At 46.6% G+C, this 72089-nt stretch overlaps 2 long non-coding RNA genes across 2 annotated transcripts; one reads left to right on the forward strand and one right to left on the reverse strand.

Moving 5' to 3' along the window:
* Positions 1-13891: 13891 nt before the first annotated feature.
* On the reverse strand, positions 13892-15673 carry LOC138657868 (uncharacterized). Its single transcript, XR_011317228.1, has 3 exons — positions 15566-15673; positions 15062-15251; positions 13892-14315 (listed from the first exon to the last, which is right to left on the reverse strand). It is a non-coding gene; the product is annotated as an uncharacterized lncRNA (long non-coding RNA).
* A 3951-nt stretch (positions 15674-19624) lies between these two features.
* On the forward strand, positions 19625-21406 carry LOC138657869 (uncharacterized). Its single transcript, XR_011317229.1, has 3 exons — positions 19625-19732; positions 20047-20236; positions 20983-21406. It is a non-coding gene; the product is annotated as an uncharacterized lncRNA (long non-coding RNA).
* Positions 21407-72089: the final 50683 nt, after the last annotated feature.

Here is a 72089-nt window from a genome sequence, read left to right on the forward strand (position 1 = left end):
TCACATATCACCCAGATAACAGACATGCCCTGAGATAGCGGAAGATCAGAAATGAAATCCATGGAGATATGTGTCCAAGGTCTCTTCGGGACAGGCAAGGGCAAGAGCAACCCGCTGGCACGAGAACAGCAAGGCTTAGCTCTAGCACAAGTCCCACAGGACTGCACAAATGACCGCACATCCCTTGACAAAGAAGGCCACCAAAAGGACCTGGCCACCAGATCTCTGGTGCCAAAAATTCCCGGGTGACCTGCCAACACCGAGGAATGAACCTCGGAAATGACTCTGCTGGTCCACTTATCCGGAACAAACAGTCTGTCAGGTGGACAAGACTCAGGCCTATCAGCTTGAAATCTCTGCAACACACGTCGCAGATCCGGAGAAATAGCTGATAAGATAACTCCATCCTTAAGAATACCAACAGGATCAGCGACTCCAGGAGCATCAGGCACAAAGCTCCTAGAAAGAGCATCGGCCTTCACATTCTTTGAACCTGGTAAATACGAGACAACAAAATCAAAGCGGGAGAAAAACAATGACCAGCGGGCCTGTCTCGGATTAAGGCGTTTAGCAGACTCGAGATACATCAGATTTTTGTGATCAGTCAAGACCACCACACGATGCTTAGCACCCTCGAGCCAATGACGCCACTCCTCAAATGCCCACTTCATGGCCAACAACTCCCGATTGCCCACATCATAATTTCGCTCGGCAGGCGAAAACTTCCTAGAGAAAAAGGCACAAGGTTTCATAACAGAGCAACCAGGGCCTCTCTGCGACAAAACGGCCCCTGCTCCAATCTCCGAAGCATCCACCTCAACCTGAAAGGGAAGTGAGACATCGGGCTGGCACAAAACAGGCGCCGAAGTAAACCGGCGTTTCAACTCCTGGAAAGCCTCCACGGCAGCAGGAGCCCAGTTAGCTACATCGGAGCCCTTCTTGGTCATATCCGTCAAAGGTTTCACAACGCTAGAAAAATTAGCGATAAAACGACGGTAGAAGTTAGCGAAACCCAAGAACTTCTGAAGACTCTTAACTGACGAGGGCTGAGTCCAATCAAGAATAGCTCGGACCTTGACCGGGTCCATCTCCACAGCAGAAGGGGAAAAAATAAACCCCAAAAAGGGAACCTTCTGTACACCAAAGAGACACTTTGAGCCTTTGACAAACAAAGAATTTTCACGCAAAATTTTAAAGACCAACCTGACCTGCTCCACATGCGAGTCCCAATCATCAGAAAAAACCAAAATATCATCCAGATAAACGATCAAAAATTTATCCAGATACTTCCGGAAAATGTCATGCATAAAGGACTGAAAAACTGAAGGCGCATTGGAGAGCCCAAAAGGCATCACCAAGTACTCAAAATGACCTTCGGGCGTATTGAATGCGGTTTTCCATTCATCACCTTGCTTAATGCGCACAAGGTTGTACGCACCACGAAGGTCTATCTTGGTGAACCACTTGGCACCTTTAATTCGGGCAAACAAGTCAGACAACAGCGGCAGAGGATACTGAAATTTGACAGTGATCTTATTTAAAAGCCGATAATCAATACAAGGCCTCAAAGATCCGTCCTTTTTAGCCACAAAAAAGAATCCTGCACCAAGAGGGGAAGAAGACGGACGAATATGTCCTTTCTCCAAAGACTCCTTGATATACGAACGCATAGCGGTATGTTCAGGTACCGACAGATTAAAGAGTCTTCCCTTAGGAAATTTACTGCCTGGAATCAAATCTATAGCACAGTCACAGTCCCTATGAGGAGGCAATGCACTGGACCTGGACTCGCTAAAGACATCCTGATAATCAGACAAATACTCCGGAACTTCCGAAGGCGTAGAAGAAGCAATAGACACAGGCAGGATATCCCCATGAATACCACGACAGCCCCAACTAGAAACTGACATAGCCTTCCAGTCCAGGACGGGATTATGGGTCTGTAACCATGGCAGCCCTAAAACAACCAAATCATGCATTTTATGTAAAACAAGAAAACGTATCACCTCGCGGTGTTCAGGAGTCATGCACATGGTAACCTGTGTCCAATACTGCGGTTTATTTGCTGCCAATGGCGTAGCATCAATACCCCTAAGAGGAATAGGATTTTCTAATGGTTCAAGAGTAAAACCACAGCGCTTAGCAAATGACAGATCCATAAGACTCAGGGCAGCACCTGAATCTACAAACGCCATGACAGGATAAGACGACAGTGAGCAAATCAAAGTTACAGACAGAATAAATTTAGGTTGCAAATTTCCAGCGGTGACCGGACCAACAACCTTAGCTATACGTTTAGAGCATGCTGAGATAACATGTGTAGAATCACCACAGTAGTAGCACAAGCCATTCCGGCGTCTATGAATTTTCCGCTCATTTCTGGTCAGGATTCTATCACATTGCATTAAATCAGGTGTCTGTTCAGACAACACCATGAGGGAATTTGCGGTCTTGCGCTCCCGCAATCGCCGGTCAATTTGAATAGCCAGTGCCATAGCATCATTCAGACCTGTGGGAATGGGAAAACCCACCATAACATCTTTAATGGCATCAGAAAGACCATTTCTAAAATTAGCGGCCAGTGCACAGTCGTTCCAATGTGTCAGCACGGACCATTTCCGAAATTTTTGGCAATACACTTCAGCCTCGTCCTGCCCCTGAGACATAGCCAGCAGGGCCTTTTCTGCCTGAATCTCAAGATTGGGTTCCTCATAAAGTAAACCGAGCGCCAGAAAAAACGCATCAATATCAGCCAATGCCGGATCTCCTGGCGCCAGCGAAAAAGCCCAATCTTGAGGGTCACCCCGTAAGAACGAAATAACAATTTTTACTTGCTGAGCGGAGTCTCCAGATGAACAGGGTCTCAGGGACAAAAACAATTTACAATTATTCTTGAAATTCCTAAACTTAAACCTGTCTCCGGAAAACAGTTCAGGAATCGGTATCTTAGGTTCTGACCCAGGACTTCTGATAACATAATCTTGTATGCCCTGCACACGAGTAGCCAGCTGGTCCACACTTGTAATCAAGGTCTGGACATTCATGTCTGCAGCAAGCATAAGCCACTCTGAGGTAAAGGGGATGAAGAAAAAAAAAAAAAAAATTAGAGAGGAGAAAAAAAAAAAAACTCAGAATCTTCTTTCTTATAATCCCTCTTTTGCAATGCATTAAACATTTAATATAGGCCTGGCAAACTGTTATGACCCCAATGGCGAGGGTCTCAGAGGAACGTGGAAGTCTGCAAGATACAAAAATCCAGCTCATAGGGCAGTGGTAACTGTGTTGACCATATATCTACTCCTAACGCCAACACTAGAAGTAGCCGGGGGTCATACCTACGTTGATCCTAGATGACTCGCGCCAGCCGGAGAATCTAAATACCCCTAGTAGAGGAAAACAAAGACCTCTCTTGCCTCCAGAGAAAGGGACCCCAAAGCAGGATAGAAGCCCCCCACAAATAATAACGGTGAGGTAAGAGGAAATGACAAACACAGAAATGAACCAGGTTTAGCACAGAGAGGCCCGCTAACTAATAGCAGAATATAGAAAGGTAACTTATATGGTCAACAAAAAACCCTATCAAAAATCCACACTGGAAATTCAAGAACCCCCGAACCGTCTAACGGTCCGGGGGGAGAACACCAGCGCCCTAGAGCTTCCAGCAAAAGTCAGGATACAAATTAGGAACAAGCTGGACAAAAATACAAAACCAAAAACAAATAGCAAAAAGCAAAGTAAATAACTTAGCTGAATAACCGGACCAGGATCAGTAGACAAGAGCACAGCAGATTAGCTCTGATAACTACGTTGCCAGGCATAGAACTGAGTGTCCAGGGAGCTTATAAAGCAACGCCCCTAACTAACGACCCAGGTGCGGATAAAAGGAAAGACAGAAAAACCAGAGTCAAAAAACTAGTAACCACTAGAGGGAGCCAAAAAGCAAATTCACAACACTATGCTCCGCTCCATCGGCCTCAAGGACACCGTTCTCTCCTGGTTCTCCTCCTATCTCTCTGACCGATCCTTCACTGTATGTTTCGCTGGTTCCTCCTCCTCTCACCTTCCCCTTACTGTTGGGGTTCCTCAAGGATCAGTCCTAGGCCCCCTCCTCTTCTCTTTGTATACTGCCCCTATTGGACAAACAATCAGTAGATTTGGCTTCCAGTACCATCTCTATGCTGACGACACCCAACTATACACTTCTTCTCCTGATCTCACGCCTGCCTTATTAGAAAACACCAGTGATTGTCTTACCGCTGTCTCTAGCATCATGTCCTCCCTCTATCTGAAACTAAACCTGTCAAAAACTGAACTCCTCGTGTTTTCTCCCTCTACTAACCTACCTTTGCCTGACATTGCCATCTCCGTTTGCGGTTCCACCATTACTCCAAAGCAACATGCCCGCTGCCTTGGGGTCATCCTTGATTCTGACCTTTCATTCACCCCCCACATCCGATCACTGGCTCGCTCTTCTTACCTGCATCTCAAAAACATTTCTAGAATTCGCCCTTTTCTTACTTTCGACTCTGCAAAAACTCTTACTGTTTCACTTATTCATTCTCGTCTGGACTATTGTAACTCTCTACTAATCGGCCTCCCTCTTACCAAACTCTCCCCGCTCCAATCTGTCCTGAATGCTGCTGCCAGGATCATATTCCTCACCAACCGTTACACCGATGCCTCTACCTTGTGCCAGTCATTACACTGGTTACCCATCCACTCAAGAATCCAGTACAAAACTACTACCCTCATCCACAAAGCACTCCATGGCTCAGCACCACCCTACATCTCCTCTCTGGTCTCAGTCTACCACCCTACCCGTGCCCTCCGCTCCGCTGATGACCTCAGGTTAGCATCCTCAATAATCAGAACCTCCCACTCCCGTCTCCAAGACTTTACACGTGCTGCGCCGATTCTTTGGAATGCACTACCTAGGATAATACGATTAATCCCCAATCCCCACAGTTTTAAGCGTGCCCTAAAAACTCATTTGTTCAGACTGGCCTACCGCCTCAATGCATTAACCTAACGATCCCTGTGTGGCCTATATTAAAAAAAAAAAAAAAAAAAAAAATTAATTAACTGGTTCATGCAGCTTTACATGAACACCCAAGCCTTACACTATGGCTGGTCCGAATAACTATAGCAATTGTTACCATCCACCTCTCGTGTCTCCCCTTTTCCTCATAGTTTGTAAGCTTACGAGCAGGGCCCTCACTCCTCTTGGTATCTGTTTTGAACTGTATTTCTGTTATGCTGTAATGTCTATTGTATGTACAAGTCCCCTCTATAATTTGTAAAGCGCTGCGGAATATGTTGGCGCTATATAAATAAAAATTATTATTATTATTATTATTATTATGTTAGGCCTTCGAAGCCTGTCTGCAGTCCCTCCTTCCACTAGGCCTCCACTGACCAGACCACTGCTGCCCGTGTACCCCTGGAACCAATTATAAAGTGCCTACAGCCTGTCCAATTTTATTATGTTAGGCCTTCGAAGCCTGTCTGCGGTCCCTCCTTCCACTAGGCCTCCACTGACCTGTCTACTGCTGCCCGTGTACTCCTGGAACCAATTTTAAATTGCCTACAGCCAACCCAATTTTATTATGTTAGGCCTTCGAAGCCTGTCTGCGGCCCGTTCTTTCTACTACTACTACACTGACCAGTCTACTGCTGCCCGTGTACCCCTGGAACCAATGTTAAAGTGCCTACAGTCCAATATTTTTTTATGTTAGGACTTCGAAGCCTGTCTGCGGTCCCTCCTTCCACTAGGCCTCCACTGACCTGTCTACTGCTGCCCGTGTACTCCTGGAACCAATTATAAAGTGCCTACAGCCTGTCCAATTTTATTATGTTAGGCCTTCGAAGCCTGTCTGCGGCCCGTTCTTTCTACTACTACTACACTGACCAGTCTACTGCTGCCCGTGTACCCCTGGAACCAATGTTAAAGTGCCTACAGCCCAATATTTTGTTATGTTAGGCCTTCGAAGCCTGTCTGCGGCCCGTTTTTTCTACTACTCCTACACTGACCAGACCACTGCTGCCTGTGTACCCCTGGAACCTATTTAAAAGTGCCTACAGCCCAATATTTTTTTATGTTAGGCCTTCGAAGCCTGTCTGCGGACCGTTCTTTCTACTACTACTACACTGACCAGTCTACTGCTGCCCGTGTACCCCTGGAACCAATGTTAAAGTGCCTACAGTCCAATATTTTTTTATGTTCAGGCCTTCGAAGCCTGTCTGCAGTCCCTCCTTCCATTAGGCCTCCACTGACCTGTCTACTGCTGCCCGTGTACTCCTGGAACCAATTATAAAGTGCCTACAGCCTGTCCAATTTTATTATGTTAGGCCTTCGAAGCCTGTCTGCGGCCCGTTCTTTCTACTACTACTACACTGACCAGTCTACTGCTGCCCGTGTACTCCTGGAACCAATTTTAAATTGCCTACAGCCAGCCCAATTTTATTATGTTAGGCCTTCGAAGCCTGTCTGCGGTCCCTCCTTCCACTAGGCCTCCACTGACCAGACCACTGCTGCCCGTGTACCCCTGGAACCAATTATAAAGTGCCTACAGCCTGTCCAATTTTATTATGTTAGGCCTTCGAAGCCTGTCTGCAGTCCCTCCTTCCACCAGGCCTCCACTGACCAGACCACTGCTGCCCGTGTACCCCTGGAACCAATTATAAAGTGCCTACAGCCTGTCCAATTTTATTATGTTAGGCCTTCGAAGCCTGTCTGCGGCCCGTTCTTTCAACTACTACTACACTGACCAGACCACTGCTGCCCGTGTACCCCTGGAACCAATTTTAAATTGCCTACAGCCAGCCCAATTTTATTATGTTAGGCCTTCGAAGCCTGTCTGCGGCCCGTTCTTTCTACTACTACTACACTGACCAGTCTACTGCTGCCTGTGGACCCCTGGAACCAATGTTAAAGTGCCTACAGCCCAATATTTTTTTATGTTAGGCCTTCGAAGCCTGTCTGCGGCCCGTTCTTTCTACTACTACTACACTGACCAGTCTACTGCTGCCCGTGTACCCCTGGAACCAATTATAAAGTGCCTACAGCCTGTCCAATTTTATTATGTTAGGCCTTCGAAGCCTGTCTGCAGTCCCTCCTTCCACTAGGCCTCCACTGACCAGACCACTGCTGCCCGTGTACCCCTGGAACCAATTATAAAGTGCCTACAGCCTGTCCAATTTTATTATGTTAGGCCTTCGAAGCCTGTCTGCGGCCCGTTCTTTCAACTACTACTACACTGACCAGACCACTGCTGCCCGTGTACCCCTGGAACCAATTTTAAATTGCCTACAGCCAGCCCAATTTTATTATGTTAGGCCTTCGAAGCCTGTCTGCGGCCCGTTCTTTCTACTACTACTACTCTGACCAGTCTACTGCTGCCTGTGGACCCCTGGAACCAATGTTAAAGTGCCTACAGCCCAATATTTTTTTATGTTAGGCCTTCGAAGCCTGTCTGCGGCCCGTTCTTTCTACTACTACTACACTGACCAGTCTACTGCTGCCCGTGTACCCCTGGAACCAATGTTAAAGTGCCTACAGTCCAATATTTTTTTATGTTAGGCCTTCGAAGCCTGTCTGCGGTCCCTCCTTCCACTAGGCCTCCACTGACCAGACCACTGCTGCCCGTGTACCCCTGGAACCAATTATAAAGTGCCTACAGCCTGTCCAATTTTATTATGTTAGGCCTTCGAAGCCTGTCTGCAGTCCCTCCTTCCACCAGGCCTCCACTGACCAGACCACTGCTGCCCGTGTACCCCTGGAACCAATTATAAAGTGCCTACAGCCTGTCCAATTTTATTATGTTAGGCCTTCGAAGCCTGTCTGCGGCCCGTTCTTTCAACTACTACTACACTGACCAGACCACTGCTGCCCGTGTACCCCTGGAACCAATTTTAAATTGCCTACAGCCAGCCCAATTTTATTATGTTAGGCCTTCGAAGCCTGTCTGCGGCCCGTTCTTTCTACTACTACTACACTGACCAGTCTACTGCTGCCTGTGGACCCCTGGAACCAATGTTAAAGTGCCTACAGCCCAATATTTTTTTATGTTAGGCCTTCGAAGCCTGTCTGCGGCCCGTTCTTTCTACTACTACTACACTGACCAGTCTACTGCTGCCCGTGTACCCCTGGAACCAATTATAAAGTGCCTACAGCCTGTCCAATTTTATTATGTTAGGCCTTCGAAGCCTGTCTGCAGTCCCTCCTTCCACTAGGCCTCCACTGACCAGACCACTGCTGCCCGTGTACCCCTGGAACCAATTATAAAGTGCCTACAGCCTGTCCAATTTTATTATGTTAGGCCTTCGAAGCCTGTCTGCGGCCCGTTCTTTCAACTACTACTACACTGACCAGACCACTGCTGCCCGTGTACCCCTGGAACCAATTTTAAATTGCCTACAGCCAGCCCAATTTTATTATGTTAGGCCTTCGAAGCCTGTCTGCGGCCCGTTCTTTCTACTACTACTACACTGACCAGTCTACTGCTGCCTGTGGACCCCTGGAACCAATGTTAAAGTGCCTACAGCCCAATATTTTTTTATGTTAAGCCTTCGAAGCCTGTCTGCGGCCCGTTCTTTCTACTACTACTACACTGACCAGTCTACTGCTGCCCGTGTACCCCTGGAACCAATGTTAAAGTGCCTACAGTCCAATATTTTTTTATGTTAGGCCTTCGAAGCCTGTCTGCGGTCCCTCCTTCCACTAGGCCTCCACTGACCAGACCACTGCTGCCCGTGTACCCCTGGAACCAATTATAAAGTGCCTACAGCCTGTCCAATTTTATTATGTTAGGCCTTCGAAGCCTGTCTGCGGTCCCTCCTTCCACTAGGCCTCCACTGACCTGTCTACTGCTGCCCGTGTACTCCTGGAACCAATTATAAAGTGCCTACAGCCTGTCCAATTTTATTATGTTAGGCCTTCGAAGCCTGTCTGCGGTCCCTCCTTCCACTAGGCCTCCACTGACCTGTCTACTGCTGCCCGTGTACTCCTGGAACCAATTATAAAGTGCCTACAGCCTGTCCAATTTTATTATGTTAGGCCTTTGAAGCCTGTCTGCGGTCCCTCCTTCCACTAGGCCTCCACTGACCTGTCTACTGCTGCCCGTGTACTCCTGGAACCAATTTTAAATTGCCTACAGCCAGCCCAATTTTATTATGTTAGGCCTTCGAAGCCTGTCTGCGGCCCGTTCTTTCTACTACTACTACACTGACCAGTCTACTGCTGCCCGTGTACCCCTGGAACCAATGTTAAAGTGCCTACAGTCCAATATTTTTTTATGTTAGGACTTCGAAGCCTGTCTGCGGTCCCTCCTTCCACTAGGCCTCCACTGACCTGTCTACTGCTGCCCGTGTACTCCTGGAACCAATTATAAAGTGCCTACAGCCTGTCCAATTTTATTATGTTAGGCCTTCGAAGCCTGTCTGCGGCCCGTTCTTTCTACTACTACTACACTGACCAGTCTACTGCTGCCCGTGTACCCCTGGAACCAATGTTAAAGTGCCTACAGCCCAATATTTTGTTATGTTAGGCCTTCGAAGCCTGTCTGCGGCCCGTTATTTCTACTACTCCTACACTGACCAGACCACTGCTGCCTGTGTACCCCTGGAACCTATTTAAAAGTGCCTACAGCCCAATATTTTTTTATGTTAGGCCTTCGAAGCCTGTCTGCGGCCCGTTCTTACAACTACTACTACACTGACCAGACCACTGCTGCCCGTGTACCCCTGGAACCAATTTTAAATTGCCTACAGCCAGCCCAATTTTATTATGTTAGGCCTTCGAAGCCTGTCTGCGGCCCGTTCTTTCTACTACTACACTGACCAGTCTACTGCTGCCTGTGGACCCCTGGAACCAATGTTAAAGTGCCTACAGCCCAATATTTTTTTATGTTAGGCCTTCGAAGCCTGTCTGCGGCCCGTTCTTTCTACTACTACTACACTGACCAGTCTACTGCTGCCCGTGTACCCCTGGAACCAATGTTAAAGTGCCTACAGTCCAATATTTTTTTATGTTAGGCCTTCGAAGCCTGTCTGCGGTCCCTCCTTCCACTAGGCCTCCACTGACCAGACCACTGCTGCCCGTGTACCCCTGGAACCAATTATAAAGTGCCTACAGCCTGTCCAATTTTATTATGTTAGGCCTTCGAAGCCTGTCTGCGGTCCCTCCTTCCACTAGGCCTCCACTGACCTGTCTACTGCTGCCCGTGTACTCCTGGAACCAATTATAAAGTGCCTACAGCCTGTCCAATTTTATTATGTTAGGCCTTCGAAGCCTGTCTGCGGTCCCTCCTTCCACTAGGCCTCCACTGACCTGTCTACTGCTGCCCGTGTACTCCTGGAACCAATTTTAAATTGCCTACAGCCAGCCCAATTTTATTATGTTAGGCCTTTGAAGCCTGTCTGCGGCCCGTTCTTTCTACTACTACTACACTGACCAGTCTACTGCTGCCCGTGTACCCCTGGAACCAATGTTAAAGTGCCTACAGTCCAATATTTTTTTATGTTAGGACTTCGAAGCCTGTCTGCGGTCCCTCCTTCCACTAGGCCTCCACTGACCTGTCTACTGCTGCCCGTGTACTCCTGGAACCAATTATAAAGTGCCTACAGCCTGTCCAATTTTATTATGTTAGGCCTTCGAAGCCTGTCTGAGGCCCGTTCTTTCTACTACTACTACACTGACCAGTCTACTGCTGCCCGTGTACCCCTGGAACCAATGTTAAAGTGCCTACAGCCCAATATTTTGTTATGTTAGGCCTTCGAAGCCTGTCTGCGGCCCGTTTTTTCTACTACTCCTACACTGACCAGACCACTGCTGCCTGTGTACCCCTGGAACCTATTTAAAAGTGCCTACAGCCCAATATTTTTTTATGTTAGGCCTTCGAAGCCTGTCTGCGGCCCGTTCTTTCTACTACTACTACACTGACCAGTCTACTGCTGCCCGTGTACCCCTGGAACCAATGTTAAAGTGCCTACAGTCCAATATTTTTTTATGTTAGGCCTTCGAAGCCTGTCTGCAGTCCCTCCTTCCATTAGGCCTCCACTGACCTGTCTACTGCTGCCCGTGTACTCCTGGAACCAATTATAAAGTGCCTACAGCCTGTCCAATTTTATTATGTTAGGCCTTCGAAGCCTGTCTGCGGCCCGTTCTTTCTACTACTACTACACTGACCAGTCTACTGCTGCCCGTGTACTCCTGGAACCAATTTTAAATTGCCTACAGCCAGCCCAATTTTATTATGTTAGGCCTTCGAAGCCTGTCTGCGGTCCCTCCTTCCACTAGGCCTCCACTGACCAGACCACTGCTGCCCGTGTACCCCTGGAACCAATTATAAAGTGCCTACAGCCTGTCCAATTTTATTATGTTAGGCCTTCGAAGCCTGTCTGCAGTCCCTCCTTCCACCAGGCCTCCACTGACCAGACCACTGCTGCCCGTGTACCCCTGGAACCAATTATAAAGTGCCTACAGCCTGTCCAATTTTATTATGTTAGGCCTTCGAAGCCTGTCTGCGGCCCGTTCTTTCAACTACTACTACACTGACCAGACCACTGCTGCCCGTGTACCCCTGGAACCAATTTTAAATTGCCTACAGCCAGCCCAATTTTATTATGTTAGGCCTTCGAAGCCTGTCTGCGGCCCGTTCTTTCTACTACTACTACACTGACCAGTCTACTGCTGCCTGTGGACCCCTGGAACCAATGTTAAAGTGCCTACAGCCCAATATTTTTTTTTGTTAGGCCTTCGAAGCCTGTCTGCGGCCCGTTCTTTCTACTACTACTACACTGACCATAATATATCAGAAAAAAGCAATCAGGAAGCTTAAATGCCAATAAAAATATCAATTTTTATTCATAACAAAACATGATAAAAACCTTAACAATTCTAATAGTAACCAGTGGTGAGACATGTGACAGAATAATACTGTCTGCATACGGGAATATACCACAGAAAATAATACACATCAAAAAATGCCTAAGATAGTAACTCCAAAAATGTACAAAAAATATAGCAAAAAAGTACCTACATAGTAGTAAGTGTAGAGTAAAGCCCACATATAAATAATACTATATTAGAGAATTTATCATTAAATAATGGACAAATGAGGAGCCTAAATGGCTACAGACAGCATATAATACATGTACAAAATCGCTGTTTCTAATATATAAGGAGACCAAGTAAGTGTATGGACAAAATATCACCAGAATTACTGTCTCTGATATAGAAAAATAGTAGGCAAGTATATGGATAAAATGTCACCAATATCTATAAAGGAAAAGTTCCATAGAGTCTAAAATAGACTATGTAGTAGTAGAGAAAAGGGTCAATCTAATATACTATAAAGTATGCACATAGTGTCTGGCAAATAGAAAGCCCTATTCCCTCACACATGACATAGAGCGCATAATGCCGCTGTAAGAAAGGTGCATATAGTGCATATAACAGGCAAAAGGAGATAGTGCAAATAAGGGTATATTACCTGACCATGCAGACCAGTAAAAGGTCCCCGACGCGCGTTTCGCGGTATGCTTCGTCCAGGGGGATAGTCACAGCACATAGTGGCTAATGTGGGATGTTATATAGTGTGTATAATCAGTGGTGGCAGCGGTTTGAAATGGCGCTTGTTTCAACACGCCGGCTCGTACGTCACTGCCGGTCGGCGTCACAAGTGACCCATCCAATCCCCTGCCCGACGCGTCAGGACAGGGGGCGGAGTAAGCCACATACGGACGCGTCTCCACAGCAACTCAAAGCCGGGTGATATTCACAAGCGCACACCGCAGGAAAGTAAATATAAGAGGGATACTAAAGGGATCTACAACGCCTATCAAAACAGGATTAAGGGGAAAGAGGGGAAAAAGACAAAGTATCGCTAGATGTGCTAGCCCAAAACTACATCATAACAAAGGACCTTGTATGCATAGTGATAAACATTTATAAAGAAAAAGAAGAGGGAAACACTGTTCTCCTGTGTCTATTAATGAGGGTCACTAACATTCTATCTGAAAGTGAGAAATAACATCACCACAATAAGGGCCAATGTTAAAGTGTATTATCCAGTACATAAACTAGGGGGGTAGATGTTAATTAAATATGCTATCCCAAAGTGCTACCCATAGGACACAAATAGTTGCATAGGCAATAGAAAGAAAAAATCCTATGGAATATGCCTTAAAAAAGTGTTAAATATAAGAGTGTTGGAATAATAGTGTATACATATATATCAAATACAAAACATACAGTGAATAAAAGTATATTATGACATATATAAATAAAAATTTATATATAAAAAAGAAAAGAAACAATAAAGTAAAATTCTTGATAGAAGTAGATGCCAAATTCTGTAGGAAGTATCCCAAAATACAGAGCCAAGACACTGCAGATTCGAACAGAAATATGTAGATGAATAACAGGAGCTAAAAAACTAAAAAAAGAGACAATTAAAATCAAAATACAATAAAAACATCACTATAATAAAATACTACTACAAAAAAGGGGCAAAACTAAGCACCTCATTCAGACCACACGGCTGAACAGAATTGATTTTAGAGATCCACCGTGCTTCCATTTGTGCCAAAGTCTTCCTCCAATTTCCTCCTCTCTGGTCCACATATACCTTATCTATTCCAATTACTCTGAGAAGTTTAGCATTACAATTGTGGTGGGTTTTAAAGTGTCTTGGTACAGGTTTTAGCAGCGTCAAATCATCAATTCCCTCTGCATTAGTGATATCTCTAAAATGTTCTCTCACTCTGATTTTTAATGCTCTCGACGTTAGTCCCACATAAATCTTAGGGCATGGACACTGCGCATAATAAACTACTCCCACTGTGTTGCATGTGATATGCTGAGTTATCTTAAAATTTTTCTTACCATCACTTGAGGAGAATGCCGAAGCTGGAAGAATATTTGGACAAGCAATACAATTGTTGCATGGAAAACAGCCCCATCTTTGTCCTTTGGACCCAAAGGCCTTTTTAATATTAGGGCCTGCATAATAACTATGCACCAACTGATCTTTTAAATTACTCGATCTCCGATATGTGATGGATGGACACGTAGGTAAGTATTTTATCAAGTCCTTGTCAGTTTGCAATAAAGGCCAGTACTTCTTCAACACTTCCCTCATCTGACTCCATTGCTCGGTATAGGTGGATATAAATCTCACCTTTTGTTCTACTATTGGTTTCGTTTTAGTCTTCATCAGTGCAGAGCGTGTCATTTTCTTTGCTTTGTGGAGTCCTCTCTTTATACTGCGTCTCGAGTACCCTCTATCCTCAAATCTAGATGCAAGGTTGTCCGCCTGTTCAGAAAAAAACTGGTCGTTAGAGCATATTCGTTTAATCCTGATGAACTGTCCTGTAGGTATACCCTTAATTAAAGATTTGGGGTGCGAAGATGTAGCATGTAGTAAGGAATTCACTGCCGTGTCTTTTCTAAATACACTTGTTTCCAGAAACCCATCCGATCCCTTGGTAATTTGAATATCCAAAAAATCCAAAGACACTTGGCTGTACTTGCATGTAAGTTTTATATTCATGGTATTATCATTCAGGACATCTAGGAAAGCAAGAAGGTCCTGTTCTGAGCCCTGCCAAATCATGAGAATATCATCAATAAATCGGACCCAGAACAGGACCTTCTCGATATAGGCGATGGGGTTGGCAAAAAATATCTGTCTCTCCCAGTTGCCCATGAAGAGGTTAGCATACGAGGGGGCGAAAGCCGCCCCCATCGCAGTACCTCTTTGCTGTACATATATTGTTTCCTTAAAGATGAAATAATTATGCTCCAAAACAAATTTGAGCAAATCGAGGAGAAAACAAATCAAATTTCTATCCAAATCAGTAGTCTGCAAAAAAGACTCTACTGCCATGATGCCATGATGATGTTGTATGGCAGTGTATAATGATTCAACGTCTAATGACACCAACCACATGTCATCTTCCATGGGTATGCCATCAATTTTGCCCAATACATCTCCTGTATCTCTAATATAAGAGGGTAAGTTGCATACCAAGGGCTTTAGATAAGAATCCAGATATTTACCGATTATTTCACATAAACTTCCGTTTCCTGACACGATAGGTCTTCCAGGTGGTGTAGACATATTCTTGTGGATTTTTGGTGTAAAGTAAATACAAGCCAATTTTGGATACATCGGAATTAAATTAGATCTGAGCTCCTTGGTTATTACTCCTTCCAGAAATGCTCTCTCCAAGATGTCCTGTAATTCACCCTGGAAGGTAAGAGTAGGGTTAAACGTCAATCTTCGATAGCAGTTAGTGTCTTTCAGTTGTCTAAATGCCTCTTTTTCATACATCTTAGTGGATTGGATAACAATATTTCCCCCTTTATCCGCGGGTTTGATTATTATATCCCTCATCCCTTTCAATTCCTTCAGTGCTTTTCTTTGATCTGCAGATAGATTATCTTGCACTATTTTATTCGGAATTTCCCCAAATTCTTTAGTTACAAGCTTTACAAATAGATCTATATTGGGATATAGGTTCAAAGGGGGAAATTTTTTGGGTTTGGGTGGTACAAACTTACCCATATTTGTAGTTTCTCCTTGTTCTCCACTGAGTTCTTCCAAAGTCCTAATCATCTCTAAGTCCTGTTCTGTCCATTCCATTCCAAATTCTGATTTACCATGCAATTTTTTAAGGACCAATTTGCGCGCAAATAAATTGAGATCTGTTATCGCTGAGAAAGAGTCAAAGGGGGAAGTTGGTGAGAAAGTTAGACCTAGGCTTAACACTTCTAATTGTGGTTGTGTTAATTGTATTTCAGATAGATTAATCACCTGAAGTTTTGCTTTACCAGAGTTGTCAGCCCATTTGTCTCGTCTTCTATAGCTGTCATTTCTCCTCTTATTCATATTTCTCCTCAGATTGTAAATACGATTCGTTGGCACACTATCATTCTCTCTTGATGACATAGATGAGATAGAAGATGCTCTAGAGCTACTATCTTCTCTATTGGTACGATTGCTTTGCCATCTGTATACCGTACAACTCTTAAAGTCTTGGAGATCCCGCTGAAATTTTTTCATTTTAGTGTCTTTCACTTCTTTTTCCCATGATGGAAATTGGGCTTCAATATCTTTGTTTAATGTCTCCATTTCTAATGTCGTCAGATTTTCAGATAGCTTTTTGCGTGTATCTTCAATATCTGTGTCCAACTTATCCAAACCTTTCTTATTGTTGCCAATCAATAGCTCCATTAGTGATCTAGAGCAAAGATTACAGGCTTCCTCCCACCTTGTTCGAAAATTTTCTTCCTCTATAGGGAAGGAGGGCATGATCCTCACCCTTAGTCCTCTAGGTATAAGACCTTTGGCTAAATATTTCTCTAATGATGCCTTGTTCCACCAGGTGCGTGTTCTCTTTTTCAAAAGAGATTTAATTGAATTTTTTAGATCTGTTTTTTGCCCACTTTCAATAGAACCATTCTGCACCGTGTCACCACTGAAAACAGTATCCATGCATGATAGCCAAGTCTGATCCCTGGCTTTAATATCCATAATGGCCACACACTGTAAACAAAGTACAGCAATCAAATCATTAACCCAATACTAGGCCTAAATAAAGAACGGCACTTCCAAAATACATAATATATCAGAAAAAAGCAATCAGGAAGCTTAAATGCCAATAAAAATATCAATTTTTATTCATAACAAAACATGATAAAAACCTTAACAATTCTAATAGTAACCAGTGGTGAGACATGTGACAGAATAATACTGTCTGCATACGGGAATATACCACAGAAAATAATACACATCAAAAAATGCCTAAGATAGTAACTCCAAAAATGTACAAAAAATATAGCAAAAAAGTACCTACATAGTAGTAAGTGTAGAGTAAAGCCCACATATAAATAATACTATATTAGAGAATTTATCATTAAATAATGGACAAATGAGGAGCCTAAATGGCTACAGACAGCATATAATACATGTACAAAATCGCTGTTTCTAATATATAAGGAGACCAAGTAAGTGTATGGACAAAATATCACCAGAATTACTGTCTCTGATATAGAAAAATAGTAGGCAAGTATATGGATAAAATGTCACCAATATCTATAAAGGAAAAGTTCCATAGAGTCTAAAATAGACTATGTAGTAGTAGAGAAAAGGGTCAATCTAATATACTATAAAGTATGCACATAGTGTCTGGCAAATAGAAAGCCCTATTCCCTCACACATGACATAGAGCGCATAATGCCGCTGTAAGAAAGGTGCATATAGTGCATATAACAGGCAAAAGGAGATAGTGCAAATAAGGGTATATTACCTGACCATGCAGACCAGTAAAAGGTCCCCGACGCGCGTTTCGCGGTATGCTTCGTCCAGGGGGATAGTCACAGCACATAGTGGCTAATGTGGGATGTTATATAGTGTGTATAATCAGTGGTGGCAGCGGTTTGAAATGGCGCTTGTTTCAACACGCCGGCTCGTACGTCACTGCCGGTCGGCGTCACAAGTGACCCATCCAATCCCCTGCCCGACGCGTCAGGACAGGGGGCGGAGTAAGCCACATACGGACGCGTCTCCACAGCAACTCAAAGCCGGGTGATATTCACAAGCGCACACCGCAGGAAAGTAAATATAAGAGGGATACTAAAGGGATCTACAACGCCTATCAAAACAGGATTAAGGGGAAAGAGGGGAAAAAGACAAAGTATCGCTAGATGTGCTAGCCCAAAACTACATCATAACAAAGGACCTTGTATGCATAGTGATAAACATTTATAAAGAAAAAGAAGAGGGAAACACTGTTCTCCTGTGTCTATTAATGAGGGTCACTAACATTCTATCTGAAAGTGAGAAATAACATCACCACAATAAGGGCCAATGTTAAAGTGTATTATCCAGTACATAAACTAGGGGGGTAGATGTTAATTAAATATGCTATCCCAAAGTGCTACCCATAGGACACAAATAGTTGCATAGGCAATAGAAAGAAAAAATCCTATGGAATATGCCTTAAAAAAGTGTTAAATATAAGAGTGTTGGAATAATAGTGTATACATATATATCAAATACAAAACATACAGTGAATAAAAGTATATTATGACATATATAAATAAAAATTTATATATAAAAAAGAAAAGAAACAATAAAGTTTCTCTACTACTACATAGTCTATTTTAGACTCTATGGAACTTTTCCTTTATAGATATTGGTGACATTTTATCCATATACTTGCCTACTATTTTTCTATATCAGAGACAGTAATTCTGGTGATATTTTGTCCATACACTTACTTGGTCTCCTTATATATTAGAAACAGCGATTTTGTACATGTATTATATGCTGTCTGTAGCCATTTAGGCTCCTCATTTGTCCATTATTTAATGATAAATTCTCTAATATAGTATTATTTATATGTGGGCTTTACTCTACACTTACTACTATGTAGGTACTTTTTTGCTATATTTTTTGTACATTTTTGGAGTTACTATCTTAGGCATTTTTTGATGTGTATTATTTTCTGTGGTATATTCCCGTATGCAGACAGTATTATTCTGTCACATGTCTCACCACTGGTTACTATTAGAATTGTTAAGGTTTTTATCATGTTTTGTTATGAATAAAAATTGATATTTTTATTGGCATTTAAGCTTCCTGATTGCTTTTTTCTGATATATTATGTATTTTGGAAGTGCCGTTCTTTATTTAGGCCTAGTATTGGGTTAATGATTTGATTGCTGTACTTTGTTTACAGTGTGTGGCCATTATGGATATTAAAGCCAGGGATCAGACTTGGCTATCATGCATGGATACTGTTTTCAGTGGTGACACGGTGCAGAATGGTTCTATTGAAAGTGGGCAAAAAACAGATCTAAAAAATTCAATTAAATCTCTTTTGAAAAAGAGAACACGCACCTGGTGGAACAAGGCATCATTAGAGAAATATTTAGCCAAAGGTCTTATACCTAGAGGACTAAGGGTGAGGATCATGCCCTCCTTCCCTATAGAGGAAGAAAATTTTCGAACAAGGTGGGAGGAAGCCTGTAATCTTTGCTCTAGATCACTAATGGAGCTATTGATTGGCAACAATAAGAAAGGTTTGGATAAGTTGGACACAGATATTGAAGATACACGCAAAAAGCTATCTGAAAATCTGACGACATTAGAAATGGAGACATTAAACAAAGATATTGAAGCCCAATTTCCATCATGGGAAAAAGAAGTGAAAGACACTAAAATGAAAAAATTTCAGCGGGATCTCCAAGACTTTAAGAGTTGTACGGTATACAGATGGCAAAGCAATCGTACCAATAGAGAAGATAGTAGCTCTAGAGCATCTTCTATCTCATCTATGTCATCAAGAGAGAATGATAGTGTGCCAACGAATCGTATTTACAATCTGAGGAGAAATATGAATAAGAGGAGAAATGACAGCTATAGAAGACGAGACAAATGGGCTGACAACTCTGGTAAAGCAAAACTTCAGGTGATTAATCTATCTGAAATACAATTAACACAACCACAATTAGAAGTGTTAAGCCTAGGTCTAACTTTCTCACCAACTTCCCCCTTTGACTCTTTCTCAGCGATAACAGATCTCAATTTATTTGCGCGCAAATTGGTCCTTAAAAAATTGCATGGTAAATCAGAATTTGGAATGGAATGGACAGAACAGGACTTAGAGATGATTAGGACTTTGGAAGAACTCAGTGGAGAACAAGGAGAAACTACAAATATGGGTAAGTTTGTACCACCCAAACCCAAAAAATTTCCCCCTTTGAACCTATATCCCAATATAGATCTATTTGTAAAGCTTGTAACTAAAGAATTTGGGGAAATTCCGAATAAAATAGTGCAAGATAATCTATCTGCAGATCAAAGAAAAGCACTGAAGGAATTGAAAGGGATGAGGGATATAATAATCAAACCCGCGGATAAAGGGGGAAATATTGTTATCCAATCCACTAAGATGTATGAAAAAGAGGCATTTAGACAACTGAAAGACACTAACTGCTATCGAAGATTGACGTTTAACCCTACTCTTACCTTCCAGGGTGAATTACAGGACATCTTGGAGAGAGCATTTCTGGAAGGAGTAATAACCAAGGAGCTCAGATCTAATTTAATTCCGATGTATCCAAAATTGGCTTGTATTTACTTTACACCAAAAATCCACAAGAATATGTCTACACCACCTGGAAGACCTATCGTGTCAGGAAACGGAAGTTTATGTGAAATAATCGGTAAATATCTGGATTCTTATCTAAAGCCCTTGGTATGCAACTTACCCTCTTATATTAGAGATACAGGAGATGTATTGGGCAAAATTGATGGCATACCCATGGAAGATGACATGTGGTTGGTGTCATTAGACGTTGAATCATTATACACTGCCATACAACATCATCATGGCATCATGGCAGTAGAGTCTTTTTTGCAGACTACTGATTTGGATAGAAATTTGATTTGTTTTCTCCTCGATTTGCTCAAATTTGTTTTGGAGCATAATTATTTCATCTTTAAGGAAACAATATATGTACAGCAAAGAGGTACTGCGATGGGGGCGGCTTTCGCCCCCTCGTATGCTAACCTCTTCATGGGCAACTGGGAGAGACAGATATTTTTTGCCAACCCCATCGCCTATATCGAGAAGGTCCTGTTCTGGGTCCGATTTATTGATGATATTCTCATGATTTGGCAGGGCTCAGAACAGGACCTTCTTGCTTTCCTAGATGTCCTGAATGATAATACCATGAATATAAAACTTACATGCAAGTACAGCCAAGTGTCTTTGGATTTTTTGGATATTCAAATTACCAAGGGATCGGATGGGTTTCTGGAAACAAGTGTATTTAGAAAAGACACGGCAGTGAATTCCTTACTACATGCTACATCTTCGCACCCCAAATCTTTAATTAAGGGTATACCTACAGGACAGTTCATCAGGATTAAACGAATATGCTCTAACGACCAGTTTTTTTCTGAACAGGCGGACAACCTTGCATCTAGATTTGAGGATAGAGGGTACTCGAGACGCAGTATAAAGAGAGGACTCCACAAAGCAAAGAAAATGACACGCTCTGCACTGATGAAGACTAAAACGAAACCAATAGTAGAACAAAAGGTGAGATTTATATCCACCTATACCGAGCAATGGAGTCAGATGAGGGAAGTGTTGAAGAAGTACTGGCCTTTATTGCAAACTGACAAGGACTTGATAAAATACTTACCTACGTGTCCATCCATCACATATCGGAGATCGAGTAATTTAAAAGATCAGTTGGTGCATAGTTATTATGCAGGCCCTAATATTAAAAAGGCCTTTGGGTCCAAAGGACAAAGATGGGGCTGTTTTCCATGCAACAATTGTATTGCTTGTCCAAATATTCTTCCAGCTTCGGCATTCTCCTCAAGTGATGGTAAGAAAAATTTTAAGATAACTCAGCATATCACATGCAACACAGTGGGAGTAGTTTATTATGCGCAGTGTCCATGCCCTAAGATTTATGTGGGACTAACGTCGAGAGCATTAAAAATCAGAGTGAGAGAACATTTTAGAGATATCACTAATGCAGAGGGAATTGATGATTTGACGCTGCTAAAACCTGTACCAAGACACTTTAAAACCCACCACAATTGTAATGCTAAACTTCTCAGAGTAATTGGAATAGATAAGGTATATGTGGACCAGAGAGGAGGAAATTGGAGGAAGACTTTGGCACAAATGGAAGCACGGTGGATCTCTAAAATCAATTCTGTTCAGCCGTGTGGTCTGAATGAGGTGCTTAGTTTTGCCCCTTTTTTGTAGTAGTATTTTATTATAGTGATGTTTTTATTGTATTTTGATTTTAATTGTCTCTTTTTTTAGTTTTTTAGCTCCTGTTATTCATCTACATATTTCTGTTCGAATCTGCAGTGTCTTGGCTCTGTATTTTGGGATACTTCCTACAGAATTTGGCATCTACTTCTATCAAGAATTTTACTTTATTGTTTCTTTTCTTTTTTATATATAAATTTTTATTTATATATGTCATAATATACTTTTATTCACTGTATGTTTTGTATTTGATATATATGTATACACTATTATTCCAACACTCTTATATTTAACACTTTTTTAAGGCATATTCCATAGGATTTTTTCTTTCTATTGCCTATGCAACTATTTGTGTCCTATGGGTAGCACTTTGGGATAGCATATTTAATTAACATCTACCCCCCTAGTTTATGTACTGGATAATACACTTTAACATTGGCCCTTATTGTGGTGATGTTATTTCTCACTTTCAGATAGAATGTTAGTGACCCTCATTAATAGACACAGGAGAACAGTGTTTCCCTCTTCTTTTTCTTTATAAATGTTTATCACTATGCATACAAGGTCCTTTGTTATGATGTAGTTTTGGGCTAGCACATCTAGCGATACTTTGTCTTTTTCCCCTCTTTCCCCTTAATCCTGTTTTGATAGGCGTTGTAGATCCCTTTAGTATCCCTCTTATATTTACTTTCCTGCGGTGTGCGCTTGTGAATATCACCCGGCTTTGAGTTGCTGTGGAGACGCGTCCGTATGTGGCTTACTCCGCCCCCTGTCCTGACGCGTCGGGCAGGGGATTGGATGGGTCACTTGTGACGCCGACCGGCAGTGACGTACGAGCCGGCGTGTTGAAACAAGCGCCATTTCAAACCGCTGCCACCACTGATTATACACACTATATAACATCCCACATTAGCCACTATGTGCTGTGACTATCCCCCTGGACGAAGCATACCGCGAAACGCGCGTCGGGGACCTTTTACTGGTCTGCATGGTCAGGTAATATACCCTTATTTGCACTATCTCCTTTTGCCTGTTATATGCACTATATGCACCTTTCTTACAGCGGCATTATGCGCTCTATGTCATGTGTGAGGGAATAGGGCTTTCTATTTGCCAGACACTATGTGCATACTTTATAGTATATTAGATTGACCCTTTTCTCTACTACTACATAGTCTATTTTAGACTCTATGGAACTTTTCCTTTATAGATATTGGTGACATTTTATCCATATACTTGCCTACTATTTTTCTATATCAGAGACAGTAATTCTGGTGATATTTTGTCCATACACTTACTTGGTCTCCTTATATATTAGAAACAGCGATTTTGTACATGTATTATATGCTGTCTGTAGCCATTTAGGCTCCTCATTTGTCCATTATTTAATGATAAATTCTCTAATATAGTATTATTTATATGTGGGCTTTACTCTACACTTACTACTATGTAGGTACTTTTTTGCTATATTTTTTGTACATTTTTGGAGTTACTATCTTAGGCATTTTTTGATGTGTATTATTTTCTGTGGTATATTCCCGTATGCAGACAGTATTATTCTGTCACATGTCTCACCACTGGTTACTATTAGAATTGTTAAGGTTTTTATCATGTTTTGTTATGAATAAAAATTGATATTTTTATTGGCATTTAAGCTTCCTGATTGCTTTTTTCTGATATATTATGTATTTTGGAAGTGCCGTTCTTTATTTAGGCCTAGTATTGGGTTAATACTACACTGACCAGTCTACTGCTGCCCGTGTACCCCTGGAACCAATGTTAAAGTGCCTACAGTCCAATATTTTTTTATGTTAGGCCTTCGAAGCCTGTCTGCGGTCCCTCCTTCCACTAGGCCTCCACTGACCTGTCTACTGCTGCCCGTGTACTCCTGGAACCAATTATAAAGTGCCTACAGCCTGTCCAATTTTATTATGTTAGGCCTTCGAAGCCTGTCTGAGGCCCGTTCTTTCTACTACTATTTCACTGACCAGTCTACTGCTGCCCGTGTACCCCTGGAACCAATGTTAAAGTGCCTACAGCCCAATATTTTGTTATGTTAGGCCTTCGAAGCCTGTCTGCGGCCCGTTTTTTCTACTACTCCTACACTGACCAGACCACTGCTGCCTGTGTACCCCTGGAACCTATTTAAAAGTGCCTACAGCCCAATATTTTTTTATGTTAGGCCTTCGAAGCCTGTCTGCGGCCCGTTCTTTCAACTACTACTACACTGACCAGTCTACTGCTGCCCATGTACCCCTGGAACCAATGTTAAAGTGCCTACAGCCCAATATTTTGTTATTGTAGGCCTTCGAAGCCTGTCTGCGGCCCGTTCTTTCAACTACTACTACACTGACCAGTCTACTGCTGCCCGTGTACCCCTGGAACCAATGTTAAAGTGCCTACAGCCCAATATTTTTTTATGTTAGGTCTTCGAAGCCTGTCTGCGGCCCGTTCTTTCTACTACTCCTCCACTGACCAGACCACTGCTGCCCGTGTACCCCTGGAACCTTTTTTTAATTGCATAGAGCATCCTTTTTTTAATAGTAGGCGTACAAGGTCTGTCTGCGGTCCACTATTGAAATTGTCTTCCACTGCCCAGAGCAATGCTGCCTGTGTACCCCTGTAACCTTTTTTAAGCTGCAGTGGGCCGCATTTTTGGTTTAAGGCCTACTACCTGTGTCTGTCTGCGCCACTCAATACAGCTGTGTTCCTTTGAAAAAAGTTGAGCGTCAATAGTCTTGTTTTCAGCCTCTAGGAATTTTAAAACTGCATTGGGGCTACAACTTTGGTAGGGCCTACTAACGGTGTCTGCCGCCCCAAGGTGTGCCCCAGGTTTCATCCACATTGCTTCGATCAGACTACTCTCGTTTAGTAATTGTTGGAAACTACACTGTATTAGGCCTACAAATTGGGTATGGGGTGTAGAGAGACGGTGTGTTACACTCCAAGGTGTTCCCCAGGTTTTGTCCACATTGCTTCGATCTTCCTACTCTCGTTTAGTAGTTGGTGAAAACTACACTGCATAAGGCCTACAAATTGGGTATGGGGTGTAGAGACAGTGTCTTCCGCTCCAAGGTGTTCTCCAGGTTGCCTTTCCTGAGCTTCTATCTTCAGGCTCTTGTTAAATAGTGGTTAAATGGAACAACTGCATTTGGCGTACTAGTTGGTTTGGGGCCTACTAACAGTGTCTGCCGCTCCTTGCTGTTCTCCTGGTTTCCTGTCCTGAAATTCCATTTTCAGGCTCTCGTTAAGTAGTTGTTAATGTTAGACTGCATTTGGCCTACTAGTTGGGTTGGGGCCTACTATCGGTGTCTGCCACTCCTTGCTGTTCTCCACTGAACAAAGCTGTGCCGCCTGTTTACTACTGTTGCCAATTTTGAACTGCATTTCGACTACTTACTGATTTGGGCCTACTCTCTGTGTCAGCCTCTCATTCCAGTTGTCCTCCACTGCAATGCCCCCTGGTTACTCCTGTGTTACCAATTTTGAACTGCATTTAGCCCACTTTATTCTTTGGGCCTATATCTGTGTTTCCTCCTCATCCTGCCCATTGCCCAGCCAGTGATAGATGAGTCTGCTGGTACATTGACCCATAACGCAACATTTCCCGTGCACGCTACATTGCAAGATTGTGACCCTGCTGAAAGTCAGGTCCCCCTTCCCGCATACCATACCACCTTACACGGGGACAAAGAGGAAGGTGCAGATGAAAGTGCAGGTTCCTTCATCAGGTGGGGGGAGGAATACTAGTTGGCGACGTCACTGGCACAGGGCCTCTCATAGTACGCAAAAGTGTTGCTGCCGGTGGGAGGCGCCCCTGCCGTGCAAACACACCGCTGTACTTTGAGGGGCCCTGTGCCAGTGCCAATGCCAATGAGTGGGCCCCCCCTGCTTGCTCAGGATCACAGCACTTGCAAAGTTGAAATACTTACCTCTCCCTGCTCCACTGCCGTGACGTGGTCCAGATTTCCTGGGCCCACTAATTACTTGAACCAGCCCTACCCCCCACAACTTTAGCCAAATGACCCCCAATTTCAAATGCCTTCCAATTATTATAAGGTAAATTACGATTGACAAGCTTCTGTAACAAGAATGGATGTTTTTGCCATTAAAATGGGCAGTGTAGGTGTTTTCCTGGCCTCCACTCACTGCCGACTATGCTCCCCCATTGACTTGCATTGGGTTTCGTGTTTCGGTCGATACCCGACTTTTCGCGATAATCGGCCGATTCCACTCGACTCGACTTCTAAGATAGTCGGGTTTCGCAAAACACGGCTCGACTCTAAAAAGGTCAAGGTCGCTCAACCCTAGCAGCAGACACCGTTAGTAGGCCCCAACCAAACTAGTAGCCCCACTGCAGTTGTTCGATTAAAAAACTATTTAACAAGAGCCTGAAGATTGAAGCTCAGGAAAGGCAACCAGGAGAACACCTTTGGAGCGGCAGACACTGTTAGTAGGCCCCAACCGAACTAGTAGCCCCACTGCAGTTGTTCGATTAAAAAACTATTTAACAAGAGCCTGAAGATTGAAGCTCAGGAAAGGCAACCAGGAGAACACCATGGAGCGGCAGACACCGTCTCTACAACCAAGACCCAACTTGTAGGCCTAATGCAGTGTTGTTTCAACAACTACTTAACGAGAGCTTCAAGATAGAAGCTAGGGAGAGGCAACCTGGAGAACACCTTGGAGCAGCAGACACTGTCTCTACAACCCAGAGCCAACTTGTAGGCCTAATGCAGTGTTGTTTCAACAACTATTTAACAATAGCTTCAAGATAGAAGTGAGGGAGAGGCAACAGAGAGAACACCTTGGAGTGGAAGACTCAGTTTGTAGACCACAACGAAACTTGTGGCCCCAATGCAGTTTTATAATTCTGACAAGCTGAAAATCAGCCTTTTTTTTAAGAGGAGGACAGCTGTATTAAGTGGCGCAGACAGACACTGCTAGTAGGCTTTACACCACAATGTAGGCTCACTGCAGGTTGAAAAAAAGTTACATGGGTACAAGGTTGGCATTGTTGTGCTCAGCGGAGGACAAATGGAAGGAGGGACCGCAGACAGACTTAGTAGGCCTAAAATTTTAAAAAATAGGCTCAAAGCAGTTTGAATTATCTTGCAGGGGTACACAGGCAGCATTGGTGTGGTCAGCAGAGGAAGATTGTCTGACACAGTTAGTACTCCCAAAAAATAAATAGATGTTAATGTCTCGCAAAACAACAAAACCAAAAAACAAAAGGGTGGCATACTTAGGTACAGGGGTGGGCTCCTCTGCTGAGTTTCAGACATAGTAATTGGGCGTTAAGTATTTACTGGTGTCAATCTAGGACACTGACCCTGACTATTTTAACTAGCATCATACATGTCAACAAATTGGTATTGTCAGTGTCAGGCATTGAAGGATGTCAACGCATAGACTAAACATTGGTGGAGCTGTGAGAGATAATTTTGCAAGTGGTAGAACAGTGTTTGAGCTGGGGGGTAAACTCTTGTGGCCGGCGGTACAGGCCCAGGGCCCCTCATGTTACAACGGTGTGTCTGACGTTGGTTGCGTGCCACCACCGCCAGAGACACTTTATTGTACTATGAGGGACCCAGAGGCAGTGCCGTCGACCAAAAGCGGGCACACCCACCTCTTCAGACAAACGGCACTCTCACTGGTGCTTGCGCCAAGTGGCGAGACCACGGCCCCGTGGGGGGAGTTAGCCCATTTAGGGAGGTGTAAACATGTCATATGCTGGACAAACAGCTGCTGCAAATTAAGAGATTGGAACAGTCAGTAAGACCAGTCCACAAGCAAGACCTTTTTATAGGAAAGCTAGGTGTCAGCCAGGAAAGGTGGGGTAAAATAATTAAAAATCCATGAGTGGTTCATTTTAATGAAGGTTAGATCATCAACATTTTGGGTAGCCAGATGAGTCCTTTTTTCGGTCAATATTGAACCAGCAGCACTGAATACTCTTTCTGATAGCACACTAGCTGCTGGGCAAGCAAGCTCCTGCAATGCATATTCTGCCAATTCAGGCCAGGTGTCTATTTTGGATGCCCAGTAATCAAATGGGAATGACGGTAGAGGGAGAACATCGATAAGGGATGAAAAATAGTTAGTAACCATACTGGACAAATGTTGTCTCCTTTCACTTTGAATAGATGCTGCAGTACCTGTCCTGTCTGCGGTCATTGCGAAATCACTCCACAACCTGGTCAGAAAACCCCTCTGTCCAACGCCACTTCTGATTTGTGCACCTCTAACACCTCTGCCCTGTTGCCCCCTGCAGCTCGTGTGAGAACCATCACCGGCGCTGAGTGCTGGGAATGCCTGAATCAAACGGTCTACCAGAGTTGCTTGTTTGGTTGCTAATATTTGTTCGAGGTTCTCATGTGGCATGATATTTTGCAATTTGCCTTTATAGCAAGGATCAAGGAGGCAGGCCAACCAGTAATCATCATCGGTCATCATTTTAATAATGCGTGGGTCCCTTTTCAGGATACATAAGGCATAATCCGCCATTTGGGCCAAAGTTCCAGTTGTCAAATCTGCGGTTGTGCAGGGTTGAGGGGCAGTTTCAGGCAAATCTACATCACTTGTCTCCCTAAAAAAAAACTGAACCCGGCCTTGCAACGCCACCATTTTCAATTGGCCCCGGAGAAGCTTCCTCATTCAAAAAATACTCATCCCCATCATCCTCCTCGTCCTCCTCCTCTTCGCCCGCTACCTCGTCCTGTAGATTGCCCTGACCAGACAATGGCTGACTGTCATCAAGGCTTTCCTCTTCCTCGGCTGCAGACGCCTGCTCCTTTATGTGCGTCAAACTTTGCATCAGCAGACGCATTAGGGGGATGCTCATGCTTATTATGGCGTTGTCTGCACTAACCAGCCGTGTGCATTCCTCAAAACACTGAAGGACTTGAAACAGGTCTTGTAGCTTCGACCACTGCACACCTGACAACTCCATGTCTGCCTTCTAACTGCCTGCCCGTGTATGTGTATCCTCCCACAAATACATAACAGCACGCCTCTGTTCGCACAGTATCTGAAGCATGTGCAGTGTGGAGTTCCACCTTGTTGCAACGTCGATGATTAGGCGATGCTGGGGAAGGTTCAAAGACCGCTGATGGTTCTGCATACGGCTGGAGTGTACAGGCAAACGGCGGATATGCGTGCAAAGTCTGCGCACTTTGAGGAGCAGGTCGGGTAATCCCGGATAACTTTTCAGGAAGCACTGCACCACCAGGTTTAAGGTGTGAGCCAGGCAAGGAATGTGTTTCAGTTGGGAAAGGGCTATGGCAGCCATAAAATTCCTTCCGTTATCACTCACTACCTTGCCTGCCTCAAGATGTACAGTGCCCAGCCATGACTGAGTTTCTTTCTGCAAGAACTCGGACAGAACTTCCGCGGTGTGTCTCTTGTCGCCCAAACACTTCATTGCCAATACAGCCTGCTGACACTTGCCACTAGCTGTCCCATAATGGGACACCTCGTGTGCAACAGTGGCAGCTGCGGATGGAGTGGTTGTGCGACTGCGGTCTGTGGACGAGCTCTCGCTTCTGCAGGAGGACGAGGAGGAGGGGGGGCGAACGCCTACAGCCAACTGTTTTCTAGACCGTGGGCTAGGCAGAACTGTCCCAATATTGCTGTCCCCTGTGGACCCTGCATCCACCACATTAACCCAGTGTGCCGTGATGGACACGTAACGTCCCTGGCCATGCCTACTGGTCCATGCATCTGTTGTCAGGTGCACCTTTGTACTCACTGATTGCCTGAGTGCATGGACGATGCGGTCTTTTACATGCTGGTGGAGGGCTGGGATGGCTTTTCTCGAAAAGAAGTGTCGACTGGGTAGCTCGTAGCATGGTACAGCGTAGTACATCAGGGCTTTGAAAGCTTCGCTTTCAACTAACCGGTAGGGCATCATCTCTAATGAGATTAGTCTAGCAATGTGGGCGTTCAAACCTTGTGTACGCGGATGCGAGGATGAGTACTTCCTTTTCCTAACGAGAGTCTCATGTAGGGTGAGCTGGACTGGAGAGCTGCAGATGGTGGAACTAGCGTGGGTGCCGGTGGACATGGCAGACTGAGATAGGGTTGGAGATGGTATTCTTGCTGGTGCCCTACATGCAGTGTTTCCTACCACGAATCTGGTGATTCCCTGACTACTTTGGCCTGGCGACGAATCCTGCACATTTTCTGCAGGTGGTGCGGGAAATGGTGGGCTTACAGTGAGGGAAGGGATGTAGCGTTGCTGACTAGCTTCATTGGCCGAGGGTGCTACAACCTTAAGGGACGTTTGGTAGTTAGTCCAGGCTTGCAAATGCATGGTGGTTAAATGTCCACGCCTGCAACTTGTATTTAGACTTTTAAGATTCTGACCTCTGCTTAAGGTAGTTGAACATTTTTGACAGATGACTTTGCGCTGATCATTTGGATGTTGTTAAAAAAAATGCCAGATTGCACTCTTTCTACTATCAGATATCTTTTCAGGCATTGCAGAATGAGCTTCTTTAACCGGATGGCCACGCTGTCCTACAACTGGTTTTGGTTTTGCCACGCGGTTTTGGCCAGATACGGGCCCGGCTGATGGAACCTGTTGCAATGTTGATGCCTTCTGCGGCTCCTCCTCCTCTGCTTCAGAGATACTACCGCCTGCACCCTGTTCCCCCAATGGCTGCCAATCGGGGTCAACAACTGGGACATCTATGACCTCCTCTTCTATCTCGTGTGCAACTTCGTCTGTGTCACCGTGTAAGCCGGTGGTATAGCGTTCGTGACGGGGCACCAGAGTCTCATCAGGGTCTGATTCTGGATCATTACACTGCGAGGGCAATGTTCTGGTCTGAGTCAAAGGAACAGCATAGTAATCTGGCTGTGGCTGTGCATCTGTGCACTCCATGTCCGATTCAACTTGTAATGGGCATGGCCTGCTAACTGTTTCATTTTCTAACCCAGGAACGGTATGTGTAAAGAGCTCCATGGAGTAACCCGTTGTGTCGCCTGATGCATCCTCTGTTGTTCTTGGTGAAGAAGACAAGGAAGCAACTTGTCCCTGACCGTGAACATCCACTAACGACGCGCTGCTTTTACATTTAGCAGTTTCAGAAGAGGAGGCGAAAGAGCTAGAGGCAGAGTCAGCAAGGAAAGCCAAAACTTGTTCTTGCTGCTCCGGCTTTAAAAGCGGTTTTCCTACTCCCAGAAAAGGGAGCGTTTGAGGCCTTGTGTAGCCAGACGACGAACCTGGCTCAACAACTCGAGACTTAGGTGCAATATTGCTTTTCCCACGACCACCTGATGCTCCACCACCACTACCATCATTACTAGCTGGCAATGACCACCCACGGCCACGACCTATTCCACCAAACTTCCTCATTGTTTGAAAAACGTAACCCAATTAATGGTATTTGTTACTGTAAAACCAGTTACAAGGTGAACTCAAACTTCTGTTGGATTTATATATCCCTTTGTAGGTGGGTGAGACTGCAGGGAAAATCAGGCCCAATATATAACAGTACACAGATTCAGTGGCAGACAGATATGCCACTAACAGGACTGACGCTGATGCAGACACTACCAATAAAAATCTCCCCCTTTTTATTTTTTCTGGGAGAATATTGAAGAAATGTGGCCCACTCTTATACAGTATATGTTCTGTGGCACAAAATTAGAGACAGATGCCACACACAGCACTGGCAATGAGGCAGAATTGCCAATGTTAATCTCCCACTATTTTATTTTTTCTAGGATAATTAAAAAAAAAAAACTGGCCCAGTATTACACACTAGGTTTAATGTGGCACAAAATTTGAGACAGGTGACACACACAGGAGTGACACTGAAGCAGAAATGCCAATCTTAATCTCCCACTATTTTTTTTTTCAGGGAGAGTTTAAAAGAAATCTGGCCCAGTATTACACACTAGGTTTAATGTGGCACAAAATTTGAGACAGGTGGCACACACAGGACTGGCACTGAAGCAGAAATGCCAATCTTAATCTCCCACTATTTTTTTTTCAGGGAGAATTTAAAAGATATCTGGCCCAGTATTACACACTATGTTTAATGTGGCCCAAAATTTGAGACAGGTGGCACACACAGGACTGGCACTGAAGCAGAAATGCCAATCTTAATCTCCCACTATTTTTTTTTCAGGGAGAATTTTAAAAAAAAGCTGGCCCAGTTTTACACACTAGGTTTAATGTGGCACAAAATTTGAGACAGGTGGCACACACAGGAGTGGCATTGAAGCAGAAATGCCAATCTTAATCTCCCACTATTTTTTTTTCAGGGAGAATTTAAAAGAAATCTGGCCCAGCATTATACACTAGGTTTAATGTGGCACAAAGTTTGAGACAGGTGGCACACACAAGAGTGGCACTGAAGCAGAAATGCCAATCTTAATCTCCCACTATTTTTTTTTCAGGGAGAATTGAAAAGAAATCTGGCCCAGTATTACACACTAGGTTTAATGTGGCACACAATTTCAGACAGGTGGCACACACAGGAGTGGCACTGAAGCAGAAATGCCAATCTTAATCTCCCACTATTTTTTTTTCAGGGAGAATTGAAAAGAAATCTGGCCCAGTATTACACACTAGGTTTAATGTGGCACACAATTTCAGACAGGTGGCACACACAGGACTGGCACTGAAGCAGAAATGCCAATCTTAATCTCCCACTATTTTTTTTTCAGGGAGAATTGAAAATAAATCTGGCCCAGTATTACACACTAGGTTTAATGTGGCACAAAATTAGAGACAGGTGCCACACACAGCACTGGCACTGAGGCAAAATTGCCAATCTTAATCTCCCACTATTTTTTTTTATTTATGGGAGAATTGGCAAGAAATCAGGCCCACTGTTAGACTGTATGCTTTCTGTGCCAGAAAATGAGACTTAGATGCCACACACAGGACTGCCACTGATGCAGATTTGCCAATTTTAATCTGCACCCTTTGTTCTTTTTTTTCTTCTTCAGGGAGACTAGTGAATAAATCTGGGCCACTGTATTAGAGTATATTTTCTGTGGCAGAAAGTGGCTTGAAGAGATATAACGAAACAAAAAAAAAAAGGGACTGTCCTACAATTACTATCTCCCTGCAGTAATCTCAGCATAGTATGGCAGGCAGCAATAACAAGGAGTGGACTGCTGCACAAAAAAGTCAAAAGTGTGGACAAACAAACAAGATAGCTGTGCAGAAAGGAAGGAGCAAAAGGATTTGTGCTTTGAAAAAAGCAGTTGGTTTGCACAGCGGCGTACTAACAGCAATGCAGCTATCAGGGAGCCTTTTAGGGCAGCCCAATGAGCTACAGCGCTGAGGAAAAAATAATGTAGCCTCCACTGTCTCTTCAAACAAAAGGTGGTGTTGGACAGTGGAAATCGCTACAGCACAAGCGGTTTGGGGGTTAATGTACGCTGCCTAATGCTATCCTTGCTTCTGACGAAGTGGCAGCAACCTCTCCCTATGCTCAGATCAGCAGCAGTAAGATGGCGGTCGGCGGGAACGCCCATTTATAGCCCCTGTGACGCCGCAGAAAGCAAGCCAATCACTGTAATGCCCTTCTCTAAGATGGTGGGGACTGAGACCTATGTCATCATGCTGCCCACACTCTGCGTCCACCTTCATTGGCTGAGAAATGGCACTTTTTGCGTCATTGAAACGCGACTTTGGCGCGAAAGTCGCGTACCACATGGCCGACCTCACACAGGGATCGAGTCGGGTTTCACGAAACCCGACTTTGCCAAGAGTCGGCGACTTATGAAAATGACCGACCCGTTTCGTTTCGTCTAGTGTAGACTTTTAAGTCTTATTAAAGTGATTGAGCAAAAATATCCTGTGAACCGTTTTGGAATAGCAACCATTTTTCTACAAAGCTTCCTCATTTTAAGACCTCAAAAGTAATCAAACAAAATTAACTTTACCATAAATAAAATGCAAATTTTTAATACTTTGTAAAGAATCCTTTGCAGGCAATGACATTCTGAAGTCTGGAAACCACGGACCTCGCCAAACACTTGGTTTCTGCCTTTGCAGTGCTTTTCCAGGCCGTTATGGTAATTGACTTCAGTTCTTGCTTGTTTGTGGTTCTTTCTGCCTTAAGTTTTGCCTTAAGGATATGAAATACATGTGAAATACATACTTGATTGGGTTGAGATCTGATGATTGACTTGGCCATTGCAGAATGTTCCACTTCTTTGCCTTCCAAAATTCCTGAATTGCTTTCGCTGTATGCTTTAGGTCATTGTCCTTCTGTACTGTGAAGCAATGTCCAAATAACTTTGCTGTGTTTGTTTTAATCTAAGAAGAAAGTATAGCCCTGTACACTTCAGAGATCATACGGCTGCTTCTGTTTTTAGTCACATAATCAATAAACACTAGTGAACCAAGGCCATGGGAAGCCATGCCTTCCCACACCATCACACAACCTCCACCATATTTTACAGAGGATGTGGTGTGCTTTGCATAACTCATGAGCTGTTCCAAGCCTTCTCCATACTTTCGTCTTTCCATCATTCTGGAACAAGTTGTTCTTAGTTTCATCTGTCTAAAGAATGCTTTTCCAGATCTGGGCTGGTTTCTTTAGATGTTTTTTGACAAAGTCTAAGATAGTGTTCCTATTTTCAAGACTGACTAATGGATTGCATCTCGTGGTGAACCCTCTGTATTTGTTCCCATGAAGTCTTCTCTTTATGGTAGACCTAGATACTGAAATATTTTCTTCCTGGAGAGTGTTCTTCACTTTAGTGGATGTTGTAAAGGGAAAGGATTCTGCGATCATCCACCACTAGGGATGAGCGGACCCATGGATGTTTGGGCTCATCAAGTCAGCCAAACTGGAGTTCAAAGTTTGGTTTGGTATCCGAACTTGACCTCGAACCCGAACCACATAGAAAAAATCACGACCCAAAATTTAGTGTTTTAAAATGGCTGTAAAATGGTCATAGTAAGGACTAGGAGGCTGTAAATGTAAGCAAAATGGGGGAAAGCGAAGGACAAGTGCCCTGTAAAGAAATGTGGATAGGGAAATGACTTAACATAACATAGAATCCAAAAAAGAAGGATCCCCACAACAGAGGCAGGTTTAAGCCTGACAGAGGCACTGTATAAGCCTCCAAGCCTTCACCCCTCTCCCAAGTGACACGGTGCTTCGCCTTGGGTGCTGTGGGTCCTGTGGCAGGGCAGCCATGGTGTCCTCTAGAGGCCATTCATCTCATCCTCCCCATGCATGGGTTGTTTTCTATATGCCTGTTGCTTCGGGACTTATCTGCACAGTAAGCCTATTACCCTTCTGACCAACCCCCCCATGTTGTAAGGGCTCCATTCCATGGTGACCACAGGTAATGGAGAATTAGGGTTCAATTCCAGAGAGGCAGCATGAAAAACAAGTACAACTTTTAAGGAAGTCATCAGTCAAGCACATTAACCACTCCCCAAGTGAGTTAGCAGTTGATATTTCAAGACAAAATAGCCATCCATGACAATTTAGAGGCTCTGTAATTGGAATGAGTAGTTCAAGCATTTAATGATCATCTATTGGAGGGCTTATGAAACATTGTGGGACTAATTTTAAAAGATTGTGAAGTGGATTTGATTTAATGGAAGATTAGACCCTGCACCACGACTACCGCGTACACACAGATTGTACAGTGAAACTGCGAATGGTGATTGCACGAGTAAATTTGGAGTGCCTTAATGAATTTCTCACTACAGATCACTGTAAAAAACATGAATCTGTCAAGAAATGAATGAAAGAAAGCTATCCAGATATTGACTGTGGAAGAGATCTATATGATCAGAATGAACACTCATCAGTAGTGTTGAGCGATACCGTCTGATACTTGAAAGTATCGGTATCGGATAGTATCGGCCGATACCCAAAAAGTATCGGATATCGCCGATACCGATACCCGATACCAATACAAGTCAATGGGACACCAAGTATCGGAAGGTATCCTGGTGGTTCCCAGGGTCTGAAGGAGAGGAAACTCTCCTTCAGGCCCTGGGATCCATATTAATGTGTAAAGTAAAGAATTAAAATAAAAAATATTGATATAATTACCTCTCTGGAGGCCCCTGGACATCACTGCTGGTAACCGGCAGCCTTCTTTGCTTAAAATGAGCGCGTTTAGGACCTGAGAATGACGTCGTGGCTTCTGATTGGTCGCGTGCCGCTCATGTGACCGCCACGTGACCAATCAGAAGCTGCGACGTCATTCTCAGGTCCTAAATTCCTAGAATGAGGAGTTTAGGACCTGAGAATGACGTCGCGGCTTCTGATTGGTCGCGTAGCGGTCACATGAACGGCACGCGACCAATCAGAAGCCGTGACGTCATGGAAGTCCCTAAACGCGCTCATTTTAAACAAAGAAGGCTGCCGGTTACCAGCGGTGATGTCCAGGGGCCTCCGGAGAGGTGAGTATATCAATATTTTTAATTTTAATTCTTTATTTTACAGATTAATATGGATCCAATACCGATTCCCCATACCACAAAAGTATCGGAACTCGGTATCGGAATTCCGATACCGCAAGTATCGGCCGATACCCGATACTTGCGGTATCGGAATGCTCAACACTACTCATCAGCAGATGATACCAATATGAGACAACAAGAAACCTAACAAAATGGCAAAAAGCAAGAAATTGATCGCTACATTCACGTCCCTTATTTGATGACGTCCTTGGATTAACAAGTGGTCTGCCCAGCACTATCATATGCAACACACAGGGACAGACGCCCTAATAGACCAAGCCAACAAAAAGCGGCCTAGCTGCATCCTGCACAAAATGATATGATAAAAAGTACAAAAAATTCATGTATATGATAAATACATTAAATGAGGTATTGGTTAATATTTTGGCAAAAATAGATAAGCTTGCAACCCATGTCAAGGGTCCCCATACTTGTGAGTCCTACCATTAATATCAAAAGCAGCTAACATACAAAAATAAAAAAACACATACCATAAGATACGGCCTTCCCAAAACCCTGTCTGATGACAAATGGACATCTAGCAAGATGCAGCAGGCCTCCACTAATAAAGGCAAGGGGCAGCACAGGTGCAAACTACTGCTAAAAACAGCCAACCCCACACCTACCAAATTATGGAGGGGTAGGCTGCCTAGTAGAAAAAATTGCACATTGATATGGCTTGCATAGGGCGCCAGTCACAAAGGTAAATGTGATGCAAAGTATCTGGCTTGCAGCCAATTAAATGATGCCCTTGTATTAACAGGCGGGCAGGTCTATTAGGGCGTCTGTCCCTGTGTGTTGCATATTATAGTGCTGGGCAGCCCGTCTGTTAATACATGGGCATCATTAATAGGCTGCAAGCCAGACACTTTGCATCACACTTACCTGTGTGACTGGCGTCCTATGCAAGCCATATCAGTGTGAAGGAAGAAGAGTAGGAGGAGGAGGCAACCCAGACAACGAACAGAACATAGGCTACAAAGTCTTACACCTCTGCTCCATCCACCACTATATTTGCCCAGTGGGCAGGTAAGGAGATGAAACGTCCCTGGCTGTGCTTACTAGTCCATGTTTAGGTGGTTATGGTGACCTTGCCACTGATGGCGTTGCACAATGCACAGCTCATTTGGTCCGCAACATGTGTGTGCAGGGCGGGGATGGCCTGCCTGGAAAAGTTGTGGTGGCTGGGAACAATGTACTGCGGGAAAGCCACCGCTATCAGTTTTTTAAAACTTTCTGTCTCCACCAGTAAGAATAGCAGCATTTCAAAGGTCAGTCATTTTGAAATTCTGTCATTCAGGTCTATAGCTTGTGGGTAGGTAGATGGATATATCCTCTTTCGCTCAAGGCTTTGAGGAATGGAGAGCTGAACACTTCCATTAGACGCTGTGGAGATACTTGGTGATACTGGTGATGGTGGAGGTGGAGCTATTGCATCCTCTCTTTGCAGGGAGTCAAGTGGCACTGTAGAGAGTGAGCAGGAGGAAGAGGCCAAGACCACAGCAGAAGAGGGAGCAGGAGGAGGCAGAAATCTATCATGCTTTTTAAGGTGTGTACTCTACTGAGCCTGTTGCTTGGAATTTAGATGACTCGTAATACAGGTGGTGCTCGAACTCAGAAGATTCATGTCTCGCTGCAGGCTTTGACAGCACAGAGTGTAAACCACCAGTCGCTTGTCATTAGTACAATGTCACATACAGTGTGGGAAAGACTAAATGCAACATTAAGGGATGAGGGGAAGGAAGCCCAAACACTAGGGAATGAGGGAGTGGAGACCCCTAGGCAGATCTTATAACACTCTGCCTACCTTACCATCCCTATATTGATTCCACACCAATCGCCAAGCATGAAACCTAAGAACTGTATATCCCTAGAGCTAGGCTCTGAATAAGAGGGGGATGGGCACTGGTTATTTTTTAGACACACTACTAATACAGACACGGCTGCAGAGTATAACTAGTTTTTAGGCACATTACTCATGCAGACATTACTACTCGCAAAGAAACTGCTGCAGAGTATAATTAATGTTTAGGCACACTACTCATACAAACACAGCATTAGAGTAAAACTATTGTTTAGGCCTGGCCACATCTTGTACAGACACAGAAGTAAAGAAAAATTTGTTGTTAGGCACAGCCACAACTCATACAGACACAGCGATAGAGTAAAATAATTTTTTGGCTTGGCCACAACTTGTACAGACACAGTGATAAAGTAAAATTAGTTTTTTAGGGACAGCCACAACTCCTATAGATACAGTGGTAGGGTAAAATATTTTTTTAGGCTCGGTCCAAACTCGTGCAAACACAGCAGCAGAGTAAAATTGTTTTTTATATCCGACCACAACTTGTACAGGCACAGCGGTAGAGTAAAATTAGTTTTTTAGGCACAGCCACAACTCGTAAAGACAGTGTTGAGAAAAAAAAATTTTTAAGTCCGGCCACAACTTGCACAGACACAGCGGCAGAGTAAAACTAGTTTCTTAGACAAGGCATCATCTCATGCAAACAGAGTAGAAGAGTAAAATTATTGTTAGGTCCAGCCACAACTTGTACAGACACAGCTGTAGAGTATAATTATACACACAGAGGCTTTCTGGCACAATATCCCACAGGCGGGGGTGCAGAGTACGCACAGATGCTTTTTGGCAGAGTATTCAAACAGGCGGGGATGCAGAGTAAACACAGAAATTTAAAGATATAGTACTCCCACAGATGGAGTGAAAAGTACATACAGATGCTTATAGGCACAGTACTCTCACAGGCAGGAGTGCAGAGTTCACACAGAGGCTTTTTGGCACAGTAATCCCATAGGCAGGGGTGCAGAGAAAACACAGTGGTTTTTTGGAACAGTAGTCCCCCAGGCAGAGGTGCAGAGAACACACAGAAGCGTAAAGGCTTAGTACTCCCTCAGGCAGGGGTGCATATCATATCTTCTGTCAATCTATACTTAATTCTCATGACTTCTTTGATTCTTACTGGATTTATTTTTTTCCCGCTGAAACAGTCAATTATATAAATTTTATGAAATATACCAAAGCATCCTATTTGATGTACATTGTTTTCATGTCTACAATATTCCCACAATGTGTAATAGAGTACAATGTATCTTATGCTATGGGACTGCTGTAGCTAAAATATTTGTCTTTAAATAAAGTAAAAACTATCATAATTTGAAAAATGCAAAGTGTCAACCAGAGATAAGAAAACATAAGCCACTTTCTGTTTGGCGTCCTTTGGAATTTCCATAAGATGGCAATGTGCTAGTCAAGGAAAAGATTTGCCATCAAATAATTCAGCCCTAGAGTTGAACCGCAGGCTTATCAACACATTCATTCCAATGATATTGCTCATTTCAAATACATCTTTGCAGTTCAGATCTGCTCCTGTTAAAATTTATTCCACACACACATACACACACATGAGAAAACTTAATAAACCCTACGAACTTCCATCTCATTTGGATACCATGCTATAAAAAGTCAAGGCTTCTCTTTGCCTTCTGTCCTCACAACCGACAAGAATATATAGAAATAAACATTTGAAAAAGACATTCCCCGAAGGTAGCTATCAAATGCAATAACACTCAAATCAAATGACCCAGCTTTCACAGTAAAAACACGGCACAGCCACTTAGATCTCACAAAAAGGTAATGCTAACCAGTTTCTCAAGACAGTGCAGGGAATCAGTGTCACATTGACAGAAATACAAAGAGATGTCTAGCAGAGTGCAATCAAATCAAGGCAGAACAACTTTTAATATTTCTCTCAGCAGCTCGACAGAAAACAAGAGAAACATAAAAGCAGAAAATAGCCATTGCTGCACTAAAATGTGATTAACTGCTAATATTAAGGCTTTGTGCCTGAAAAGTTTTGGTTTAAAATAGAGCTGTTTGACATTTATTTGTATAGAGATGATGAAAGAGCAGCATACACTACAAGCCAAAGACTGTTTGCAACATTTTGCGCTCACTGCCCACACTTGTTGGAAAATTCAAAGGGTTATTCTCAAGTTGTCTCTTGAGCAGCTCCTAGCTCTGCAGATTCCTTACATACTTGTTTCTTGAGGAGGCCTGTACTTACCTTGAGTGACAGTTCTGGTGAGAAGCTTAGTCCTGCTACAGCACAATAACTGTCTGTCAGTGTTTGTTATGAGTCTGTCTACACGATTAACGCTTTATCTACATACAAAGACTACTGTGCATTTGTGCAAGAACACTGCTCAGGAAAGTGAGAGCCGTTATTTGGAGAATTGCACTGGAAACTGCCTAGGGGATTTTGTGTAATGTGGCTCTGTTAGTGGCTGACTGGCAGTTCTACAAATAGCTACCACATTAGACATGCTGCTTTGTATACCAGATCCCACTGTTTGTCCTGGTATTCACCCTTTAACCCCTGTACAGGAATCTAGCCTTACACAAGGGACTCTGGACAGGGGCCATGGAGTAAGCTTCTAGCCAGTGATGCAGGCTGGCAGGAATGGTTAGGTAGTCGGGTAAGAACCAAGAAAACAGGGAAGATGCAAAAATCAGAAGACACAAGTGTAGTCAGTGGGCAGGCTGAGGTCAAAACAGAAAACAAATACACAAGATAGGATCTGTGCACATAGGACTAAACCAGGAGAGAACAAGGCTAAATCTGGCAGCATCCATCAGTATGCTCAGAGCTTTAGTAGGGTGTGGTGCTTTCCAATTGGCTGAAGTAGGAAGCTGATTACACCAACTGGACAGTACAAAGCCCCATACTGCCAGATTGGACGGGTACTACATGTCCCAGCCAAAATAATCTTTTTGAGTGGACAGAGCCTCTTCTCTATGACAGTACAAAGAAGGTGACACCTGTGACAGATGCATACGTTACAAGAGAAAAACCCTGAGGAGATGCGACATTGTCATTATGCAGCACTGACATGATCCCTGACAGAAGTAAAAGGGGCAGGAGGTGAGCAGCTAATTGCTGTAAATAAATTAGTTGATTGACTTGGCTCAGCTCCTTGGAAAGAAGTTGTACAGTATGTAAGAAAAAAGATCTAATTGCAGGAGAATTAAAGTAGCTAGAAAAAGCAAGTCAAATGAAAACTTACTTATTTGGATTATGTCTATCTAAGTAAAGTAATGTAATAACATAAGAATTTAATTTTAATTTCTTACTGACATCGGACGGGATAGTACGTCTGGTGTCAGTGTCCCCCTCTTTAATATGGGCTCCGGCGGTGAGTCCACCTCAAAGCCGGGACATGTCAGCTGTTTTGAACAGCTGACATGTGCCCGCGATCCACCCGCGGCTATTAACTAGTTAAATGCCGCTGTCAAACTCTGACAGCGGCATTTAACAAGCGCTCACAGCCATCTGGCCGGAAATGCGCTCATCGGTGACCCGCGTCACATGATCGTGGGTCACTGGTGCATCGGCATGACTAACAGAGGTCTCCTTGAAACCTCTATGGTTGTTGATGCCGGATTGCTGTGAGCACCACCCTGTGGTCGGCGCTCATAGCAAGTCTGCAATTCAGCTACATAGAGGAGATCTGAGAATTGCCAATATGTAGTAGAGCCGATGAAGTTGTGGCAGCTTCAAACCTCCCATGGATGCTATTGAAGCATGCCAAAAGTAAAAAAAAGTTAAAAAATATAAAAAAAAATAAAAAATCATAAAAGTTCAAATCACCACTTTCAGAATCACCCGGTCTATCAATAAAAAAAGGATTAACCTGATCGCTAAACGGCGTAGCGAGAAAATAATCAAAACGCCAGAATTATGTTTTTTTGGCCTCCCCAACATTGCATTAAAATGCAATAACGGGTGATCAAAAGATTGTATCTGCACAAAAAAGGTATTATTAAAAACGTCAGCTTGGCCCGCAAAAAATAAGCCCTCACACTACCCGAGATCACAGGAAAACAGGAGATGATATGGGTATCGGAATATGGCACATATTTTAGCAAACTTTGGAATTTTTTCTCACCACTTAGATAAAAAAGCACCTAGAGATGTTTGGTGTCTACGAACTCATAATGACATGGAGAATCAGAATCGCAGGTCAGTTTTAGTATTTAATGAACCGAGCAAAAAAGCCAAGCAAAAAACAAGTGTGGGATTGCACTTTTTTTGCAATTTCACCGCACTTGGAATTTTTTTCCTGTTTTCTGTTACATGACATGGTAAATCCAATGGTATCGTTCAAAATTACAACTCGTCCCCAAAAAAAAGCCCTCACATGGCCATACTGATGGAAAAATAAAAGCTATGGCTCTGGAAAGAAGGGGAGCGAAAAATGAAAACGCAAAACTAAACAAAGCTCCGGTCATGAAGGGGTTAAATCATTATTTCATGAGGTTTTTGTGAACATTGCAAGGTTGCTTCTAATTACCTTTGCATAGGACAATACCGTGGCTTCATAGTGGTAGTGCCTTGGCTTTAGGACAACTTGTCATGTTCAGTTCTGAAGCCTGAGATTCACATTGCTAGTGAGTAAAAAGCAAACTGAAGAAGGCTTTTCATTGGCAAAAGCTGGAATGACCTTCAATGCCCAAATTCTTCACTGAGGGCCCAATTCCAACACCCTAGGCTACGTTCACATGCGTATTTCAGCGGTATCTGTCACCAGGTTTTGCTATTTAAACTGAGAGCCCCATATTTTAGCAGTTGATGGTAGAGATTTGTCATTTATTAGCCTGTGTGTAGTTTCAATACAATCAGTGTTTTATGAACAGCAGATTGTCCCTGCCTGACTAAATTTAACCTGCAGGTAAATTCAGGCTAATCTGTATAACCCCACCTCCACCACTGATTGGAAACTTGCTGACAATTCACAATGTATACAGAAAGCAGCCAGTCAAGGGTGTGGGCGTGGTTATACATAGGCCAGAAGTCTACATCAGACAAAACAGGGATTCTATCAAAACTGCACTTAGACCAGAAAATGATACATCACTGGACTCAGTCTCTCGATCTCTACATTATGCTGCTATCAGATCCCACAGTAAAAACATGAAAAACTGACATATTGTCTTTAAATAAAATTGTCCAATTTTTATCCAGAATTTTTTTTTATTTTTTATCATCCATTACAGTTTCCAATGTTAAAAAAAATGCAATATGTCTGGAAAAATAAGATGCTATACAGATGATCAACGTAGAATCCAAAATCTGACTAGCTATATTGAATAGCATAGGTCAGTTTTTTTCAAGAACGACAATCAGACTGAAAATATTGTCATTTGAATATATTCAAAGAAACTGCAAGAACTCAAAATATTTGTAGTTAACCCTAGAACGCATACCCATAGAAATCTACACATTCACGCACCTGGGGCCTTTTAGGCCTGTTTACTAGGGTTGAGCGAAACGGATCGTTCATTTTCAAAAGTCGCCAACTTTTGGCAAAGTCGGGTTTCATGAAACCGGACCCGATCCCTGTGTGGGGTCGGCCATGCGGTACGCGACTTTCACGCCAAAGTCGTGTTTCGTATGACGCGCTTGGCGCCATTTTTTCAGCCAATGAAGGAGCGTGGGCAGAGTGATGACATAGGTCTTAGGGGCGTGGACGCCTATCGTCATCTTGTCGATTGTGCGCTGTAGCGATTTGCAATGTGTAACACCAGCTTTTCTGTTCAGGGACGGAGGGGAGAGAGAGAGAGAGAGGGAGAGGGAGGGAGAGGGAGGGAGAGAGAGAGAGAGAGAGAGAGAGAAAAAAAAAAATTCCCATTGACTTTGCATTGGGTTTCGTGTTTCGGTCGATCCCCGACTTTTTGCCATAATCGGCCGATTTCACTCGACTCGACTTTAGAGATAGTCGGGTTTCGCGAAAGTCGACTCGACCCTAAAAAAGTAAAAGTCGCTCAACCCTACTGTTTACAATTATCATGGAATAACTCAAATAAAAATACTTTTCAAAGTTTATTGCAAAGTAAGGATGCATTCCCACTAGCGCAGGGGTCCGCCAGGACGGGATTCCGTAATGGATCTGGCCTCCTGGTGACCCCAGCTAAGGCTGGCGGACGCATACCTGGGACCTAGCAGGCCTGCCAGGTTACTTGTTTTCTGTAAAATTACTTTAGTTAGAATTTTGAAACTCTAGGTATTCCTCAGGTATATAGTTTTTAGTAATTTCCAGTTGTTCATATATTTTTATGTTATAGGCATTTCGGTATAACAACCTTTTTTTGGGAATACCCCAAATTCACGCACCTGGGACCTTTTAGGCCTGTGTACAAATAACACGGAATAACTCAAATAAAAATACTTTTCAAAATTTGTTTTACAATTGCAAGGTAAGGATGCATTCCAACTAGCGCTGGGGTCCACCAGGAGGGGATCCGTAATGGATCTGACCTCCTGGTGACCCCAGCTAAGGCTAGCGGAATCCCGCCATTCCGGCAGCCTTAGCTGGAGTTACCAGGAGGTCAGATCCATTATGGATCCCCTTCTGGCGAACCCCAGCACTACTGGGAACACAGCCTAAGATGTGTATATTTCAAAACATAATTATGTGCATCAAACAACAAAAAAGTAAGTAAACGGGCATGCCAAATATAGGCATTCTATATGCAATTTTGTTATGAAAACATTTTTTGGTTGTAGCAAACTTGGTGCAGGAATATTTATTTGTAACTTTACATATTCCCCCGACAATTCTTGCATATTATTTTTTCAGCTGAATGTTCCTTGCATACATTTTGTCCGCAAGTAGAACAGAAACGCTCCGATTTTCTTTCCTTCTTTGCTGGACAAATATAGCAGCGCTTTCTTTTTTTTTCTCTTTGCTCTGGATGTTCCACAAAGTGTATTCCACATCGGATCATTGCCTCCGTAATTTGCCTTGATAAGCATATCATGCTGCTTCTCTCCATCATAGTAGGCATCAAAAGTTCATAACAAAGTTCTGTCAAAAATAGACGTCTCTTGTCTTTCCTGTTGGCATGGAATTCTGGATTAGTTTGACAATAAACAATGTAGCTATTGAGGGCTGACACATCAAGGATATTGGAAAAAAGGGCAACAGGCCAACGTTTAGTCTGCCTTTTGCACGAATACTCTCCAATCATTTCGTTCATCTTGTCAACACCTCCTTTTGTCTTATTATAATGCAGTATGATTTCAGTTTTTTTTTCCTGTCATTGGTGTCAATTAGTGTTGAGCATTCCGATACCGCAAGTATCGGGTATCGGCCGATATTTGCGGTATCGGAATTCCGATACTGAATTCCGATACTTCCCGCGTATCGGATACCGGAATCGGAAGTTCCCAGAATTCAAATTGAACGCAGCAGCCAATGAGGAATGAATGAAAGTGTGGGCACATCCTGTTTAGCATGGTGGGCATGTAAGTACTGGCAAGGCTTGGATTGGCTGCTGAAATGATGTCACTCTGCACTATAAAAAAGCGCTGCCGCCATTTTGCGCTCACTCTGCTGTGATTTCAGTTAGGGACAGGACGCTGTGTTCTAACTGAGGGCCAGTTGAGCTAGCTAATTGCTTTATTTTCCTTTCCAAAGGCTAATTTAGCAAAACGCTGTGTGTTCTTCACTGTTCACCTTGCTCTTGCCTTGCAGCGCTGTTTTAACAGCGTTCTGCAAGGTCTCTGTGTGTGTGTGTGTGCAGCTCACTCTGTAGTCTGTGTGCAGCCATATACCCGGTTGTATTCAGCTCAGGGGGGGTTCACACTGCCTCACACAGTTGTTCTTTTTTGCTCTTAGTGCAGCCTGCTGCACATTTTTTCTCAAATTTCCTATTAGTGTTTTTCCACCAGTCTCCAGCTCTATTGTGGAAAAACACTACATAGGATAACCTAGAGGGGGGTTTTTGGGCCTTGCAGCGCCGTTTACGGCTGTCTGCACGGTCTCCGTGTGAGCCCAGCTCGCCCTGTAGTCTGTGTGCAGCCATAGCCGGTTGGATTCAGCTCAGGGTTCGTTACTGGCTCATACCTTGAGAAAAATTTTCCTTTTTTTCAAATAGTGCAGCCTGTTTAAAATTTGAAAAAAAAAATTCCTATTAGTGTCTTTCCACTCGTATCCAGCTAAATAGTGGAAAAACACTATATAGGATAACCTAGAGGAGGGTTTTTTGGCCTTGCAGCGCCGTTTACGGCTGTCTGCACGGTCTCCGTGTGAGCCCAGCTCGCCCTGTAGTCTGTGTGCAGCCATAGCCGGTTGGATTCAGCTCAGGGTTCGTTACTGGCTCATACCTTGAGAAAAATTTTCCTTTTTTTCAAATAGTGCAGCCTGTTTAAAATTTGAAAAAAAAAATTCCTATTAGTGTCTTTCCACTCGTATCCAGCTAAATAGTGGAAAAACACTATATAGGATAACCTAGAGGAGGGTTTTTTGGCCTTGCAGCGCCGTTTACGGCTGTCTGCACGGTCTCCGTGTGAGCCCAGCTCGCCCTGTAGTCTGTGTGCAGCCATAGCCGGTTGGATTCAGCTCAGGGTTCGTTACTGGCTCATACCTTGAGAAAAATTTTCCTTTTTTTCAAATAGTGCAGCCTGTTTAAAATTTGAAAAAAAAAATTCCTATTAGTGTCTTTCCACTCGTATCCAGCTAAATAGTGGAAAAACACTATATAGGATAACCTAGAGGAGGGTTTTTTGGCCTTGCAGCGCCGTTTACGGCTGTCTGCACGGTCTCCGTGTGAGCCCAGCTCGCCCTGTAGTCTGTGTGCAGCCATAGCCGGTTGGATTCAGCTCAGGGTGCGTTACTGCCTCATACCTTGAAAAACAATTTCCTTTTTTTCAAATAGTGCAGCCAGTTTAAAATTTGAAAAAAAAAATTCCTATTAGTGTCTTTCCACTTGTATCCAGCTAAATAGTGGAAAAACACTATATAGGATAACCTAGAGGAGGGTTTCTTGGCCTTGCAGCGCCGTTTACGGCTGTCTGCACGGTCTCCGTGTGATTTAAACTAGCTCTGTAGCCCGATCTGCACCAAAAAAAAGGTTAAGTTCACCAAACACAACTTACACTTGTGTAGGCCACATTTGAAAAATAATAAAGTTTAGTCCACAATTTACAACATTAGTGTTTCTTACACCTGTTAGGAGGAGCATTACAGGAATAAGCACACTAAGGCCTTAGTACTTTTCTGCTTATCTTTATCTGTCAACCAAGATGAAGAGGGCAGGGAGTAAGGCACGTGGGCGTGGGCGCGGAGCAGGGAGAGGAGCAGGGAGAGGACGTGGTGATTCTGTGCCTGCTGCGGGCGCCGGTGACTCGTCGTCACTCAGTTTCAGCAGGGAACAGTCCTTCATGCGCAGCTTTGTCGGAGAGCGCCGTGCACCGCTGCTGCGTGAAGACCAAATTGAAGCCGTTGTCGGGTGGATGGCAGCTAACGCCTCGGCATCGACTTCAGTTAGTGCCACATCCTCTCAGGCACAGAGCACTGGAGAGCAGCCATCTGTCTCTTCACCACCTGCCAAATTGGCCAGGCAGTCAGAGAGCCCAGGACAGGAGCCGTCTCTACTTCTGTTCTCTGAATCTCTTGGCTTGGAAACAGGGGGCCAGCCAAGCAGCATTGGAGAAATGGAAGAAGAGGCAGTGTGCAGTGATGCCCAACACCTTTTTCTCTCTGACTCTGAAGAGGCAGGTGGGCCAGTGCCTCCGGTGACCACAGCGCAGTACGCATCTGATGATGAAACTCAGGTGCCGCTTTCTCGTGCGTACTGTGCTGCTGAGACTACCCAGGAGGAGCAGTTGGTGGCAGAGGGTAGTGGAGATGATGAGGTCCTTGACCCATCGTGGCGTGAGGAACAGGAAGGTGGTGGGAGCAGCTCAGAGGAAGAGCTTCCTCTTACGGGCCAAAGAGGGAGAGGGAGGGGGAAGACTGCGGAGCCTGTAGCCTCCACTTTGGCACCCGTTAGGAGCCTGTCTCTTTCCAAAGCCAAAAAGGGCGCTCCCAAGACTTGCAGTGCCTGGTCCTTTTTTGACACAGTTGCAGATGACATTTGTTTTGTCAAATGCAAGCTGTGTCATCATAAAGTAAAAAGAGGGAAAAATGTCAGCAACCTCAATACCACAAATATGTGGAAACATGTGCGGACCAGGCACGCGGTGGAGTTACAGAAACACACTGAAGATGTAGGCCAACCAACAGCGGCAGCTACCACCTCTTCAGCTCGTGTTGCCTCTTCCTCCAGCTCACGCACAGCTGGTTTGGCTTCCTCCCAGAGACCTTGTGTAATTCCACCCACAGCACCACCTTCCCAGTCATCCTCACACTCCCAGTCTACTCTACAGCCATCGGTAGTACAGGCATGGGAGAAAAGGCGGGCATTCTCGGCCAACCACCCCCGAGCACAGGCTCTGAATGCAGGCATTGCCAAACTGTTGTCCCTGGAAATGCTCTCGTTCAGGCTGGTGGAGACTGACAGCTTCCGTGACTTGATGGCATTGGCAGTCCCACAGTACAAGGTGCCCAGCCGCTTTTACTTCAGCAGGCAGGCTGTCCCTGCCCTGCACAGGCATGTTGAGGCAAACATAAAACATGCGCTACTGAACGCCGTCAGTAGCAAGGTCCACCTCACCACCGATGCGTGGACCAGTCAGCATGGACAGGGGCGATATGTTTCCCTCACTGCCCATTGGGTTAATGTTGTTGAGCCAGGTACAGATCGTGCGAGTGGCGCAGGACGTGTCCTGCCCACTCCAAGGATTGCAGGAATCCAGTCTGTACGCATCGACTCCTCCTCTTACACCAGTTCCTCTGATTCCTCTCTGCAGGATCCGTCACAGTCCACCCCCACATGGACCCGTGAACGTTTACCTATGACCGACATGAGCACAGCCGTGGCCAAACGTCAGCAGGCCGTCTTGAAACTAGTTTCATTGGGGCATCGAAGCCACACAGCGCAGGAGCTCTGGAATGCCATAAAGCAGGAGAGCGATGTGTGGTTACTGCCAGCGAATCTCCAGCCAGGCATGGTAGTGTGTGACAATGGCCGAAATCTGGTGGCAGCTTTGGCCCTTGGCAACCTCACTCACATCCCATGTCTGGCACATGTGCTCAATTTGGTTGTGCAGAGTTTTCTGAGGGACTATCCGGATCTTGATGCCCTGCTGCACAAGGTCCGCCTAGAGTGTGCTCACTTGCGGCGTTCCAGCTTGGCCAGATCCCGCATTGCTGCTCTGCAGCGCCGATTCCGCCTTCCGGAACACCGCATCATATGTGACCTACCTACCCGGTGGAATTCCACGTTACATATGTTGGAGCGGTTGTGTGAGCAGCAGCAAGCAGTTATGGAGTACCAGCTGCATCAGGCGCAAAGAAGTCGCAGTCAGCGCCGATCAGACTTCACAACCACAGAGTGGGCCACTATGAAGGACGTCTGCCAGGTTTTGCGTCCTTTTGATTATTCCACGCGGATGGCAAGTGCAGATGATGCACTAGTCAGCATGACTGTCCCCCTTATCTGCCTGCTTCAGCAAACTTTGCAAGGGTTAAGGGATGATGTGGTGGAAGAGGTGGAGGATGAGGAGTCACCTTTTCCATCAGCTTCTGGAGAGTCAGCGCCACGTGGTTCCTCACAAAGGGGTACGCAGGGGCCAATTTGTGAGGAGGATGAGGAGGAGTCAATGGAGGAGGAAGAGCTCCGTCCAGAGGAGGGAGCGACACAATTGTCCAGTGGTCAGTGTGTACAGCGAGGGTGGGGTGATGACGAGCGGGCAGAGATCATGTCTCAAGCAGGGGACAGCGTTTCTGGGCCGGTTGGCACTCTGCAGCACATGGTGGATTTCATGCTGCAGTGCCTGAGAAACGACCGCCGCATCGACCACATTCTCAACATGCCTGATTATTGGGTGTTCACCCTCCTCGATCCTCGCTACCGGGACAACGTCCAAAACCTCATCCCTGCGTTGACCCGGGAGCGTAAATTGCGGGAGTACCACGACACACTGGTGAATTCCATCATCTTCTCCTGTCCAACTGAGAGGAGTGCTGCTAGTGCTTTACAAAGCAGCTCAGTGCGTCGAGGCAGTGGGGGAGGCTCTGCCCAAAGAGGGAGCAGAAGCAGTGCCTCTGCCCAAGGCAAGCCCAGTATGGCACAACTCTGGCACACTTTTGTGTGCCCGCCCCAAATGTCTACACCATCACCGGCGGCTCCAGTCAGCAGGAGGCAACGGTTCCGTCAGATGGTGACAGACTACATGGCTTGCCCTCTTACTGTACTCCCAGACGGCTCTTCCCCGTTCAAGTTTTGGGTCTCTAAGCTGGATACATGGCCAGAGCTAAGCCAGTATGCATTGGAGGTGCTGGCTTGCCCTGCGGCTAGTGTCTTATCGGAACGTGTCTTTAGTGCCGCAGGTGGTGTACTAACAGACCGTCGCATGCGACTATCCTCCGATAACGTTGACCGGCTTACTTTCCTGAAAATGAACCAGGCCTGGATCTCGCAGGAATTTGCCACTCCTCTGCCTGATTAAGTAATTGGGTGTCATCCAGGTCTCCTGCTGTGTTCATCTTTCTACCACCTGAACTGCTATTCCTGGGCTCCAACACCGCCAGTTGCGGCTCAGAAGTGCAGGCTGCACAGTAAAAACATACGACCCAGTGTTATTGGGTTTCAGTAACGTCAGCTGATCCCCAGCTGTGTAGCCGGCAATGTGTCCTGCGACCGCCACGCTGGCACAACAACCTAAATGTAAGGGAACCTGTCCCCCCCCCCCCCCCGTCGTTTGTTACTGAAAGAGCCATCTTGTGCAGCAGTAATGCTGCACAAGGAAAAGGTAGCTCTTTTTTTTTAGCTCTTTGCACACGCAGAACTTAACACTTATAAAATGTGTTCACTGATACCGTTATACCGTCCCGGAGCTGGGACTTTCCTTCGTAATGTGACGCAGCACAGCCGTCATTCCTACCCCCTTGGTGCCATGCGCTGCCTCCTCAGCGTTGTTTTAAGCTGTCACGGAGCCTGCGCTGTTCTGTTATCCCTTGGGCATGCCCTATTTGCGCTGCCTGTCTTCTGACATAATTTGGTGTCAGGCTGGCTGCGCCTGTGCGGCCGCGGTGCCCGAGATCCCGCCTCGCAGTGTCTTCTGATTGAGTCACACTGCGGGCCTGGGATCCATGGGCATGCGCAGTGCATATCTTCCCCTCGGGCTCTCGCTCATTTCCCTCCGCCTTCTTTAGACTGTGCGCCGTCAGCTGATCCCTAGCATGCCACGGCCGTGACACCGCACAGTCTGAAGAAGAGGGAAGGAGGGGAGTGAGAGTCGAGGTTATGCACTGTGCATGCCCATGGTTCCAAGGCCCGCAGTGGGATTACGTTAGATGAGACTGCGAGGTGGGATCTGGAGCAGCGTGGACGCACAGGCACTGACAGCCTGACACCAAATTATGTCAGAAGACAGGCAGCGCTAATTGGGCATGGCCAAGGGCTAACAGAACAGCGCAGGCTCCGTGGCAGCTTAAAACAACGCTGAGGAGGCAGCGCACGGCATCAAGGGGATAGGAATGACAGCTGTGCTGTGTCCCATTACGAAGGAAATTCGCACCTCCGGAACGGTTTAACGGTATAAAGGGACACATTTTTAGTGTTTACTTCGGTGTTTGCAAGGAGCATAATTAAAAGAGCAACCTTTTCCTTTTGCATCCTTAGTGCTGCACAACATGGCTCTTTCAGCTACAAACGTCTTGGGGGGGGGGGTTAAAGGTTTCCTTTCAACTTGCTCCAATCAGGCTTCGGCCTACACTCTGTTCCTCTGCTCCTCCTGCTGTCCCTGGGCTCTAACACCGCCAGTTGGTGCCTGGAAGTGCTGTGTGCACAGTCAACAGTCGCTCCTCTGTTATTGGGGTTCAGTAACGTCAGCTGATCCCCAGCTGTGTGTGCGGCAATACCTCCAATCTGCTCCTCCTGCTGTCCCTGGGCTCTAACACCGCCAGTTGGTGCCTGGAAGTGCTGTGTGCACAGTCAACAGTCGCTCCTCTGTTATTGGGGTTCAGTAACGTCAGCTGATCCCCAGCTGTGTATCCGGCAACGTGTCATGCGACCGCCACGCTGGCACAACTAAAATGTAAGGGGACCTGTCCCCCCCCCCCCCCTAGGCGTTTGTTACTGAAAGAGCCACCATGTGCAGCACTAATACTGCACAAGGGAAAGGTCGCTCTTGAAATTATGCTCCTTGCAAACGCTGAACTACACACTCATGTAATGTGTCCCCTCACACCGTCCAACCGTCCCGGAGGTGGGACTTTCCTTTGTAATGTGACACAGCACAGCCGTCATTGCTACCCCCTTGGCACCGTGCGCTGCCTCCTTAGCGTTGTTTGATTCCGTCATGGACCCTGCGCTGTTATGTTATCCCTTGGCCATGCACAGTTTGCGCTGCCCGTCCTCTGACATCATTTGTTGTCGTCCTGGCTGCGCCTGTGCGTCCACGCTGCCCGAAATCACACCTCGCAGTGTCGTCTAATGTGATCCCACAGTGGGCCTGGTATCCATGGCCATGCGCAGTGCATATACTAGCCTCTCACTCCCCTTCTTCACGCTTCTTCAGACTAGGCGGCGTCAGCTGATCCCTAATAGCATGCCACGGCCGTGACGCCGCACAGTCTGAAGAAGCAGGAAGGAGGTGAGTGAGAGGCGATGATATGCACTGCGCATGCCCATGGATCCCTGGCCCGCAGTGGGACTACATTAGATGACACTGCAAGGTTGGATCTCGGGCAGCTTGGACGCACAGGCACTGCCAGCCTGACACCTACATGATGTCAGAAGACGGGCACCGCTAACTGTGCATGGCCAAGGGATAACATTACAGTGCGGGCTCCGTGACAGAACCAAACAACGTTGAGGAGGTGGTGCCCGGCACCAAGGGGGTTGGAATGACGGCTGTGCTGTGTCACATTACAAAGGAAAGTCCCACTTCCGGGATGGTTTGACGGTGTGAGGGGACACATTATATGAGTGTGTACTTCAGCGTTTGCAAGGAGCATAATTTTCGGAGCCACCATTTTCCATGTGCAGTATTACTGCTGTACAAGATGGCTCTTTCAGCAACAAATGCCTGGGGGGGGGGGTTAAAGGTTCCCTTTCAACTTGCTCCACTGCAGGCTTCGGCCTACACTCTGCTCCTCTTTGATTCCCTGGGTTTCAACACTGTCAGTTGCCACCTGGAAGTGTTGTCTACACAGAAAAAAACACTAGGTGATGTGTCAGTGGGGTTCAGCACCGCCAGCTGTTCCCCTGCTGTGTAGTCGGCAACGTGTCCAGCACAAGCCACGCTGGCACAACAGAACAAAAGCTGCCACCAGTGCAGGCTTCGGCCTACACTCTGCTCCTCTCCTCCTCCTGCTGACCCTGGGCTCAAACACCGCTAGTTTTTGCCCGGAAGTGCTAGCTGCACAGAGAAAAACACCAGCCAATGTGTTAGTGGGGTTCAGCAACGCCAGCTGTTCCCCTGCTGTGTAGCCGGCAACGTGACCTGCAAACGCCATGCAGGCACAGGAACTGAAATTAAAAGGGAACCTGGCCCCACCCCCCCAGGTGTTTCTATGTATAACAGCCACCTAGTACAGCAGTACTGCTGCATTTGTACAAGGTGGCTGACTTTTTCTCCTTGCCCACGTGGAACTCAACACGTACAAAATGTGTCTCATTGAGACCATTCCACTGTCCCTGAGGTGTGACTTTCCTTTGTAATGATACGCAGCACCCCCCTTGGTAGCGTTTCCCGTCTTTTGTCATCATGGTTAGCTGGCTGCGCCTGTGCATCCGCCCTGCTAGAAACAACGCCCCTCGTTGTCATATTTATTTTGTCAGCGAGGGTGTGGTTTATGGGCACGAGCAGTGCATATGTTCGCCTGTCTTAACTCATCTCCTTCCGCCTTCTTCAGACTGTGCGGCCTCCTGGCCGTGGTAGGCGATAAGGGATCAGCTGAGGCCGCCCAGTCTGGAGCAGGTGTAAGGACATGTGTAAGCGGCAAACCTATTTACTGCACAAGGCCACGAATCCCAGCCACGCAGTGTGATTTTTTGAAAACACACTGTGGGTCTGGGATTCATGTCCATCGCTAACCGCAACGGCCGACATGAAATGAGGTCAGAAGACAGGAAGCGCTCACAGCGCATGGCCAAGGGATCACAATAGCGCAGACTCCTGTACAGCAAATAACAACGCTCAGGAATCTGCGCCCAGTACCTAGGTGCAAATTTTGACACCTGTGCTGCGTCTCGTTAAAAAGACAAGTCACGCCTCCACAACTGTTTGACAGTATAATGGGCTAAATAGTGTACGTGTTTTAGTCAGCGTGTGCAAGGAGCAAAACAAATAGAGCAACCTTTTACTTGTGCAGCATTAATGCTGCACAAGGTGTGGCTCTTGTACCTTGCAACACCTGAGGGGGGGGTTAAAGGTAACCTTTGAAATTGGTTCAACTAGGCTTCGGCCTACACTCTGCTCCTCTACTCCTCCTGCTGACCCTGGGCTCAAACACCGCTAGTTTTTGCCCGGAAATGCTAGCTGCACAGAGAAAAACACCAGCCAATGTGTTAGTGGGGTTCAGCACCGCCAGCTGTTCCCCTGCTGTGTAGTCGGCAACGTGTCCAGCACAAGCCACGCTGGCACAACAGAACAAAAGCTGCCACCAGTGCAGGCTTCGGCCTACACTTTGCTCCTCTCCTCCTCCTGCTGACCCTGGGCTCAAACAACGCCAGTTTCTGCCCGGACATGCTAGCTGCACAGAGAAAAACACCAGCCAATGTGTTAGTGGGGTTCAGCACCGCCTGCTGTTCCCCCGCTGTGTAGCCGGCATCGTGTCCAGCACAAGCCACGCTGGCACAACCGACCAAAAGCTGCCACCAGTGCAGGCTTCGGCCTACACTTTGCTCCTCTCCTCCTCCTCCTGCTGACCCTGGGCTCTAACACCGCTAGTTTTTGCCCGGACATGCAATCTGCACAGAGAAAAACACCAGTCAATGTGTCAGTGGGGTTCAGCAACGCCAGCTGTTCCCCTGCTGTGTAGCTTGCAACGTGACCTGCAAACGCCACGCAGGCACATGAACTGAAATTGAAGGGAGCCTGCCCCCCACCCACAGGTGTTTCTATGTATATCAGCCACCTTGTACAGCAGTACTGCTGCATTTGTACAAGGTGGCTGACTTTTTCTCCTTGCCCACGTGGAACTCAACACGTACAAAATGTGTCTCATTACAGACCATTACAATGTCCCTGAGGTGTGACTTTCCTTTGTAATGACACGCAGCACCACCCTTGTTAGCGCTGCCCGTCTTTTGACATCATTGGTTAGCTGGCTGCGCCTGTGCATCTCCCCTGCTCGAAACAACGGCCCTCGGTGTCTTATTTTTTTGGACAGCGAGGGTGTGATTGATGGGCATGTGCAGTGCATATGTTTGCCTGTGTTCACTCATCTCCTTCCGCCTTCTTCAGACTGTGCGGCCTCCTGGCCGTGGTAGGCGATAAGGGATCAGCTGAGGCCGCCCAGTCTGGAGCAGGTGTAAGGACATGTGTAAGCGGCAAACCTATTTACTGCACAAGGCCACGAATCCCAGCCACGCAGTGTGATTTTTTGAAAACACACTGTGGGTCTGGGATTCATGTCCATCGCTAACCGCAACGGCCGACATGAAATGAGGTCAGAAGACAGGAAGCGCTCACAGCGCATGGCCAAGGGATCACAATAGCGCAGACTCCTGTACAGCAAATAACAACGCTCAGGAATCTGCGCCCAGTACCTAGGTGCAAATTTTGACACCTGTGCTGCGTCTCGTTAAAAAGACAAGTCACGCCTCCACAACTGTTTGACAGTATAATGGGCTAAATAGTGTACGTGTTTTAGTCAGCGTGTGCAAGGAGCAAAACAAATAGAGCAACCTTTCACTTGTGCAGCATTAATGCTGCACAAGGTGTGGCTCTTGTACCTTGCAACACCTGAGGGGGGGGTTAAAGGTAACCTTTGAAATTGGTTCAACTAGGCTTCGGCCTACACTCTGCTCCTCTACTCCTCCTGCTGACCCTGGGCTCAAACACCGCTAGTTTTTGCCAGGAAATGCTAGCTGCACAGAGAAAAACACCAGCCAATGTGTTAGTGGGGTTCAGCACCGCCAGCTGTTCCCCTGCTGTGTAGTCGGCAACGTGTCCAGCACAAGCCACGCTGGCACAACAGAACAAAAGCTGCCACCAGTGCAGGCTTCGGCCTACACTTTGCTCCTCTCCTCCTCCTGCTGACCCTGGGCTCTAACAACGCCAGTTTCTGCCCGGACATGCTAGCTGCACAGAGAAAAACACCAGCCAATGTGTTAGTGGGGTTCAGCACCGCCTGCTGTTCCCCCGCTGTGTAGCCGGCATCGTGTCCAGCACAAGCCACGCTGGCACAACCGACCAAAAGCTGCCACCAGTGCAGGCTTCGGCCTACACTTTGCTCCTCTCCTCCTCCTCCTGCTGACCCTGGGCTCTAACACCGCTAGTTTTTGCCCGGACATGCAATCTGCACAGAGAAAAACACCAGTCAATGTGTCAGTGGGGTTCAGCAACGCCAGCTGTTCCCCTGCTGTGTAGCTTGCAACGTGACCTGCAAACGCCACGCAGGCACATGAACTGAAATTGAAGGGAGCCTGCCCCCCACCCACAGGTGTTTCTATGTATATCAGCCACCTTGTACAGCAGTACTGCTGCATTTGTACAAGGTGGCTGACTTTTTCTCCTTGCCCACGTGGAACTCAACACGTACAAAATGTGTCTCATTACAGACCATTACAATGTCCCTGAGGTGTGACTTTCCTTTTTAATGACACGCAGCACCCCCATTGTTAGCGCTGCCCGTCTCCTGACATCATTGGTTGGCTGGCTGTGCCTGTGCGTCCCCCCTGCCCGACACAACGCCCCCCGTTGTCTCATATATTTTGACTGCGAGGGTGTGATTGATGGGCACGAGCAGTGCATATGTTCCCCTGTTTTCACTCCCCTCCTTCCGCCTTCTTCTGACTGTGCGGCCTCATGGCCGCGGCATGCGATAAGGGATCAGCTGAGGCCGCCCAGTCTGAAGCAGGTGTAAGGACATGTGTGAGCGGCGAACATATTTACTGCACAAGGCCACGAATCCCAGCACCGCAGTGTGACTTTAGGAAAAGCCACTGTGGGTCTGGGATTTATGGCCATCGTTAACCGCACCGGCCAACATGAAATGAGGTCATGAGACGGCCTGCACTAACAGGGTATTGCCAAGGGATAACACAAGAGCGCAGTTTCCTGTACTGCAAATAACAACGGTAAGGAATCTGCGCACAGCACCTAGGTGTAAATTTGTACACCTGTGCTGCGTCTCCTTAAAAAGACTAGTAGTCACGCCTCCACTACTGTTTGACAGTATAATGGGCTAAATAGTGTACGTGTTTAATTCAGCGTGTGCAAGGAGCAAAATTAAATAGAGCAACCTTTGACTTGTGCATCATTAATGCTGTTCAAGGTGTGGCTCTTGTACCTTGCAACACCTGAGGGGGGGGGTTAAAGGTAACCTTTGAAATTGGTTCAACTAGGCTTCGGCCTACACTCTGCTCCTCTACTCCTCCTGCTGACCCTGGGCTCAAACACCGCTAGTTTTTGCCCGGAACGGCTAGCTGCACAGAGAAAAACACCAGCCAATGTGTTAGTGGGGTTCAGCAACGCCAGCTGTTCCCCTGCTGTGTAGTCGGCAACGTGTCCAGCACAAGCCACGCTGGCACAACTGACCAAAAGCTGCCACCAGTGCAGGCTTCGGCCTACACTTTGCTCCTCTCCTCCTCCTGCTGACCCTGGGCTCAAACAACGCCAGTTTCTGCCCGGACATGCTAGCTGCACAGAGATAAACACCAGCCAATGTGTTAGTGGGGTTCAGCACCGCCAGCTGTTCCCCTGCTGTGTAGCTGGCAACGTGTCCTGCAAACGCCACGCAGGCACATGAACTGAAATTGAAGGGAGCCTGCCCCCCACCCCCCCAGGTGTTTCTATGTATAACAGCCACCTTGTACAGCAGTACTGCTGCATTTGTACAAGGTGGCTGACTTTTTCTCCTTGCACACGTGGAACTCAACAAGTACAAAATGTGTCTCATTACAGACCATTACAATGTCCCTGAGGTGTGACTTTCCTTTTTAATGACACGCAGCACCCCCATTGTTAGCGCTGCCCGTCTCCTGACATCATTGGTTGGCTGGCTGTGCCTGTGCGTCCCCCTGCCCGACACAACGCCCCCCGTTGTCTCATATATTTTGACTGCGAGGGTGTGATTGATGGGCACGAGCAGTGCATATGTTCCCCTGTCTTCACTCCCCTCCTTCCGCCTTCTTCTGACTGTGCGGCCTCATGGCCGCGGCATGCGATAAGGGATCAGCTGAGGCCGCCCAGTCTGAAGCAGGTGTAAGGACATGTGTGAGCGGCGAACATATTTACTGCACAAGGCCACGAATCCCAGCACCGCAGTGTGACTTTATGAAAAGCCACTGTGGGTCTGGGATTTATGGCCATCGTTAACCGCACCGGCCAACATGAAATGAGGTCATGAGACGGCCTGCACTAACAGGGTATTGCCAAGGGATAACACAAGAGCGCAGTTTCCTGTACTGCAAATAACAACGGTAAGGAATCTGCGCACAGCACCTAGGTGTAAATTTGTACACCTGTGCTGCGTCTCCTTAAAAAGACTAGTAGTCACGCCTCCACTACTGTTTGACAGTATAATGGGCTAAATAGTGTACGTGTTTAATTCAGCGTGTGCAAGGAGCAAAATTAAATAGAGCAACCTTTGACTTGTGCATCATTAATGCTGTTCAAGGTGTGGCTCTTGTACCTTGCAACACCTGAGGGGGGGGGTTAAAGGTAACCTTTGAAATTGGTTCAACTAGGCTTCGGCCTACACTCTGCTCCTCTACTCCTCCTGCTGACCCTGGGCTCAAACACCGCTAGTTTTTGCCCGGAACGGCTAGCTGCACAGAGAAAAACACCAGCCAATGTGTTAGTGGGGTTCAGCAACGCCAGCTGTTCCCCTGCTGTGTAGTCGGCAACGTGTCCAGCACAAGCCACGCTGGCACAACTGACCAAAAGCTGCCACCAGTGCAGGCTTCGGCCTACACTTTGCTCCTCTCCTCCTCCTGCTGACCCTGGGCTCAAACAACGCCAGTTTCTGCCCGGACATGCTAGCTGCACAGAGATAAACACCAGCCAATGTGTTAGTGGGGTTCAGCACCGCCAGCTGTTCCCCTGCTGTGTAGCTGGCAACGTGTCCTGCAAACGCCACGCAGGCACATGAACTGAAATTGAAGGGAGCCTGCCCCCCACCCCCCCAGGTGTTTCTATGTATAACAGCCACCTTGTACAGCAGTACTGCTGCATTTGTACAAGGTGGCTGACTTTTTCTCCTTGCACACGTGGAACTCAACAAGTACAAAATGTGTCTCATTACAGACCATTACAATGTCCCTGAGGTGTGACTTTCCTTTTTAATGACACGCAGCACCCCCATTGTTAGCGCTGCCCGTCTCCTGACATCATTGGTTGGCTGGCTGTGCCTGTGCGTCCCCCTGCCCGACACAACGCCCCCCGTTGTCTCATATATTTTGACTGCGAGGGTGTGATTGATGGGCACGAGCAGTGCATATGTTCCCCTGTCTTCACTCCCCTCCTTCCGCCTTCTTCTGACTGTGCGGCCTCATGGCCGCGGCATGCGATAAGGGATCAGCTGAGGCCGCCCAGTCTGAAGCAGGTGTAAGGACATGTGTGAGCGGCGAACATATTTACTGCACAAGGCCACGAATCCCAGCACCGCAGTGTGACTTTATGAAAAGCCACTGTGGGTCTGGGATTTATGGCCATCGTTAACCGCAGCGGCCAACATGAAATGAGGTCATGAGACGGCCTGCACTAACAGGGTATTGCCAAGGGATAACACAAGAGCGCAGTTTCCTGTACTGCAAATAACAACGGTAAGGAATCTGCGCACAGCACCTAGGTGTAAATTTGTACACCTGTGCTGCGTCACCTTAAAAAGACTAGTAGTCACGCCTCCACTACTGTTTGACAGTATAATGGGCTAAATAGTGTACGTGTTTAATTCAGCGTGTGCAAGGAGCAAAATTAAATAGAGCAACCTTTGACTTGTGCATCATTAATGCTGTTCAAGGTGTGGCTCTTGTACCTTGCAACACCTGAGGGGGGGGGTTAAAGGTAACCTTTGAAATTGGTTCAACTAGGCTTCGGCCTACACTCTGCTCCTCTACTCCTCCTGCTGACCCTGGGCTCAAACACCGCTAGTTTTTGCCCGGAAATGCTAGCTGCACAGAGAAAAACACCAGCCAATGTGTTAGTGGGGTTCAGCACCGCCAGCTGTTCCCCCGCTGTGTAGCCGGCATCGTGTCCAGCACAAGCCACGCTGGCACAACCGACCAAAAGCTGCCACCAGTGCAGGCTTCGGCCTACACTTTGCTCCTCTCCTCCTCCTCCTGCTGACCCTGGGCTCTAACACCGCTAGTTTTTGCCCGGACATGCAATCTGCACAGAGAAAAACACCAGTCAATGTGTCAGTGGGGTTCAGCAACGCCAGCTGTTCCCCTGCTGTGTAGCTTGCAACGTGACCTGCAAACGCCACGCAGGCACATGAACTGAAATTGAAGGGAGCCTGCCCCCCACCCACAGGTGTTTCTATGTATAACAGCCACCTTGTACAGCAGTACTGCTGCATTTGTACAAGGTGGCTGACTTTTTCTCCTTGCCCACGTGGAACTCAACACGTAGAAAATGTTTCTCATTAGAGACCATTACAATGTCCCTGAGGTGTGACTTTCCTTTGTAATGACACGCAGCACCACCCTTGTTAGCGCTGCCCGTCTTTTGACATCATTGGTTAGCTGGCTGCGCCTGTGCATCTCCCCTGCTCGAAACAACGCCCCTCGGTGTCTTATTTTTTTGGACAGCGAGGGTGTGATTGATGGGCATGTGCAGTGCATATGTTTGCCTGTGTTCACTCATCTCCTTCCGCCTTCTTCAGACTGGGTGTCCTCATGGCCTCGGCAGGCGATAAGGGATCAGATGAGGCCGTCCAGTCTGAAGCAGGTGTAAGGACATGTGTGAGCGGCAAACATATTTACTGCACCAGGGCACGAATCCCAGCACCGCAGTGTGATTCTTTAAAAACACACTGTGGGTCTGGGATTCATGTCCATCGCTAACCGCAACGGCCAACATGAAATGAGGTCATAAGACAGGAAGCGCTCACAGCGCATGGCCAAAGGATCACAAGAGCGCAGACTCCTGTACAGCAACTAACAACGCTCAGGAAGCTGCGCCCATGCAAAAAGGTGTTGTTTTCGACACCTGTGCTGCTTTTCTTTAAAAAGACAAGTCACGCCTCCACTACTGTTAAACAGTATAATGGGCTAAATAGTCTACGTGTTGCATTCAGCTTGTGCAAGTAGACAAATTAATAGAGCAACCTTTTACTTGTGCAGCATTAATGCTGCAGAAGGAGTGGCTCTTGTTCTTTGTAACACCTGAGGGGGGGTTAAAGGTAACCTTTGAAATTGGTTCAACTAGGCTTCGGCCTACACTCTGCTCCTCTCCTCCTCCTGCTGACCCTGGGCTCTAACAACGCTAGTTTTTGCCCGGAAATGCTAGCTGCACAGAGAAAAACACCAGCCAATGTGTTAGTGGGGTTCAGCAACGCCAGCTGTTCCCCCGCTGTGTAGCCGGCATCGTGTCCAGCACAAGCCACGCTGGCACAACCGACCAAAAGCTGCCACCAGTGCAGGCTTCGGCCTACACTTTGCTCCTCTCCTCCTCCTCCTGCTGACCCTGGGCTCAAACACCGCTAGTTTTTGCCCGGAAATGCTAGCTGCACAGAGAAAAACACCAGCCAATGTGTTAGTGGGGTTCAGCAACGCCAGCTGTTCCCCCGCTGTGTAGCCGGCATCGTGTCCAGCACAAGCCACGCTGGCACAACCGACCAAAAGCTGCCACCAGTGCAGGCTTCGGCCTACACTTTGCTCCTCTCCTCCTCCTCCTGCTGACCCTGGGCTCAAACACCGCTAGTTTTTGCCCGGAAATGCTAGCTGCACAGAGAAAAACACCAGCCAATGTGTTAGTGGGGTTCAGCACCGCCAGCTGTTCCCCTGCTGTGCAGCTTGCAACGTGACCTGCAAACGCCACGCAGGCACATGAACTGAAATTGAAGGGAGCCTGGCCCCCACCCCCAGGTGTTTCTATGTATAACAGCCACCTTGTACAGCAGTACTGCTGCATTTGTACAAGGTGGCTGATGTTTTCTCCTTGCCCACGTGGAACTCAACACGTACAAAATGTGTCTCTTTGAGACCATTCCACTGTCCCTGAGGTGTGACTTTCCTTTCTAATGATACGCAGCACCCCCCTTGGTAGCGCTTCCCGTCTTCTGACATCATTGGTTGGCTACTTGCGCCTGTTCGTCCGCCCTGCCTGAATAAAATGCTCCTCGTTGTCTTAATTATTTTGACTGCGAGGGTGTGATTGATGGGCACGAGCAGTGCATATCTTCGCCTGTCTTAACTCATCTCCTTCAGCCTTCTTCAGACTGTGCAGCCTCATGGCCGCGGCATGCGAGAAGGGATCAGCAGAGGCCGCCCAGTCTGAAGCAGGTGTAAGGACGTGTGTGAGCGGCCAAAATATTTACTGCTCAAGGCCACGAATCCCAGCACCGCAGTGTGGCTTTATGAAAAGACACTGTGGGTCTGGGATTTATGGCCATCGTTAACCGCACCGGCCAACATGAAATGATGTCATAAGATGGGCAGCGCTAACAGGGCATTGCCAAGGGATAACACAAGAGCGCAGACTCCTGTACAGCAAATAACAACGCTCAGGAAGCTGCTCCAAGCACCAAGGCGTTATTTTGGACACCTGTGCTGCGTCTCATCAAAAAACCAAGTCACGCATCCACTACAGTTTGACTGTAGAATGGGGTAAATTGTGTATGTCTTTCATTCAGCGTGTGCAAGTAGACAAATTAATAGAGCAACCTTTCACTTGTGCAGCATTAATACTGCACAAGGTGTGTCTCTTGTACTTTGTAACACCTGAGGGGGGGGTTAAAGGTTTCCTTTGAAATTGGTTCAACTAAGCTTCGGCCTACACTCTGCTCCTCTCCTCCTCCTCCTGCTTCAACACGGGCTCTAACATCGCTAGTTTTTGCCCGCAAGTGCTAGCTGCACAGAGAAAAACACACGCCATTGTGTTAGTGGGGTTCAGCAACGCCAGCTGTTCCCCCAGTGTGTAGCCGGCAAAGTGTCCTGCAAACGCAACGCAGACACAAAGCTGCCTCCAGTGCAGGCTTCGGCCTACACTCATCTCCCCCTGCTTACCCTTTGCTCCAACACCGCTAGTTGGGGCTCTAGGAAGACAATCTTTAATAGGCAAGGCAACGCATCCGTGTTCCAGCACCGCCAGCTGGTTCTCGGCAGTGTTCTTGTCACAGGTACTCCCTCGTGCCAAGCCTGGTTTCAGCACCGTCAGCTGTTTCCGGGTTGTGTCAACTTCACTGAGACGCCTATGCTTGCCCCGTCGTGGTGCGGTCGAGTTAGCCAACTCCAGGGTGCCTCCAGTTTAGGAGCTTCCTATGTGGGCTGCGTGAACTGGTAGTCAAGGCTGGTTCTGTAGTGCCAGTAGGCCCAGCTCCCCCTGTAGGACTGTTGGGGTTCGGTAACTGCGGCTGCCTCGCGGCCTAGCTGTTCTCTCCTCTCCTGTGGGCCTTGGGGTCCACCACCTGGTTCCAGCACCGTCAGCTGGTTCCGGGCCGAGCCTTTGGCTTAGGTGCCTCCTCCTGGGTATCCGAGTTCCGCCAACGCCAGGCGGTCCTTGGTAGTGCTTTTAAGCGCGGGCACCTACAGCTTAGTAACCGGGTTCCAGCACCGTCAGCTGGTCCTCGGTCGTGCCATTGGCTCTTGCACACTGGGGCAACGCATCCGGGTTCCAGCACCGCCAGCTGGTTCTCGGCAGTGTTTTTGTCACAGGTACTCCCTCGTGCCAAGCCTGGTTTCAGCACCGTCAGCTGTTTCCGGGTTGTGTCAAGCTCACTGAGACACCTATGCTTGCCTCGTCGTGGTGCGGTCGGGTTAGCCAACTCCAGGGTGCCTCCAGTTTAGGAGCTTCCTATGTGGGCTGCGTGAACTGGTAGTCAAGGCTGGTTCTGTAGTGCCAGTAGGCCCAGCTCCCCCTGTAGGACTGTTGGGGTTCGGTAACTGCGGCTGCCTCGCGGCCTAGCTGTTCTCTCCTCTCCTGTGGACCTTCGGGTCCACCACCTGGTTCCAGCACCGTCAGCTGGTTCCGGGCCGAGCCTTTGGCTTAGGTGCCTCCTCCTGGGTATCCGAGTTCCGCCAACGCCAGGCGGTCCTTGGTAGTGCTTTTAAGCGCGGGCACCTACAGCTTAGTAACCGGGTTCCAGCACCGTCAGCTGGTCCTCGGTCGTGCCATTGGCTCTTGCACACTGGGGCAACGCATCCGGGTTCCAGCACCGCCAGCTGGTTCTCGGCAGTGTTTTTGTCACAGGTACTCCCTCGTGCCAAGCCTGGTTTCAGCACCGTCAGCTGTTTCCGGGTTGTGTCAAGCTCACTGAGACACCTATGCTTGCCTCGTCGTGGTGCGGTCGGGTTAGCCAACTCCAGGGTGCCTCCAGTTTAGGAGCTTCCTATGTGGGCTGCGTGAACTGGTAGTCAAGGCTGGTTCTGTAGTGCCAGTAGGCCCAGCTCCCCCTGTAGGACTGTTGGGGTTCGGTAACTGCGGCTGCCTCGCGGCCTAGCTGTTCTCTCCTCTCCTGTGGACCTTCGGGTCCACCACCTGGTTCCAGCACCGTCAGCTGGTTCCGGGCCGAGCCTTTGGCTTAGGTGCCTCCTCCTGGGTATCCGAGTTCCGCCAACGCCAGGCGGTCCTTGGTAGTGCTTTTAAGCGCGGGCACCTACAGCTTAGTAACCGGGTTCCAGCACCGTCAGCTGGTCCTCGGTCGTGCCATTGGCTCTTGCACACTGGGGCAACGCATCCGGGTTCCAGCACCGCCAGCTGGTTCTCGGCAGTGTTCTTGTCACAGGTACTCCCTCGTGCCAAGCCTGGTTTCAGCACCGTCAGCTGTTTCCGGGTTGTGTCAAGCTCACTGAGACACCTATGCTTGCCTCGTCGTGGTGCGGTCGGGTTAGCCAACTCCAGGGTGCCTCCAGTTTAGGAGCTTCCTATGTGGGCTGCGTGAACTGGTAGTCAAGGCTGGTTCTGTAGTGCCAGTAGGCCCAGCTCCCCCTGTAGGACTGTTGGGGTTCGGTAACTGCGGCTGCCTCGCGGCCTAGCTGTTCTCTCTTCTCCTGTGGGCCTTGGGGTCCACCACCTGGTTCCAGCACCGTCAGCTGGTTCCGGGCCGAGCCTTTGGCTTAGGTGCCTCCTCCTGGGTATCCGAGTTCCGCCAACGCCAGGCGGTCCTTGGTAGTGCTTTTAAGCGCGGGCACCTACAGCTTAGTAACCGGGTTCCAGCACCGTCAGCTGGTCCTCGGTCGTGCCATTGGCTCTTGCACACTGGGGCAACGCATCCGGGTTCCAGCACCGCCAGCTGGTTCTCGGCAGTGTTTTTGTCACAGGTACTCCCTCGTGCCAAGCCTGGTTTCAGCACCGTCAGCTGTTTCCGGGTTGTGTCAAGCTCACTGAGACACCTATGCTTGCCTCGTCGTGGTGCGGTCGGGTTAGCCAACTCCAGGGTGCCTCCAGTTTAGGAGCTTCCTATGTGGGCTGCGTGAACTGGTAGTCAAGGCTGGTTCTGTAGTGCCAGTAGGCCCAGCTCCCCCTGTAGGACTGTTGGGGTTCGGTAACTGCGGCTGCCTCGCGGCCTATCTGTTCTCTCCTCTCCTGTGGACCTTCGGGTCCACCACCTGGTTCCAGCACCGTCAGCTGGTTCCGGGCCGAGCCTTTGGCTTAGGTGCCTCCTCCTGGGTATCCGAGTTCCGCCAACGCCAGGCGGTCCTTGGTAGTGCTTTTAAGCGCGGGCACCTACAGCTTAGTAACCGGGTTCCAGCACCGTCAGCTGGTCCTCGGTCGTGCCATTGGCTCTTGCACACTGGGGCAACGCATCCGGGTTCCAGCACCGCCAGCTGGTTCTCGGCAGTGTTTTTGTCACAGGTACTCCCTCGTGCCAAGCCTGGTTTCAGCACCGTCAGCTGTTTCCGGGTTGTGTCAAGCTCACTGAGACACCTATGCTTGCCTCGTCGTGGTGCGGTCGGGTTAGCCAACTCCAGGGTGCCTCCAGTTTAGGAGCTTCCTATGTGGGCTGCGTGAACTGGTAGTCAAGGCTGGTTCTGTAGTGCCAGTAGGCCCAGCTCCCCCTGTAGGACTGTTGGGGTTCGGTAACTGCGGCTGCCTCGCGGCCTAGCTGTTCTCTCCTCTCCTGTGGGCCTTGGGGTCCACCACCTGGTTCCAGCACCGTCAGCTAGTTCCGGGCCGAGCCTTTGGCTTAGGTGCCTCCTCCTGGGTATCCGAGTTCCGCCAACGCCAGGCGGTCCTTGGTAGTGCTTTTAAGCGCGGGCACCTACAGCTTAGTAACCGGGTTCCAGCACCGTCAGCTGGTCCTCGGTCGTGCCATTGGCTCTTGCACACTGGGGCAACGCATCCGGGTTCCAGCACCGCCAGCTGGTTCTCGGCAGTGTTTTTGTCACAGGTACTCCCTCGTGCCAAGCCTGGTTTCAGCACCGTCAGCTGTTTCCGGGTTGTGTCAAGCTCACTGAGACACCTATGCTTGCCTCGTCGTGGTGCGGTCGGGTTAGCCAACTCCAGGGTGCCTCCAGTTTAGGAGCTTCCTATGTGGGCTGCGTGAACTGGTAGTCAAGGCTGGTTCTGTAGTGCCAGTAGGCCCAGCTCCCCCTGTAGGACTGTTGGGGTTCGGTAACTGCGGCTGCCTCGCGGCCTAGCTGTTCTCTCCTCTCCTGTGGACCTTCGGGTCCACCACCTGGTTCCAGCACCGTCAGCTGGTTCCGGGCCGAGCCTTTGGCTTAGGTGCCTCCTCCTGGGTATCCGAGTTCCGCCAACGCCAGGCGGTCCTTGGTAGTGCTTTTAAGCGCGGGCACCTACAGCTTAGTAACCGGGTTCCAGCACCGTCAGCTGGTCCTCGGTCGTGCCATTGGCTCTTGCACACTGGGGCAACGCATCCGGGTTCCAGCACCGCCAGCTGGTTCTCGGCAGTGTTTTTGTCACAGGTACTCCCTCGTGCCAAGCCTGGTTTCAGCACCGTCAGCTGTTTCCGGGTTGTGTCAAGCTCACTGAGACACCTATGCTTGCCTCGTCGTGGTGCGGTCGGGTTAGCCAACTCCAGGGTGCCTCCAGTTTAGGAGCTTCCTATGTGGGCTGCGTGAACTGGTAGTCAAGGCTGGTTCTGTAGTGCCAGTAGGCCCAGCTCCCCCTGTAGGACTGTTGGGGTTCGGTAACTGCGGCTGCCTCGCGGCCTAGCTGTTCTCTCCTCTCCTGTGGGCCTTGGGGTCCACCACCTGGTTCCAGCACCGTCAGCTGGTTCTCGGCAGTGTCTTTTGCTCTTGTACCTTCTGCTCCCCATCCTGGTTCCAGTACCGTCAGCTGGTTCCGGGCAGAGCCTTTGGCTTAGGTGCCTCCTTCTGGGTATCCAAGTTCCACCAACGTCAGGTGGTCCTTGGTAGTGCTTTCAGGCACGGGTACCTCCTGCTTAGTAACCGGGTTCCAGTAACGTCAGCTGGTCCTCGGTAGTTCCATTGGCTCTTGGACCTTCGGCTACCCATCCGGGTTCCAGTACCGTCAGCTGGTTCTCGGCAGTGTCTTTTGCTCTTGTACCTTCTGCTCCCCATCCTGGTTCCAGTAACGTCAGCTGGTTCCGGGCAGAGCCTTTGGCTTAGGTGCCTCCTTCTGGGTATCCGAGTTCCGTCAACGTCAGGCGGTCCTTGGTAGTGCTTTTTAGCACGGGTACCTCCTGCTTAGTAACCGGGTTCCAGTAACGTCAGCTGGTCCTCGGTAGTTCCATAGGCTCTTGAACCTTCGGGTAGCCATCCGAGTTCCAGTTCCATCAGCTGGTTCTTGGCATTTTCTCAGCCTTCTTGTACCTTCTGCTACATTTCCAAGTTGAAGACCCTAACGTCGACGACCCGGAAGACCACCACGATGACGACGACACGGAAGACCACCCCGATGACGACGACGACGACGGCGGAGACGACGACAGTGGAGATGACGACACTGGAGACGACGACCCTGGAGACGACAACATGGAAGACCGAGAAGCAGAAGAACAAGAGGCTGCAGAACAAAGAGCAGAAGAACATTAAGCATAAGACTTAATATCAGAGCAAAAGATATTATCTAAATTATATGCAGAAGAAGACTAAGCAGTGTATGGGGGTGAGTCCGTTCCTCCTCGTGGTGCCCCTGGATAAAGCCTGATGCTGCAGGCCAAACTGAACGCGGACAAATGTAACTTTTGTGACTGGCAGAACGGAAGGTGTAATCTTCAAACTTTTATAGATAACAACTACGGGAATGCCTGTCACAAATGAGAATATGATGAAGAAGTAGAATAGGAAGAATAATAACAGTGGAATAAAAAGAATATGTAGAATAAGAAGAATAATAATAGTTGAATAAAATGAATATGAAGAATGTAATAAAAAAAAAAAAATAGGTAGAAGATGAAGAAGAAGATGAATAAGGTGAAGAAGTTGATGTCAAAGATGCTGATGATGATGAAGATGAAAGTGTGGGAAAAGAAAAAAAAAAAGAAAAAAAAGAAGGGGAAGGGCGTGGAATAGTGAAACATCAATATCTGACAAAATAAAAAAAAAATTTACATAGTCAATATCTTTGTCACTCCGAACGTCTTAAAAAAAAACAAAAAACATGCTATTCTATTTGATTGGGATAAACCTCTATGACTTTAATGTCTCCGCCACCTCCCCAAATACATCCGGCATTATTCTTAGTTGTTTTCCTTCATGTAGAATGAACCTACAAGGAAAGAAAGGGTTTATTTTAATTCCGATATTTTGGTCCCATTGACTTGCATTGGGATCGGGTATCGGTATCGGCGATATCCGATATTTTTTGAATATCGGCCGATCCAAACCGATACCGATACTTTCCGATATCGGAAGGTATCGCTCAACACTAGTGTCAATACTTCCATCATGATGCATTGTACTCAGTAATATCACGGATTTTTCTTTCTTGGCTTTATAAGACACCATTGTTGCTTGATTGCAGAAACCGAATACACTCTCGTAGATTGTTCGCTGTGCATTGTGCTTCATGATTGGAAAAATTTCGCGGCGGTTTGGCCTCATAGTACCAACAAGTGTAAGTTGCTTTTGAAGCAAAAAGTTGACCATTTCAAAATTGGGAAAGTAATTATCCATTGTAATATTTTTTCCTGAATTGAAAATTGGTGGAGCAAGTGTTTTTACTATGTCGGAACATAGGTCTTTCTGGACTGGAGCATCAGCTTCTTTGCCACAGTAAATCAGACCATTCAACCCATAATCAAAGAGTCATAAAAGTTCTTCACCAGCAACAATACAGACAAAAAGACTGAGTATCACATGTAAACCTAGTACAGGCCTAAAAGGCCCCAGGTGCGTGAATATGGGGTAGTCCCCAAAAAAGGTTGTTATACCGAAATGTCTGTAACATAAAAATATATGAATAACTGGAAATTACTAACAACAACTACTACAACCTGAGGATTACCTAGATTTTCAAAATTCTAACTAAAATACTTTTACAGAAAATAGAAAACAAGTAACCTGGCAGGCCTGCGAGGTCCCAGGTATGCGTTCTAGGGTTAATAAATGCCCAATAGACCATCACCAGGTAAAAACATTTCATACCATTTTTCCTGGAATATAAATGTTTTCAAATAGAGATGATCAGATAGATTCCCAGAGGATCGAGTCTAAGTCTAATTTCCTGAATTTCACTGTTTCACACAAATTCCAACATTTTGAGATTCAATTCTCAGTTCACAAAAAAAAATTACCTGGCTCTATTTCCTACACTGATTAACCCCTTTCTGCCATTAGACGTACTATTCCGTCCATGTGGGGTGGGCTTTACTTCCCACGGACGGAAGAGTACGTCATAGGCGATCGGCCGCGCTCACGGGGGGAGCGCGGCCGATCGTGGCCGGGTGTCAGCTGCTTATCGCAGCTGACATCTGGCACTATGTGCCAGGAGCGGTCACGGACCGCCCCCGGCACATTAACCCCCGGCACACCGCGATCAAACATGATCGCGATGTGCCGGCGGTACAGGGAAGCTTCCCTGCGGGCTTCCCTGAGACCCCAGCAGCAACGCGATGTGATCGCGTTGCTCCGGGGGTCTCCTACCTCCCTCCCTGCAGAAAGTCCCGATCCAAGATGGCCGCGGATCCGGGTCCTGCAGGGAGGGAGGTGGCTTACCAAGTGCCTGCTCAGAGCAGGCACTTGGTAACGCTGTACTGCTCTCAGACAGATCGGTGATCTGTCAGAGTGCTGTGCAAACTGGCAGATCACCGATCTGTATTGTCCCCCCCTGGGACAAAGTAAAAAAGTTAAAAAAGTTTTTTACAAGTGTGTAAAAAAAAAAAAAAAATCCTAAAAAATGAAAAAAAAAAATATTATTCCCATAAATACATTTCTTTATCTAAATAAAAAAAACAAACAATAAAAGTACACATATTTAGTATCGCCGCGTCCGTAACGACCCGACCTATAAAACTGTCCCACTAGTTAACCCCTTCAGTAAACACCGTAAGAAAAAAAAAAAAAAACGAGACAAAAAACAATGCTTTATTATCATACCGCCGAACAAAAAGTGGAATAACACGCGATCAAAAAGACAGATATAAATAACCATGGTACCGTTGAAAGCGTCCTCTTGTCCCGCAAAAAACGAGCCACCATACAGCAACATCAGCAAAAAAATAAAAAAGTTATAGTCCTCAGAATAAAGCGATGCATAAATAATTATTTTTTCTATAAAATAGTTTTTATCGTATAAAAGCGCCAAAACATTAAAAAAATGAAATAAATGAGGTGTCGCTGTAATCGTACTGACCCGAAGAATAAAACTGCTTTATCAATTTTACCAAACGCGGAACGGTATAAACGCCTCCCCCAAAAGAAATTCATGAATAGCTGGTTTTTGGTCATTCTGCCTCACAAAAATCGGAATAAAAAGCGATCAAAAAATGTCACGTGCCCGAAAATGTTACCAATAAAAATGTCAACTCGTCCCGCAAAAATCAAGACCTCACATGATTCTGTGGACCAAAATATGGAAAAATTATAGCTCTCAAAATGTGGTAACGCAAAAAATATTTTTTGCAATAAAAAGCGTCTTTCAGTGTGTGACTTCAAAGATAAAGCCGTGTGCACTACTACTAGTGGTGCCCAGGTAGGTTCCCACACCATGTGATACTAAAAGAAAGAACCTGGCACTCAACTTAATGCTCTTGAGATTTTAATGGTAGTAGCCAAAAAAAATATCTGGACCTTCATCAGTTAACGCTGATAGGTGCTGTGCTTGTGTCCAGACACGGAATCCCCGCTTGTCTCTTGACAAGCGGGGATTCCGTGTCTGGACACAAGCACAGCACCTATCAGCGTTAATAAGTCCAGTCTGTGTGCCTAAACCTATCTGCGCAAATACCAGACGCAGACCATGCTGTGCCTTATATGACACTACAGTCATTCACTTTTTCATCATAGTACGTAACTGATGAAGGTCCAGATATAGGACCGAAACGTTTTTTTTTGGCTACTACCATTAAAATCTCACGAGCATTAAGTTGAGTGCCAGGTTCTTTCTTTTAGTTTCAGTGTGTGACGGCTGCCAATCATAAAAATCCGCTAAAA

This window comes from Ranitomeya imitator, chromosome 1 (assembly GCF_032444005.1).
Source record: "Ranitomeya imitator isolate aRanImi1 chromosome 1, aRanImi1.pri, whole genome shotgun sequence".
NCBI classification, from domain to species: Eukaryota; Metazoa; Chordata; class Amphibia; order Anura; family Dendrobatidae; genus Ranitomeya; species Ranitomeya imitator.